This window comes from Salmo trutta, chromosome 29 (assembly GCF_901001165.1).
Source record: "Salmo trutta chromosome 29, fSalTru1.1, whole genome shotgun sequence".
Taxonomy (NCBI): domain Eukaryota; kingdom Metazoa; phylum Chordata; class Actinopteri; order Salmoniformes; family Salmonidae; genus Salmo; species Salmo trutta.
The window spans coordinates 33693428-33765516 of NC_042985.1; the positions used below are offsets into that span (position 1 = coordinate 33693428).

The 72089-nt window shown below is 42.8% G+C and overlaps 1 protein-coding gene across 1 annotated transcript; it reads left to right on the top strand.

The window, feature by feature from the left end:
* Positions 1-21195: 21195 nt before the first annotated feature.
* Positions 21196-49126, top strand: LOC115167441 (V-set and transmembrane domain-containing protein 2B). Its single transcript, XM_029721855.1, has 5 exons — positions 21196-21863; positions 22590-22777; positions 23707-23736; positions 24332-24731; positions 48099-49126. The coding sequence occupies exons 1-5, from the start codon at positions 21791-21793 to the stop codon at positions 48185-48187; spliced, it is 780 nt and encodes a 259-aa protein (XP_029577715.1). The 5' UTR covers positions 21196-21790; the 3' UTR covers positions 48188-49126.
* Positions 49127-72089: the final 22963 nt, after the last annotated feature.

The window sequence follows — 72089 nt, forward strand, 5'->3', positions numbered from 1 at the left end:
ACCCCTTGTGCCCCCCCCCCCCAAAAAAAAATAGTTTTGGGCTCTTTTTTGGGCATTCTATGTGGCTGCGAATTCTATGTGGCTCTCTTCCCAAGTCCAGGATACACTCTCCTCCTGGGCACGCTGCTTGGTCCTGTTGTGGTGGGGCATTCTATGTGGCTCTTTTCCCAAGTCCAGGATACACTCTTCTCCTGGGCACGCTGCTTGGTCCTGTTGTGGTGGGATCTTCTGTCACGGTCGTCATAATGATTGGACCAAGGCGCAACGTGAGTAGCATTCCACATCTTTATTATAACGTGAAACTTCAGCAAAATACAAAAACAATAAATGATCAAATGAAACGTGAAGACAGTGAAGTGCAAATAGGCACCTACATAAAAACAAGATCCCACAAAACACAGTGGGGAAATGGCTGCCTAAATATGATCCCCAATCAGAGACAACGCTAAACAGCTGCCTCTGATTGGGAACCATACCAAGCACACCAACATAGAAATAAACAACATAGAACACCCCCAGTCACGCCCTGACCTATTATACCATAGAGAACGTGGGCGTGACATAGGGAGAGTTTTGTATGCATCTCTGTGTGTGGAGTACAGGTGGTCCAGAGTTTTTTTCACTCTGGTTGCACATTTAACATGCTGATAGAAATTTGGTACAATGGATTTAAGTTTCCCTGCATTAAAGTCCCCGGCTACTAGGAGCGCCACCTCTGGGTGAGCGTTTTCTTGTTTGCTTATGGCGGAATACAGCTCATTAAATGCTGTCTTACTGACAGCCTCTGACTGGCGGTGCTATGTAAACAGCTACGACAAATACAGATGAAAACTCTCTAGATAGATAGTGTAGTCTACAGCTTATCATGAGATACTCTTCCACAGGCAAGCAATAGCTCAAGACTTCCTTAGATATCGTGCACCAGCTGTTATTTACAGAAATACATAGTCCACCGCCCCTTGTCTTACCAGACGCCGCTGTTCTATCCTGCTGGTGTAGCGTGTAACCAGCCAGCTGTATGTTGATAGTGTCGTCGTTCAGCCACGACTCTGTGAAGCATAAGATTTTATAGATTTTAGAGTTGAATTTGTTGTTTAATCTTCCGCGTAGCTCGTCAATTTTATTCTCCAAAGATTGCACGTTTGCTAGCAGAATGGAGGGTATTGGGGGGTTTATTCGATCGCCTACAAATTCTCAGAAGGCAGCCTGCCCTTTGGACCCTTTTTCTCCGCCTCGTCTTCACGCAAATCGTGGGGATCTGTGCCTGTTCCTGAGGAAGCAGTATATCTTTCTCATCGGGCTCGTCAGAGTTGTGAAAGGAAAAAAGGATTCTGCTAGTCCGTGGTGAGTAATTGCAGTCCTGATGTCTAGAAGTTATTTTCGGACATAAGAGACGGTAGCGACAACATTATGTACAAAATAAGTAAAAAACTAAGTTACAAACAACACAAATAAATGAACAAAAAAACACAAAGGTTGGGGACACGTAAAACGTCTGTCTTCATCTCCGGCGCCATCTTAATTGCACCAGCGAGGGTAATAGCGGTGATGCAATATGTAAACACAATTTAAAAGTGACTAAGACACCATAGAGTAATGTAGAGTGCAGTTTTTACATATGAGATGAGTAATGCTAGATACGGAAACATTATTAACCCTTTCACACGTACCATCACACGTGTGTGATCATTCTACAGTGGTCCCTGTAGCATACGATCACACCGATGTGATTAGAACGCTTATTTAGAACACTTAATTAGAATGGGCAGTTTTGAATGACGTAACAATCAGCATTTGAGTTGGTCACACTTTTTTCAGAAACTTTTTCCACAAACACAGTCCTTACAAAGTTAAGTAAAGAATGTGAGCTGTTTATTTTTGGATGCAATGTTCAGACATTCACACAAGTATCTACAGCATAGCACAATCATCCAAACTGGAAAAATGTAGGCTATTGAGGAAAGATTGACGTAACACAAGCGGTCATATTTGAATAACTCTCACTGACAAACTACAATATGAATTAGCTAATAGCAATTACTATTTATAATTAATCACATCACGGGTGAGCTCACCATTGATCAAAATAATTGAGTAAAACACTCTCTAGAAGTCAAAAGTAATCCGACAATGGGTAGTTTCTGTGCGCTGCCATGCTTTTTTTCTCCTCACAGAAACAAAGATAATAAGAGAAGACAAGATGAGTTTGGTCTCATGTTCAAGGGGTGGGTGTGTCGTCTACCATCTTTCACATCCCACGATTCATTTCCGGAAGTCCTCAAAACATGAGTGAACCCTTACTCACCTCATTTTGTTATAACATCTTTGGTCCAACAGACGATTACGTGAAATCCAGAATGCATTGTATGTCAACAAACATGGCTCCACACACAGCTGGAATTAGTTTAGCTCATCATAATCAGTACAACCCTCAAAAAAGTATTTTACACACATAAGTGTCCATTACAATCTATGCAAGAATCGAAATGCATGGTTTGTCACCAGTAATTTAAAACATGTGAATAAAACAGTAAATATATAAATAATTACCACACAAAACATTTTCTGATAGTGATTTATTGATACAAGTGACGCGTGCCGGCAGTCAATCACGTTTCCTCTCACTCCCACTCTGAGCCATTCAGTGTTGTTGTTTATGTATGTAGCTAATGAGCTAAGCTGTAGCATTAGCAATGTCTTTCAAAAGGAGACAACTCACAAATGTTGAAATTCTGGAGATATTTAAAAATTCTGACAATGAGTCTGAGTATGAAAGTCAGGAATCAGATTCTAAAAGTGATAGTGAGGGGCTACCCCCCAACCTTGTAGCCATTGAGAACCCTGAATCTGAGGATCCCTTGTTCACTGACAAAGTCCCGGGTCCCTTTGAAGATGCTGGTGGTGATGGAGGCAGACCGACAGTGGATGAAGTACAGGAGTTCTGTGGTAGCTGGAAGGCCGACAGCCATTTCACCCCTCCTGGCCCTGCTGTTTGCTTTGATGAGTCCCAGTCTAGAGTAATACGCCCCTTGACGTTTCCAACTGAGACAGAGTGCTTCAAGTTGTTTCTGACAGAGGAGCTGGTGGGAGACATAGTAGAGAAGACCAATTGCTATGCCTTGGAGCTACAGGAGAAGAGAGAGCCAGGAGTGGGGGGGAACTCGCTAAATGGGTGACAACCACAATTAGTGAAATGTATACCTTCCTGGTGACAGTCCTCCTCATGGGGATAGTAAAGAAGAACTCCCTAAGAGAATACTGGAGCACAGATCCTATGTTTGCAACTCCCTTCTTTGCCACCCTCTTTTCCCAAGACCGATTCCTAGTTCCACTGTGATGCTTGCATTTCATCAACAATGCTACTTCCATCCTAAATGACCCGTTATATAAAATAAGAAATGTTCTTATCAGCCTGACATCAGCATTTGGTCAGGTCTTTGTGCCATACAAGGACCTATGCATTGATGAGTCCCTGATGTTATGGAAAGGTAGGCTGGCGTTCCATCAATATATTCCCTCCAAAAGGCACAGGTTTGGGGTCAAGTTCTTTGTCATGTGCGACGTGAAGACAGGATTTGCCCAGGACATTGTAGTTTACACAGAGTCCACCATTGATATCCAACATTATGAGGGGCTTGGAGTGTCTGGGTCCGTGGTGATGACCATGCTGGCTCCTCATCTCAGCAAGGGACACGCTTTGCATGTGGACAATTGGTACACCAGTCTCACACTCTTGAAGCATCTGCTCTCCAACAGCACAGGAGCCTGTGGCACTGTCAGGTCAAACAGGAAGGGGATGCTGGCATTCGGATGCAGGAAGATGCAGAGAGGGGAGGTGGAGTTCAAGGAGGATTTTCAACAGCTGGCAGTAAAGTTGCATGACAAACGAGACGTCTATGTCCTCTCCACTGTCCATACAGCAACCATGTCGGCCACAGGGAAGGCGGACCACCTGACGGGAGAGAGAAACAAACCAGACTGTCTGCTTGACTATAACCTAAAAATGGGGCAGTGGATAAGGCAGACAAGATAAACAGCTTTGTGGAATGCACTCGGAAAACAAACAAGTGGTATAAGAAGATATTTTTCCATCTGATCGACACCGCTGCCCTCAACGGCCACATAGTTCACCACCAACTAACAGGTGAGATGATTACTGAACAAGGTATTTTTGTAATTGGATGTACAGTTCACATACAAATCCATTATGCAATTATAGTGACAATATCTCACCCACCTACCCACTGCCTCATCATCCTCTCCCATCCCTCATCCTCCCCACTCCCTCAGAGGTAAAGTAATTACCTACCAAAAGTATAGAGAGAACCTCATGAGAGAGCTGCTGGAGGAGCACCACACCCCTCGGCGCCCATCCACTGGGGGTCGTCCTGCTGCGGACAATCCCCTACGCCTCACTGCACGGCATTTTCCCTGCAAAGTCCCCCAAACTGCTGCTCAAGGTAGTCACACACTGCAAAGTCTGCCTGTCTGGCACCAGGAGAAGTAAGCAGAGGAAGTTGACAAAATACATGTGTTTAGCTTGTGATACACCTCTGTGTTTCACCATGCTTTGGGGAGTATCATATGCTCAAGCACTATTGAGCACATCTGCAGCAATTAGTGACTGACTGACCTGACAGGTGACTTGACAGGTGACCTGCCATCATACTATGCCTTTAGAGGGGGGGGGGGGGGGGGTTGCAATTGAAATGCAGTTGTTGTTCAGTCACTGCATGAATATTAAATATGGGTTATGCATATTCAGTTTTTTGTCCTCTAGTAAAACAAGTTGTTGTTGAACCAACCACCACCAACACTGCAATATTACATACTGTATTGGCCTCTGTGTTTTCTTGCTGTGTTTTCATCCAGTAAAACTGTTAAGGAGAGTACAAAAGCTGGCCTCAATCTTCAGCTCGAAAGATGTCCAGCTCCAACTCCAGTTACGATATTGGCAAGTACTGTTTGTGGTTAGAATACAATATAAGGATATAGCAATAAAACAATATTACAAAGAACTAACATAATAAACACTGCTGTAAAAATAGTATAATGCATTGACAAAATCACAAATGAGTTATAACAGTAAGAAACTAACTTTTGAGCTCCACAAGAGGGCAAGGCAGGGCAGAACAGAGCTATGCTAAATAGACCAAATTAACAAACCATGGTCATATGGTTATTTATTTAACTAGGCAAGTCATTTAACAACAAATTATTATTTACAATGACGGCCGACAATGCTAGGCCAATTGAGCGCCACCGTATGGGACTCCCAATCACAACCTGTTGTGATACAGCCTGGATTCAAATCAGGGTGTTTGTAGTGATGCCTCTAGCACTGAGATGGAGTGCCGTAGACCGCTGCCCCACTTGGGAGTCATAAGGCCAGGGTAGCTTCAAAATACAACAAGCCAATACTTCTGACGCAATTAGCATTGCTTTACAGAGCTAATAGAAGAATGTAGATAGCTACATAAGCACAATTGGATTTAACTTATTATGGATAGGGGGCAGTATTTTCACGGCCGGATAAAAAACGTACCCGATTTAATCTGATTATTACTCCTGCCCAGAAACTAGAATATGCATATAATTATTAGCTTTGGATAGAAAACACTCCAAAGTTTCTAAAACTGTTTGAATGGTGTCTGTGAGTATAACAGAACTCATTTGGCAGGCCAAAACCTGAGAAGATTCCTTACAGGAAGTGCCCACTCTGACCATTTCTTGGACTTCTACACTCTCTTTATTGAAAACTGAGGATCTCTACTGTAACGTGACACTTCCTAAGGCTCCCATAGGCTCTCAGAAGGCGGCAGAACAGTGAATGATGACTTTGCAGGCCATGGCTGAAAAACAGTAGCGCATTTGGATAGTGGTCGATCTGAGAACAATGAGACTGGGGGCGCGTGCACGAGAAGACTCCATGTTTTTATTTGCAGTCTTTGAACAAAAACAACGACTCCCGGTCGGAATATTATTGCTTTTTTACGAGAAAAATCGCATAAAAATTGATTTTAAACAGCGTTTGACATGCTTCGAAGTACGGTAATAACGCGCCGGGCGCGTCACCCTTCGTCACCCTTCGAATAGTGTCTTGAACGCAAAACAAAACGCCGTTATTTGGATAAAACTATGGATTATTTGGAACCAAACCAACATTTGTTATTGAAGTAGAAGTCCTGGGAGTGCATTCTGACGAAGAACAGCAAAGGTAATCCAATTTTTCTTATAGTAAATCTGAGTTTGGTGAAGGCTTAACTTGGTGGGTGTCAAAATAGCTAGCCCGTGATGGCGAGCTATCTACTCAGAATATTGCAAAATGTGCTTTCACCGAAAGCTATTTTAAAATTGGACATAGCGATTGCATAAAGGAGTTCTGTATCTATAATTCTTAAAATAATTGTTATGTTTTTTGTGAACGTTTATCGTGAGTAATTTAGTAAATTCACCGGAAGTGTTCGGTGGGAATGCTAGTCACATCCTAGTCACATGCTAATGTAAAAAGCTGGTTTTTGATATAAATATGAACTTGATTGAACAAAACATGCATGTATTGTATAACATAATGTCCTAGGAGTGTCATCTGATGAAGATCATCAAAGGTTAGTGCTGCATTTAGCTGTGGTTTTGATTTTTGTGACATTATATGCTAGCTTGAAAAATGGGTGTCTGATTATTTCTGGCTGGGTACTCTGCTGACATAATCTAATGTTTTGCTTTCGCTGTAAAGCCTTTTTGAAATCGGACAATGTGGTTAGATAAAGGAGAGTCTTGTCTTTAAAATGGTGTAAAATAGTCATATATTTGAAAAATTGAAGTTTTCGGATTTTCGAGGACTTTGTATTTCGCGCCACGCCCATCATTGGATATTGGAGCAGGTGTTCCGCTAGCGGAACGTCTAGATGTAAGAGGATAACACCATAAAGGTTATGAAATGAGTAACGTTACCTCGTGTGTCCGCGGTTAGAAGGAATATACACACAAATATATTATGCTCCATACATACAGTAAGCTACAATAGAAACGACATACAGAAACTATTACAACGTAATAAGGCACTTACTTTGATAGAAACGCACACATTTCCAAAGTTATTATTAGTAACGAAAACAACAATGACTGTGATGCAGGCAACAGACGGAAAATGTGAACACGTGTGTGCAGGACGGGAGATGCGCAAATGTCTGCAGACTTGAACTGCACGAATAATTGGGAAGTGCTTGGGGAATTTTGCCCGGGTCATAAATGTCCCAAAAATGAATTGTCCGCAAAAGTCAAAATGACTATTTTTATGTGAATGAATGAGGAGGCGGAGCACACCTCAAATTCAAACTGTTCTTAGAAAATAAAAACTTGTTAGAAAATCATTTGAAATTGAATTTGAAACGGCCTATAAATAAAAACAGGCTAAGTGCCTTGGTTTGAGGGCAATATACTGTTGCGTAACAATCACATTCTGGAATGGAGAGAACGTTCTAACTCACTCTGGGGCGACCGTTACAGATTGTTGGAACTCACGCATGAAAAGGTTAAAGTGGCTAGAGATACATTTCTAAAAGTGGCCATTGATTTTTAATCTATGTCTATAGGCAGCCGCCTCGGATGTGCTAGTGAAGTCTGTTTAGCAGTCTGATGGCCTTGAGATAGAAGCTGTTTTTCAGTCTCTCGGTCCCAGCTTTGATGCACCTGTACTGACCTCACCCTCTGGATGGTAGTGGGGTGGCTCAGGTGGTTGATGTCCTTGATGATCTTTTTGGCATTCCTATGGCATCGGGTGCTGTAGGTGTCCAGGAGGGCAGGAAGTTTGCCCCCGGTAATGCGTTGGGCAGACTGCACCACCCTCTAGAGAGCTTTGCGGTTGTGGGTGGTGCAGTTGCCGTACCAGGCGGTGATACATCCCGACAGAATGCTCTCAATTGTGCATCTGTAAAGGTTTGTGAAGGTTTTAGGTGTTAAGCCAAATTGTTTAGCCTCCTGAGGTTAAAGAGGTGCTGGTGCATCTTCTTCACCACACTGTCTGTGTGGGTGGACCATTTCAGTTTGTCATTGATGTGTACGCCGAGGAACTTGAAGCTTTCCACCTTTCCACTGCGGTCCCATCGATGTGGATAGGGGGGTGCTTCCTCTGCTGTTTCCTGAAGTCCACGATCATCTCCTTAGTTTTGTTGATGTTGAGTGAGAGGTTATTTTCCTGGCACCACACTCCCAGAGCCCTCGCCTCCTCCCTGTAGGCCGTCTCGTTGTTGTTGGTAATCAAGCCTATTAATGTTCTGTCATCTGCAAACTTGATGATTGAGTTGGAGGCATGGGTGAACAAGGAGTACAGGAGGGGCTGAGCACGCACCCTTGCCCAGTGTTGAGGATCAGCGAAGAGGAGGTGTTGTTTCCTACCTTCACCACATGTGGGCGACCCATCAGGAAGTCCAGGACCCAGTTGCACAGGGCGGGGTTCAGACCTAGGGCCTCAAGTTAGATGATGAGCTTGGTGGGTACTGTGGTGTTGAACGCTGAGCTATAGTCAATGAACAGCATTCTTACATAGGAATGCTTCTTGTCCAGATGGGACAGGGCAGTGTGCAGTGTGGTGGATCTATTGGGGCAGTAAGCAAATTGAAGTGGGTCTAGGGTGGTAGGTAAGGTGAGATGATCCTTGACTAGTCTCTCACACCACTTCATGATGACAGAGGTGAGTGCTGGGGGGCGATAGTCATTTAGTTCAATTACTTTTGCTTTCTTAGGTACAGGGACAATGGTGGCCATCTTGAAGCATGTGGGGACAACAGACTGGTATATGGAAAGATTGAACATATCTGAAAACACAGATCTATTCTCCATTCTAATCCCAGTCACCATTAAAAATAAAAACAGTTGCTGGGGCCAGGTAGAGTATCTGTAGTGCTACCCAGAGTGTAAAGTATGTTCAGTTGATATTTCATGGCAAACTTTCCATCAAAGAGTTGGCAAACTGTCCCACCACATCTGATTCTTCACAGAGAAGAAGTTAACTTTTAAGTGCATTGTCACAAACTCTGTAGAATGATGTTGCTGTGGTTACTCATAAATCACAAATACACTCTGTCCCATTTTGCCATTTGTTATAACATTGTATGTACAGTGGCTTGCAAAAGTATTCACCCCCTTGGCATTTTTCCTATTTTGTTGCCTTACAACCTGTAATTAAAATTGAATTTTGGGAGGTTTGTAGGAACACCTTCCTAATATTGACTTGCATCCCCTCCCCCTTTTGCCCTCAGAACAGCTTCAATTCAGCAGGGCATGGACTCTACATGGTATCAAAATCATTCCACAGGGATGCTGGCCCATGCTGACTCCAATGTGTCCCACAGTTATGTCAAGTTGCCTGGATGTCCTTTGGGTGGTGGACTGTTGTTGATACACACATGAAACTGTTGAGCATGAAAAACCCAGCAGTGTTGCAGTTCTTGACACACAGAAACCGGCGCACCTGACACCTACTAACATACCCCATTCAAATGCACTTAAATATTTTGTCTTGCTCATTCACCCTCTGAATGGTACACATACACAATCTATGTCTCAATTGTCTCAAGGCTTAAAAATCATTCTTGAACCTGTCCCCTCCCCTTCATCTACACTGATTGAAGTGGATTTAACAAGTGATCAATAATGGATCATAGCTTTCACCTGGATTCACCTGGTCAGTCTGTCATGGAAAGAGTGTTCCTAATATTTTGTACACTCAGTGTACATACATGTAGGACAGTATGCTTTACTTAAAGCATTACATGAACAGGTGAATGCATGGTCACATTCCAGAGCTTTACATTGCATAAACACAACTGGCTTATCCAGTCAGATCCGGATTTACCCCAAGGCGAGGCATTGATTGGATTTAGTCTCCACTCACTGAGGTCAAAGTGCGTATGGGTACCCCCTGGATGGACATACAACCACCAGAAAAGAGAGATGTAGATAGAGGTAGAAAAGGTACAAGCCCTACATGTCTCCGTAATGATGAGGGTGCCTCCTAGGTGCAGTGAGCTGTCACTGAGAGTTGCTGACGTGTGAGAGCTTTAACACGCCGGGCCCACATCCATAGAGTCATGTAGACAGTTGGATATGAGAAGTATCACAGATATTTTTTATCCCATTGACAAATTCATTATTTCCCAGAATCCATCAGTAATGCTGGTGGCAAGACTGACTCCAGAATCATAATTGTGATTGTGTTTAACCTGCTAATGATGATAACGTAACGATGACCTGGCAAAGACATCTTCTCTCAATGATGCATAGTAAGGAGGAGAGGAGAGGACAGGTGAAGACTGAAGAGTCATGTTCTGCTTTTAAAGCAGGTAGAGACCCTAAAAGCTTTGGGCACATGGCAAAATACTAGAAATACTCGGATAAATACGACTTGTGCAACCAGAACCATGCAGAGGTTTGCTTCATCACTTCTTCATCATCTCTCTCTCTTTTCCTCCTTCTCCCGTTCCCACAACACACTACTCTGAACACTTACTGGTGTCACGCTACACTGCACATTTGCTAGTCCCCATTTTTTGGAAAGGGGGATTATGCAGTCTGAAAAGGTCTTGTGCTTAATTATTTTATGATCTGTCTCAAAGGTAGAACTGCATGGCGAATGGTGGGACCATTTCTGTTGATGAATGTAGGAAAGCTGCGAATAATTTCAGTGAGAAAGGACACATGAGTCACATTTTATCAGCAAGGTTTCAGCTGAAGAAAGAGCACAATGTAATGTATGATGATTTCCCCATCCCCTTTGTCTCTCATGTACCATGAAAATATGCCAATCAATCTGTGCCCATGGTAGCCACCTCCACCCCACTGTCACAGCTATACAAATAGCTAAGGTGCACTGCTGGTTTGGCTCCGTAGCCGCTATCAAGTAATGAGGCCTGAAATGAAATGCAGAGCATTTGGCAATAAAGGCTGCCATTCTATACTCCTTTCTCTGCTCTGGCGTGATTAATGAATGTAGAAATGTTCAGATAAGGTTTTGCTCTTTTGGCAGAGAGTCTGCATGTATCTTGTCATTTGACTACTCTCTATATAGAATGTAATCTAGTGTACAGTATGTCACACACTAACCTACACTAAATGACCAAAAGTATGTGGACACCTGCTCGAACATCTCATTCCAAAATCATGGACATTACTATGGAATCGGTCTATGGCACTGATGTTGGGCGATTAGGCCTGGCTTGCAGTCGGCATTCCAATTCATCCCAAAGGTGTTCAATGGGGTTGTGGTCAGGGCTCTGTGCCAGTCAAGTTCTTCCACACAAATCTCAACAAACCATTTCTCTATGGACCTCGTATTGTGCACAGGTGTATTGTGCACAGGTGCATTGTCATGCTGAAACAGGAAAGGGCCTTCCTAAAACTTTTGCAACAAAGTTGGAAGCACAGAATCGTCTCGAATAACATTGTATGCTGTAGTGTTAAGATTTCCGTTCACTGGAACTAAGGGGCCTAGCCCGAACCATGAAACAGCCCCAGACCATTATTCATCATCCACCAAATTTTACAGTTGGCTAATTTGCATTTGGTCAGGTAGCGTTCTCCTAGCATCTGCCAAAACAAGATTTGTCCGTCGAACTGCCATATGGTGAAGCGTGATTCATCAATCCAGAGAACGCGTTTCCACTGCTCCAGAGTTCAATGGCGGTGAGCTTTACACCACTCCAGCCGACGCTTGGCATTGTGCATGGTGATTTTAGGCTTGTGTCCAGCTGCTCTGCCATGGAAACCCATTTTATGAAGCTCCCGACTAACAGTTATTCTGCTGACGTTGCTTCCAGAGGCAGTTTGGAACTCGGTAGTGAATGTTGCAACCGAGGACAAATTATTTTTACAAACTGCGCGTTTAAGCACTTGGCGGACCCTTTCTGTGAGCTTGTGTGGCCTACAACTTTGCGGCTCAGCCGTTGTTGCTCCTAGACGTTTCCACTTCACAATAACAGCACTTACAGTTGACCAGGACAGCACTTGCACTGCAGAAATTTGTTGAACTGACTTGTTGGAAAGGCGGCATCCTACGACGGTGCCACATTGAGAGTCACTGAGCTCTTCAGTAAGGCCATTCTATTGTCAATGTTTGTCTATGGAGATTGCATGGCTGTGTGCCCGATTTTATACACCACACAACGGGTGTGGCTGAAATAACCGAATCCACTAATTTAAAGGGATGTCCACATACTTTTGAATATATTGTGTATATGATTGTGAATCTATACTATTGTTCAGCAATGTATAGTGTTAGAGCTATTTCTGAGGGACTGAGAACCAGGGAAACTCTCACTACTGTAGGTGATCCCTGTTAATCGTATTGAAAATAAGGCTAATCAGATCAAACTTGGCACTCTCTCACCAGTATCTCTTTTTGTCCAGTTGTGTTGAACTCAAACAATCAACACAATATCTTCGAGTGTTACTTGCTGCATGTTTGCCATTGTGATTTGTCTATGATTTAATTTTTGGGGCAAAGGAAATAATTTAGTGAAGTGTCTCTTCTTGTTTGTCTTTTTCTAAGAGGCACAATTTGCATAGGTGAACTGCTGCAACGCTTCCACCTGTCTGTTTGGTCCTTGTTTTTTCAGAGGGAACAACATAAAAGGGAAAACAAATGTACAATTAAGATTAAGAGAATGAGTGAAACAGTTTTTTGTTTTGTTTTTTTCCTTTCTGAAACTAATAGGTGGATAACGTTGCTCAGGTGCATACAGTGGCTTGCGAAAGTATTTACCCCCCTTGGCATTTTTCCTATTTTGTTGCCTGACAACCTGGAATTAAAATGGATTTTGGGGGGTTTGTATGATTTGATTTATGCAACATGCTTTGAAGATGCAAAATATTTTTTATTGTGAAACAAACAAGAAATAAGACAAAAAAACTGAAAACTTGAGCATGCATAACTATTTGTAGAGCCACCTTTTGCAGCAATTACAGCTGCAAGTCTCTTGGGGTATGTCTCTATAAGCTTGGCACATCTAGCCACTGGCATTTCTGCCCATTCTTCAAGGCAAACTGCTCCAGCTTCTTCAAGTTGGATGGGTTCCGCTGGAGTACAGCAATCTCTAAGTCATACCACAGATTCTCAATTCCAAGACATTTAAATGTTTCCCCTTAAACCACTCAAGTGTTGCTTTAGCAGTATGCATTGTCCTGCTGGAAGGTGAACCTCCGTCCCAGTCTCAAATCTCTGGAAGACTGAAACAAGTTTCCCTCAAGAATTTCCCTGTATTTAGTGCCATCCTTCATTCCTTCAATTCTGACCAGCTTCCCAGTCCCTGCCGATGAACAACATCCACACAGCATGATGCTGCCACCACCATGCTTCACTGTGGGGATGGTGTTCTCGGGGTGATGAGAGGTGTTGGGTTTGTGCCAGACAGAGTTTTTCTTGATGGCCAAAAAGCTACATTTTAGTCTCATCTGACCAGAGTACATTTTTCCATATGTTTGGGGAGTCTCCCACATGCCTTTTGGCGAACACCAAACATGTTTGCTTATTTTTTTCTGGCCACTCTTCCATAAAGCCCAGCTCTATGGAGTGTATGGCTTAATGTGTACTATGGACAGATACTCCAATCTCCACTGTGGAGCTTTGCGGCTCCTTCAGGGTTATCTTTGGTCTCTTTGTTGCCTCTCTGATTAATGCCCTCCTTGCCTGGTCCGTGAGTTTTGATGGGTGGCCCTCTCTTGGCAGGTTTGTTGTGGTGCCATATTCTTTCCATTTTTTAATAATGGATTTAATGATGTTCTATGAGATGTTCAACGTTTCGGATATTTTTTTATAACCCAACCCTGATCTGTACTTCTCCACAACTTTTTCCCTGACCTGTTTGGAGAGCTCCTTGGTCTTCATAGTATTGCTTGCTTTGTGGTGCCCTTTGCTTATTGCTGTTGCAGACGCTGGGGCCTTTCAGAACAGGTGTATATATACTGAGATGATTTGACAGATCATGTGACACTTAGATTGCACACAGGTGGACTTTATTTAACTAATTATGTGACTTCTGAAGGTAATTGGTTGCACCAGATCTTATTTAGGGGCTTCATAGCAAAGGGGGTGAATACATATGCACGCACCAGTTTTCCGTTTTTTTTTTTTTTTTTTTTTTTTTTTAAATAAGTCATTTTTTTCATTTCACTTCACCAATTTGGACTATTTTGTGTATGTCCATTACATGAAATGCAAATAAAAATCTATTTAAATTACAGGTTGTAATGCAACAAAATAGGAAAAACGCCAAGGGGGTGATGTCTTGACGTTATGTATTTATTTGCATTGATAGCCATTCCCAGTATTTGAGAGCTAATAACTAATCTTCATATACATACATTTTGTCTTATCCTTACTCTGCTGCTCCTATCAGTTTTTAGAATCGTACTTTGTGCCAAGTTAATCTATACAGGGGCCTGCCGCCATCAATATAAATGCAAATAAACCGTGGGGCACCGAGAGGCCGTGGCGTGGTTTTGTCATGATAATATTATAGGTTTGCCTTAGAGGAAGGTTCAAGACTAGGTATTGAGCTGCAGATGAGGGCCAGGCTTTGAAGATCTAACACATTATCCCAAGTGGAAACACATGAAAAGGCAATGATTCTTTAGCGGGAAGATCATAAGGCCTGAAAGACTCCTTTTTGATTCACCAAGACTGGGAGGGTGCCAAAAACAATGAGATATCAAGTAAACAGGGCAGAGGAGGGTCAGCTTTGTATAGTATTGTAAATAGTAGTGTCTTTGGTGCCTGTGTTTATTTTGCACATCAACTGGGGGCTATGGAGTTATAACAGTCAAAGAGTCATGTGCCATGATATGCAGATTGAGATGTAATGCATGGAAAGCTATTTGCATTCATTGCTTATTACATGTCAAACCTATCACTGCTCTCTCATACGCCTCCCTCTCCCACGACTTGTCATGGACAATCTCAGGATATCTTTTTTTATATATATTGACACAGTAGTCGAAGATATAAAATTGGACACATCCTAGATTGAGGCCTAGCTATGATGTATTGTTAGCCAGAAGCGGTGGGTTACTTTTGCCGATTCAGGCGGTTTTGGCTAATAATCTTCTGGAAGGGTACACACCATTAATGTGGTCACATGGGATTTTACAGCATTGAGAGGTTCCAATCCTCAACACTTAGCAGAACCCCAAATCACTGATCAATTACACCAGCATAGAAGGGCAAACCTAAAACGCCTGTCAATCTATGCATACAGGTATTCTACGTTCAACTCTACTAAGTTAGCCATTATGGAAACATCTTCAAAGTGCAGTTTCATCTTTCCATTCAACTAGTGATGACCTTATCTGTGAGAATGTAATTCAAGACATTACATCTCCTCAGCAGTTTCATCTCAGATCTCGTTTCACCTGAAAAGTAGACAGGACATGGACAACAATGTCACCCGAGAGATGATATGTGTATTTGGGTGTCTTATTTCACATAATTATCACAACAACGTTAGACAATCTCCGTAAGGTGTGATTTATCAATTGAAGGCAGAGGGCACAGTGGGTCAGGTCATGTTTGTGGGTCACATAAAGTACCAAATCAAATCTATTTCGCAAATTGAATCTCAATGAAGCTTGTCTGACTCGGATCAAAGAAGTACTGGTGACTCAGGAGTCTTCAAGATCCAACTTGGAGTGGCACAACACAGTGCCCTCTACACAAATCATAGGCTGAGAACACGCTTAGAACAACAACAACAATTTAAGTGTGGGCATAACACTTTGAATACAGTTAGTTATGTGGATACTTTGAACTTGCAGAGAACTATAGTTTGAGGGAGAAAGTGGTGGGAGAGAGTGCTAGTTTCCACAGAAGAATGCGTGGGTATGTAAGGAGATTGACTAGAACCGGAAGATAAAGAGAGACAAAGATGGATGTGGTAAAAGAGTGCAAAGACAGAGATAAATAGTTAAAAGTGGGATAGTGTGAAAGAGAAAGGGATAAAGGAAGAGGGAAGAAAAGACAGTCTGCTAAACAGAGTGACAACTCCTTGTATAATGCAGCGGCGAGGAGCCTGCTGTTTTTGTTTCCCCATGCTGAGAACAAATGGTAGTAATCAGGGACTCTCCAACTGACAATAAATATCAGGACGCGTTGCCTCGCTCAGAAAACAGAGGCGGAGGAGAACATAAAGACATTAGACAAAAAGCTTGCCTTACTTCTCTGAAAAGAGATGCACTAAAAGCCACTTAAGATGCAATTTCAGAAACTGGTGTGCAACATAATGTTTTAAAATACCACATCAAGCTATAAATAGAAAAAGCAGGGGTGATGGTTTGTACTTCTGTTGTCGATATTTCTTAAAAATTGTGCTGTAATTTTCGATTGCGACTACCAACCCAACATTTACGGATTTTAGCAGGCCCAATCGCTAGCAAATTGAATGCCAAACACGTTAAAGAGAATGAATACAATTCATTCAAGTTTTTTCATGTCTGTATTTAGTATATTGACCCAAACGTAGAGGTCAAAAACAACGTTGTATTATGAAGGCTTTGGAAAACATTGAATCTTAGTGTGGTATTCTGTCAATTGCAGATAGCGGCTTCCAGATAACACATGATCAACCACACTTCTGAAAGTGCTACAGAAAGCCACTATCTGCAAGTATTTGAATACCATATTTAGGCTCATGATTATGATGTCAGAGCACATAAACACTGAATATTCTATACCAGCATCCCTTCTACCCAGTCATGATGAAAATAACTTCCGTTATCTACTTGATCAATGTCTTCATGACTCTTTTCTAAAACTTATGAGAGTCTGGACAATTTTTTCCCTCCGCTCGCCTCAGTCTGTCATATGTCAGTGGGCTTTTGTTCCCCTTCCTCCAGTAGTTTGCTGTGATTAGGGGATGCACAGCGGGGTGCTGGCAGAGCCTCTCCCCACGCTTAACCACGGTAATTTACTGCCTGTGAAGAGGCCTGCTGAGTGCACTGGGAGAAAGGGTGCCTTACCCGCACTGCCCGCTACCTAAACCTTTCATTATCCCGAGTCCACTGCTTCCTGTGCATGAAAACTGTCACCTGTTCATTTCCACCTAATCGAAGGGGCTTCGGTGGGTTATCTTTTTCCTGGTGCCTGTGGCATATTCAAGAGAACAGAATAAACAAGGAAGAGAAAGGGAGAGTTCATTTCATAAAAATGAAAAGGACATTTTTTTTCCTCCCTCACCTCACTATTTCAAAATGGCCTATGTTTCGTAACAAGGCTTCATTCAAATAATGAGTCTCCATTCTTTCCCATTTCAAGAGCATTCACTGTCGACTTGACTGTGCTGGTATTTGGAGTATATTGAGTTTGTTGCATCTCAAAGTCATCTCCCTATCAAAATATTTGCATTACAAGGAATGGACTTCATCATTTAGTCTTATCTCGGCAAAATCCAGACTGTGAAGCCATGTACAGTAAATACATGGAAACCAGGCACTGTGATAGTGCTGTAAAAATGCTTCAGTTGTAAACATGCAAATGATCATGGCAGTCGCTGTATCTTGCAGGTATACATCAATCTCTCCTCTCGACTGACATCCACAGGTCTCTTTGTCTCAATGGAGCTGGGGGGTTGTGAAAGTGAAATGCCTTTGCTGTTTTGTGTGTGAATGTGTGTTTTTTATTTCAATAAAGAAGAGGAGTACTCTCAGTTTAAAACAAGCAATGAGGTTGTTCAATTCTGCATAACAAAGAGAACATGACACCTTCCGCTGATAGTGTATCTACAGTCGGGGTGTGATGTGTTACCCTCAAAAATCATTATCTTTCTAATCCTTAAAACTGTACACAAAAATGGTGTGTTATGAAGACATATACACAAGCAGATAAATTCTATTTCTTTACTTCATATTGGACAACATAATTCCCAGACAGAATTTGTCTCTCTCCCTCCCCCCCTCCTCTCTCTCTGTCTGTCTGTCTCTCTCTCTCTCTCTCTCTCTCTCTCTCTCTCTCTCACTCATCCTCAAATCTAGCATACTCCAAAGAAATCTAAGAGAGACAGATTCTGTCTGGGAATTGTATTGTCCAATATGAAGTAAAGAAATTGAATTTGGTGAGGTCAGGGATAGAATATATAACGCAACAAACCAGTAAGATATACAAGCCTATTCAAGAGAGAGATACAAGGCCACGACTTGTTCATTTTTATGACACCCACTACATACAGTGGACAATACTTTTTTAATCGTATTTGATATATAATGGATTTTCTTAACCATAAAGCTGTCCTTTTTTATTCCATGGCTGTTTTAATAGGAGTGATTAAGATGTGCAGATTTGCACAGGAGAACAGAGAATGTAATTTATTTTTCTACTAATCTGGCTAATGGTCAGCACTGAGTTGTCCCAAGGTCAGTCAGTATCATAATCTTATCACTGTTTGCAAGTATGTAGGGTCTTGAGCTTGGAGGACATTGCCAGCGCAATGGTATTGTAATGATCGTCCTACCAGAACCTTTGGTTGAGTCTTCTAAAAGAAGTCCAAGTTCATATTCATATTTGTAAGCCAATGAAAAAACCTTAAAATGCATGTTACAGGATGATGATGATGATGATGATGATGATGATGATGATGATGATGATGATGATGATGATGAAGATAATAATGATGATAAATAAATAAAACAAACAAATCTGGAAATGCATGGAGATGGAACAAATTACAAAAACAATACCTCAATCAAGGGTATTCAAATGTAGGGTTAACTCAGGTAAAACAAAAAAACATGAAAGGGTCTATCTTCTGTAAAATGCACGAATAACAAGATTGAGAATGCAGCCATGTTGCCTGAAGCTGCACGACTGGATTTTCTGCGTAACATTAATATCATATGTTTTTTTTATTATGAATAAGACAGAAAGCAACCTCCATGTCACACCGAGACACCGTTCCCCGTCATACTGTAATACCAACAACCAGCCATGCGGTCAGGTCATGAATTACTAAACATGATCCTCGGCTAAATGTAAGAGACTGCACATCTGAGGGGGATTGCCTGACACAAGCAGGCTCCTCATATAGCGCCTTCACTGCCTTTTACGGCTGTATGCGGGAAGAGCTAAGACCTACGTCACCAGCTATGTCTCTTTAAACACATTTGAGGGAACATGACATCTCACTCAGCCAAATTCCTCTCAATGTGCTCTAATAGGCCAAGAGTGAAAAGCAGTCTTACAAAGAGGAATGTTTTGATGAGCACACAGATGTAACCAGTGGAGCCTATATACATGAGAACCGTTGCTCATTTACAGAAATAGAGAATTAGTGTAGAATTGTCTGCTTTGTTTCCTTTGTGAAAATTAACAAATTGGGTCTTGGGGGAAATACCACTTGGGAAAATGCGGAGAGGTCAATGCCCATAAGATATGAGCAATGCCTTCCGTCCTCCTCTGGCCCATGATGGGTGTCGATGAAACAATCAATATGTCTTACTCGAGGTCAGTGCTACATAATGGCTGGTTTTGATGGTGTGGATCTCTAGGAGTCTGGGGGCTCGGAATGCTGAAGATCATGATCCATCGTGTGGAATCAGTTGCTCGACTCAAGCTGCCCTTTGTTATTCAGCTCAGGCTGTTCTTCTATTGATATTTCTCTACTGTCAAATAAGACCAGGGACTTGCTGTTCCATGTAAAGAGGTTTTACAAGGAGGTAATCAATAGCACAGTTTGAAAATTCACCTTGATTGGATAGCATTCATGCGCTTTAAATAGAGATATTTTTCCTGATTCATCTAGTACATGTTTTTAATTTATAGTTTGAACATGGTGCAGTTTACAGTATGAGCACGCTCACGAACTACAGTATGGTCTACAGCCTTCAAACTCAACTCTGGACCTTGAAGCCAGGTCCACTGCTTGTTTTTATTGTTCTAATCGGGGACTGATTTAGACCTGGCACACCAGGTAGGTGCAATTAATTATCAGGTAGAACAGAAAACCAGCTGTAACTGTCCATAGGGTAAGAGTTTAATACCCCTGACCTACAGTACCTGTGTGCAAGCACAAGTGTGTGTACAAGGCTTGCTGCAAATTATATTATGAGCCCCTAAGTGCATGTAGAGGGGTTCTGGTTAAGGAAAGAGAATGTCAGTCTCCTGACACTAACTCATTGTCAAGGGACAGCACCAATGATGCTCCTGGAAACAATGAGGCCATCAGAACTGAAATGGACCTTCCAGCATAACCTTCCAGCGTAACTCTTTATTCAAAATGAATTGAGCGCTACTGTTAAAACTAGTGGAAGCATCGCCCACAGCCAACCCTTTCTCTAGCTCTCATGTCCTCTTCTCCCAATTCTCTCTGACTCTAGCACTCTATACTAGCTTTGGATGAAGTGCTAATGGGAAGAATTCAGTGAACAAGCAATGCATTATTGGCAGCTTGGCAGCTGGGAGAGCCGTTTTAGGATTCAGCCAGGGGATCAGACTGCTGCACCACCCAGGCATCTCAGAAAGACCCCAGATTAAAGCAATAATGGTGGCAATCCACCATGGTCCATACTCCATATAGGTGTGTGTGTGTGTGTGTGTGTGTGTGTGTGTGTGTGTGTGTGTGTGTGTGTGTGTGTGTGTGTGTGTGTGTGTGTGTGTGTGTGTGTGTGTGTGTGTGTGTGTGTGTGTCACAGCAGGCTGGTCACACCAATCATCACAATCAGCAAACCATAAACCGTTATGACATGTATTGCGTGACATTGACATAAATATGTATTTATTTTCAAAACAAATAGCACAAAATGATTAAATAGGAGCAAGACTGTGTTGACTGGTTCAATATCATAGTGAGATTGATTTTAATCCGAATTACCACATTGTCTGTTTGAGGGAATACGGATAATCCCGGTGGTTATAATACCGAGGCTGTCTAAAGCACTGCTGTTTTTTCTGTAGGCCTATTTTTCACATTCAATAAATAAAAAGCTCGGCTCCGGCTAACTTTAGAGTGGCTTGTTGATTTTGGAGAGAAAACAGCATGAATCATCTTGATTCTATATTTTTTAAGGTTTGACATTTCGTTTGGACGTCAGGTTGTGAGAATTGTCCTCATAGGTTGAGCGGCGCGTTGATTTGAGGGAAGGGTTGATTAGGCTTCAACGCGAGTCAGGCTATCCGTGGCGTCGCGCGCATGCCATACTAAGTTAGTGGGTTTGGAAATGCTAAAGCGCCTCCTCGCTGATATGCACTCGCACACAAAGCAAAGGGATCCGCTCGCGAAACTGGGAACTATCTACTGATCCTCCAGGTCTTAGTACAAAACACGGGAATCTCGTCCTCGGCAGGTCCTCTTTATGGGAGCGGACACAAGGATGGTTATGTAATGGGTCTTGGAGAAGTGCCCGGGAAACCTTCCCTTCATGTGGAAAGCAGAATGAGCAGGTTTCTTTCAGCCGAGAAGAAGTTTGGTTTCGACCTGAAGCACATCAGGAAATAAGGAATCACAGTTATAAAGGGATAATAACAAAATATAGAGTAGCTGCAGAACATTCTCACTTATCAAGAGAGGGTATTCTGGTTCGCACCTTTGGATTGTACGTTTTTCGCCTGGCTGGCAGGAAAACATTGGAGTACGTTATTTGGATCTTGTGAACTATCCTAAATCTTTGGAAAAGCAGACGAATAACCCAACAGATCAGAGACCAACGCTTGCCCATCATGGAAATTGAAATGTTGATGTTATAAAGATACATTTATGGTCAAATGACCGTCTTTGCGCGCTCTCTAATCTAACTACCCTAGCCTATCTATGAGATGGAAAAACGGGGACTCAACGGCGTTCTTTATTATTTAATTCTTAATGCACCCTTGTTATTCTGTGTAAATGGTAAGTCAACTTTGTCAGTCGTGGCATGCCGTGCTTTTGATGGTGAACACAAATGCTTTCAATCGAACAGCCCCTGTCGTTAGATTTTTGATTTCAAGCTGTTGTGATATGGACCGGACCCGGTCGTTATTTGAAGTCTAGCGCATTATTCTGCTGCAGTAACTTGATCGTTATAAGAAAAAAAAAACAAATGACGTTGTCGATTAAATGATACATGTGTGAGAGAATAGACTGATAGGAATAAAGTATTAGACGCACACATGTCAAGACTGTGCTTCAGTAGTTGTGCATTATGTCCACATTCCCTCAGTTATGCTAAGCCTCATGCTAAATGAACATGATCTCTCAAAACACGTAAAGCAACAATAATTAGTATTCTCATGGTGACCAAATACTTGTATTTATTGTGTTACAGGTATATCAAAAGCCATGGTCATTTCAATTCACAGTGCACTGGTCACATAACGCTAATACGCCTAGTTGTGTAGTCTACCTTTGCGTCATTGCTTCATTGTCTATTTTAAGTATTAAACTATTATAAACTGATATTTTAGATTGAATGGGAACCTGAATATGATTGTATTGCGGAATAAAGACAATTTGGTTACGGATATCACTAAAGCGCATTTCAGTTGTCTGTCACGAGGCTACATAATCTCAGACCTTTGTTAATTTGCTATTCCACCATATTAATCTATTATATCTGTTGTCTTTTCCCAACGGTAGCTACATTTACTGAAGTGCCCAAAGATGTGAGTGTCAGTGAGGGAGAAGACGTGGAGATGCCGTGCGCCTTTCGGGCCATCGGATCATCGCCCTTCTCGCTTGAGATCCAGTGGTGGTACCTAAAGGAGACAACACCTAAAGAACATGTACACGAACTGCAAATAAGCGCTCCGGCGAACAGAGCCAAGGTAATGCTGTCCCCATGACAGGGAGGGCAGGTTGGGCTGCTCCCGGGCAGCTACTGAGAGGGGCTCTGTTTAAATGTTCGAAGTTGCACCAAAAGTGATTGCACACGGCCGTAGCTGTAAGTGTAAATCTGTCTTTTCATGATGGCATCGCCATATGTACGACATATGTCGCTATTTATTTTATGGACTTTATTACAACATGTTGCCAACTAAAAGCATGTGAGTGGATATACTGGAGATTATTAACACTGTGTGGCCGTTTATATTAAGAAGGGTTGGGGGGGGGGTGTATTGGGGTGGGCGGGAGGGGGGACGACACACCTAATGATACAAATGGCACTTGTTGGCTTTTAAAATCAGTTCAGGGAGATTTCTCATGCATGCAGCGGAAATGCCCGTGTTGGAATATTCCATAATGCTGTTGGATAACTGTGACATGATTACGCCCTCTGCGCCTCTGTTGCAATCGACTCAGGGACATAGAACAACCCCATCTGTAGTTTCTGCTCTGTTATTTAACCACATTAAACATGCACTAGAAAACACAACCGACTATTTATGACTGCTCGAGAGCTAATGCAGCGGTCGCTGTCCATGGTGCTGATGTTTGGGACAAGTTTGGAAACAGCGCAACTGTTGCTGTCCATGGTGCTGATTCTACTGCACGCAGTTGTAGAAACAATTTTACACTGTCGAAAGCTACATTGCTATTGGACCAGGTCTCGCTTGGAAAAGAGATGTTATCTCACTGAGAAAAAACCTGTATAAATAAAGATAAAATATATAATTTTATAAAAATTAAAAACTGCGCAGAGGGAATTCCATTGTGGTGAGGCTCATATCCTAACGTGTAATTGCTATGAAAGAGAGTATTATGCAGTCTTGTGTCTCTGGCTGACCATAACACTTCGACACATTTCTGGTTTCAGGTCACTCAAAAGGATGCTACAAAAATAAGCGTAAGTGTTTCCTCTTGTCACTAACCATGTCCAGCTGAAGCATTCACGCTAAAACTTTATCATAGTGGAGATATCTATCTGATTTCTTCAAATGTTCGCTTTATATTGTATTTAGATATGGCTGCACAGTTAAGTGCCATAATGCATTTGAGCAATGGCCAAGTGGCACTACGAAGGCCGATGGCCAATATTTTAGCACAAATGAATGGAGGTAACTGGTGCAACTGGACATTTTTCCAAGCATGTTTTTTCTAGACTTAGGACTCCATTTTGTACAGTTGTCTCCAACCTGGCTGGCTTATGCTTATCATGTCGCATTTGGAATATAAATATAGCCTAATCTTGTTTTGAAATGTATTCAGACACTTGCCACACAACAGGCAGCGTTAAATCTCCAAACATTTTTGCATTTTTGGATAATAGGCCTTTAGGCTTTAGGCTATCAAATGCATAAGCCCTCATCACGTGATACATATGTGGCAGTAGTCTAATGAGTGGCCGGCCTAGTCTACTTTGATATAGACATATTTCTTGTCGAAACCAACAGGTTATATTGTACATGTAGCAATTTCTCATTTTCTGTTTCTCTTTGTAGACTGTGAGGGTGCAGGGCAGCGCCATATCTCACAGGCTTAGTCTGTCCAAGGTGCGGAAGGAGGACGAAGGGGTGTACGAGTGCCGAGTTTCTGACTTGTACTCCGACGAGACTCAGGAATACAAGGTTCAAGCCACCCTCCGGGTGATTCCGCGTGATGGCATGGTGGCCGAGGAGGCCGTGTCCCACATCCAGAATAGATGGCCACTGAGGAACAGCAAAGACGCGGTGGCAGGGGGGCGGGCTACCTCTGAACCGGGTCAGGGAAAGCCTCGTGTGCCTCCTCCGGCGGGACATGGCCCCCTCCCCGCCAGCACGACGACCACTGCCTCCGCAGCAAAGTCCTCAGCTTCGCCGAGGCCCGGCAATGCGGCCATCCTCCGACAGCAGCATGGAGCAGGTAAGTTAAAGTGCAACAGTGACACCTAGTGATATAGGGCGAGAATACGGGAGTTTGTGTGTGTGTTTCTCCTCAATCTCCAGTCAGACCCTCAGTAGCATGTCATTCTGACCAGTGATCTGTCCTTTTTAAAGTGAAAGATACATTTCACTGACATTTTCATTGTCATTGAATAATATAATGTTATTTACAAATAATTCATTTGATGATGCTTGTAGAGTACAACACCCATTACATGTAATTATATTGCTTCACAGGGCAGTGTTTCTTAAGGGGAGGTATTGTTTCTTTCATCATACCTTAATAAATAAACACAAATTATACATGCTGGGACATATATGCCTATAGTCAGACTATGGAGAGTGAGGGAAGGTGTGTATATACAGTGGGTATCATAGACACGCCATAATGTCAAAGTGAAAAGAAAATTCTACAAATGTTAACAAATGAATAGGCCTACAAATGAAATAACTAAAATAACTACAGTTGTTTGAAAAGTATTCACCTCTTTTGTTTTGGCAAAATCACATAAGAAATTACATCGGCTCACTCTGTATGAAATAATATGGTTTGATATGATTTTTGAATGACTATCCCTTCCTCTGACCCCCATGCATAAATGATCTGCAAGGTCCCTCAGTATTGAATTTCAACCACAGATTCAACTACAAAGACCAGGGAGCTTTCGAAAGCCTCATAAAAAAGGGCAGTGATTGGTAGATTGGTAACCATGACAAATCAGACATTGAACATCACTTTAAGCATGGTCAAGTTAATAATGATGCTGTGGATGACGTATTAAACCACCCAAACACAACAAAGACACAGTTGTCCTTCTGAACTAAGCTGCAGGACAAGATGGAAACTGCTCAGTGACGTCACCATGAGGCCATTGGTGTTTTTCAAACAGCTACAGAGTTCCATGGCTGTGACGGGAAACTAGTCAGGATCGAGGGAAAGATGAACGTAACAAAGTATAGAGAGATCCTTGACGAAAACCTGCTCCAGAGTGCTCAGGACCTCAGACTGGGGCAAATGTTCACCTCCCAACATGACAATGACCCTAAGCACGCAGCCAAGACAACACAAGAGTGGCTTCGGGACAAGTCTTAGAATGTCCTTGAGTGGCCCAGCCAGAGGCCGGACTTGAACCCAGGCGAACATCTCTGGAGAGACCTGAAAATAGCTGTGTAGCGATGCTACCCATCCAACCTGACAGAGCTTGAGAGGATCTGCAAAGAAGAATGTAAGAAACTCCCCAAATACAAATGTGCCAAGCTTGTAGCATTATACCCAAGAAGACTCGAGGCTATAATTGCTGCCAAATGTGCTTCAACAAAGTACTGAGCAAAGGGTCTGAATAAGTAAATGTGATATTACATTTTACGTATCATAAATTAGCAACATTTCTAAAAAACTGTTTTTGCTTTGTCAGTATGGGGTATTGTGTGTAGACTGATGAGGGTGAAAAAAACAATTTAATCAATTTTATAATAAGGCTGTAACATAATAAAATGTGGAAAAAGTGAAGGGGTCTGAATAATTTCCGAATGCACTATATATACTGTATATATACAAAAGTATGTGGAAACCCCTTCAAATGAGTGGATTCGGTTATTTCAGCCACAACTGTTGCTGACAGGTGTATAAAATCGAGCACACGGCCATGCAATCTCCATAGACAAACATTGGCTGTAGAATGGCATGGCAGAAGAGCTCAGTGATTTTCAACGCGGCACCGTTCCAACAAGTTAGTTCATCAAATTTCGGCCCTGCTAGAGCTGCCCTGATGAGCTGTAAGTGCTGTTATTGTGAAGTGGAAATGTCTAGGAACAACAATGGCTCAGATGCGAAGTGGTAGGCCACACAAGCTAACAGAACTGGACCGCAGACTGCTGAAGGGCTTGGTGAGTAAAAATTGTCTGTCCTCGTATGCAACAATCACTACCAAGTTCCAAACTGCCTCTGGAAGCAACTTCAGCACAACAACTGTTCATTGGGAACTTCATTGAATGGGTTCCCATGGCCAAGCAGATTCAGGCTAGGCCCCTTTGTTCCAGTGAAGGGAAATCTTAATGCTACAGCATACAAAGACATTCTAGACGATTCTGTGCTTCCAACTTTGTGGCAACAGTTTGGGTAAGGTCCTTTCCTGTTTCAGCATGACAATGTCCCTGTGCACTAAGCAAGGTCCATACAGAAATAGTTTGTCGAGATCGGCGTGGAAGAACTTGACTGGCCTGCACAGAGCCCTGACCTCAACCACATCAAACACCTTTGGGAAGAATTGGAATGCCGACTGCGAGCCAGGCCAAATCAACCAACATCAGTTCCCAACATTACTAATGCTCTTGTGGCTGAATGGTAGCAAGTCCCCACATCAATTTTCCAACATCTAGTGGAAAGGCTTCACAGAAGAGTGGAGGCTGTTACAGCAGCAAAGGGTAGACCAACTCCATATTCATGCCTATGATTCTGTAATGAGATGTTCGAAGAGCAGGTGTACACATACTTTTGATCATGTAGTATATATATATATATATATATATATATATATACACTGCTCAAAAAAATAAAGGGAACACTTAAACAACACAATGTAACTCCAAGTCAATCACACTTCTGTGAAATCAAACTGTCCACTTAGGAAACAACACTGATTGACAATAGATTTCACATGCTGTTGTGCAAATGGAATAGACAACAGGTGGAAATTATAGGCAATTAGCAAAACACCCCCAATAAAGGAGTGGTTCTGCAGGTGGGGACCACAGACCACTTCTCAGTTCCTATGCTTCCTGGCTGATGTTTTGGTCACTTTTGAATGCTGGCGGTGCTTTCACTCTAGTGGTAGCATGAGACGGAGTCTACAACCCACACAAGTGGCTCAGGTAGTGCAGCTCATCCAGGATGGCACATCAATGCGAACTGTGGCAAGAAGGTTTGCTGTGTCTATCAGCGTAGTGTCCAGAGCATGGAGGCGCTACCAGGAGACAGGCCAGTACATCAGGAGACGTGGAGGAGGCCGTAGGAGGGCAACAACCCAGCAGCAGGACCGCTACCTCCACCTTTGTGCAAGGAGGAGCAGGAGAAGCACTGCCAGAGCACTGCAAAATGACCTCCAGCAGGCCACAAATGTGCATGTGTCTGCTCAAACGGTCAGAAACAGACTCCATGAGGGTGGTGTGAGGGCCCGACGTCCACAGGTGGGGGTTGTGCTTACATCCCAACACCGTGCAGGACGTTTGCCATTTGCCAGAGAACACCAAGATTGGCAAATTCGCCACTGCCGCCCTGTGCTCTTCACAGATGAAAGTAGGTTCACACTGAGCACATGTGACAGACGTGACAGAGTCTGGAGACGCCGTGGAGAACGTTCTGCTGCCTGCAACATCCTCCAGCATGACCGGTTTGGCGGTGGGTCAGTCATGGTGTGGGGTGGCATTTCTTTGGGGGGCCGCACAGCCCTCCATGTGCTCTCCAGAGGTAGCCTGACTGCCATTAGGTACCGAGATGAGATCCTCAGACCCCTTGTGAGACCATATGCTGGTGCGGTTGGCCCTGGGTTCCTCCTAATGCAAGACAATGCTAGACCTCATGTGGCTGGAGTGTGTCAGCAGTTCCTGCAAGAGGAAGGCATTGATGCTATGGACTGGCCCGCCCGTTCCCCAGACCTGAATCCAATTGAGCACATCTGGGACATCATGTCTCGCTCCATACACCAACGCCACGTTGCACCACAGACTTTCCAGGAGTTGGCAGATGCTTTACTCCAGGTCTGGGAGGAGATCCCTCAGGAGACTATCCTTCACCTAATCAGGAGCATGCCCAGGCGTTGTAGGGAGGTCATACAGGCACGTGGTGGCCACACACACTACTGAGCCTCATTTTGACTTGTTTTAAGGACATTGAATCAAAGTTGGATCAGCCTATAGTGTGGTTTTCCACTTTAATTTTGAGTGTGACTCCAAATCCAGACCTCCATGGGTTGATAAATTGGATTTCCATTGATTATTTTTGTGTGATTTTGTTGTCAGCACATTCAACTATGTAAAGAAAAATGTATTTAATAAGATTATTTCTTTCATTCAGATCTAGGATGTGTTGTTTAAGTGTTCCCTTTATTTTTTTGAGCAGTATATATATATATACATATATATATACAGTTGAAGTCGGAAGTTTACATACACTTAGGTTGGAGTCATTAAAACTTGTTTTTCAATCAATCCACAAATGACTTGTTAACAAACTATAGTTTTGGCAAGTCGGTTAGGACATATACTTTGTGCATGACACAAGTAATTTTTCCAACAATTGTTTACAGACAGATTATTTCACTATGAATTCACTGTATCACAATTCCAGTGGGTCAGAAGTGTACATACACTAAATTGACTGTGCCTTTAAAGAACTTGGAAAATTCCAGAAAATTATGTCATGCTTTAGAAGCTTCTGATAGGCTAATTGACATCATTTGAGTCAATTGGAGGTGTACCTGTGGATGTATTTCAAGGCTTACCTTCAAACTCAGTGCTTCTTTGCTTGACATCGTGGGAAAATCAAAAGAAATCAGCCAAGACCTCAGAAAGAAAATGTAGACCTCCACATGTCTGGTTCATCCTTGGGAGCAATTTCCAAACACCTGAAGGTACCACGTTTGTCTGTACAAACAATACTATGCAAGTATGAACACCATGGGACCACGCAGCCGTCATACCGCTCAGGAAGGAGACGTGTTCTGTCTCCTAGAGATTAACGTACTTTGGTGAGAAAAGTGCAAATCAATCCCAGAACAACAGCAAAGGACCTTGTGAAGATGCTGGAGGAAACAGGTACAAAAGTATCTATATCCACAGTAAAATGAGTCCTATACCAACATAACCTGAAAGGCCGCTCAGCAAGGAAAAAGCCACTGCTCCAAAACCGCCATAAAAAAAGCCAGACTACGGTTTGGAACTGCATATGAGGACAAAGATCGTACTTTTGGAGAAATGTCCTCTGGTCTGATGAAACAAAAAGGTGGAAGCTTGCAAGCCAAAGAACATCATTCCAACCGTGAAGCACGGGGGTGGCAGCATCATGTGGTGGGGGTGCTTTGCTGCAGGAGGGAGTGGTGCACTTCATAAAAGAGATGGCATCATGAAGATGGAAAATTATGTGGATATATTGAAGCAACATCTCAAGACATCAGTCAGAAAGTTAAAGCTTGGTCCCAAATGGGTCTTCCAAATGGACAATGACCCCAAGCATACTTCCAAAGTTGTGGAAAAATGGCTTAAGGACAACAAAGTCAAGGTATTGGAGTGGCCATGACCAAGCTCTGACCGCAATCCTCTAGAAAATTTGTGGGCAGAACTGAAAAAGTGTGTGCGAGCAAGGAGGCCTAGAAACCTGACTCAGTTACACCAGCTCTGTCAGGAGGAATGGGCCAAAATTCACCCAACTTATTGTGGGAAGCTTGTGGAAGGCCACCCAAAACGTTTGACCCAAGTTAAACAATTTAAAGGCAATGCTACCAAATATTAATTGAGTGTATGTAAACTTCTGACCCACTGGGAATGTGATGAAATAAATAAAAGCTGAAATAAATCATTCTCTCTACTATTATTCTGACATTTCGCATTCTTAAAATAAAGTGGTTATCCTAACTGACCTAACTGACAACTGACATTATAGAATAATAGTGAAGACAACAAAACTATTAAATAACACATGGAATCATGTAGTAACCAAAAAGGTGTTAATCAAATAAAAATATATGCTACATTTGAGATTCTTCAAAGTAGCCACCCTTTGCCTTGATGACAGCTTTGAGCACTCTTGACATTCTCTCATCCAGCTTCACCTGAAATGCTTTTCAAACCATCTTGAAGGAGTTCCCACATATGCGGAGCGCTTGTTGGCTGCTTTTCCTTCACACTGCGGTCCAACTCATCCCAAACCATCTCAATTGGGTTGAGGTCGGGTGATTGTGGAGTCCAGGTCATCTGATGCAGCCCTCCATCAGTCTCCTTCTTAGTCAAATAGCCCTTACACAGCCTGGAGGTGTGTTGGGTCATTGCCCTGTTGAAAACAAATGATAGTCCCACTAAGCACAAACCAGATGAGATGGTGAATCGCTGCAGAATGCTGTTAGCCATGCTGGTTAAGATTTCCTTGAATTCAAAATAAATCACTGACAGTGTCACCAGCAAAGCACTCCCACACCAACACACCTAATCCTCCATGTTTCACGGTGGGAACCACACATGGAGAGATAATCTGTTCACCTACTCTGTGTCTCAAAAAGGTTCTTGGCCCAAGCAAGTCTCTTCTTATTGATGTTTAGTAGTGGTTTCTTTGCAGCAATTTGCCCATGAAGGCCTGATTCACACAGTCCACTCTGAACAGTTGATGTTGAGATGTGTCTGTTATTGTAGAATTTATTTGGGCTGCAATCTGAGGTGCAGTTAACTCTAATGAACTTATCCTCTGCAGCAGAGGTAACTCTGGGTCTTCCTTTCCTGTGGCGGTCCTCATGAGAGGCAGTTTCATCATAGCGCTTCATGGTTTTTGCAACTGCACTTGGAGAAACCTTAAAAGTTCTTGACATTTTCCAAATTGACTGACCTTCACATCTTAAAGTAATGATGGACTGTCTCTTTGCTTATTTGAGCTGTTCTTTCCATAATATGGACTTGGTTTTTACCAAATAGAGCTATTTTAAGTATATCACCCCTACCTTGTCACAACACAACTGATTGGCTCAAATGCATTTAGAAGGAAAGAAATTCCGCAAATTAACTTTTAACAAGGCACACCTGTTAATTGAAATGCATTCCGGGTGACTACCTCATGAAGCTGGTTGAGGGAAAGTGTGTGCAAAACTGTCATCAAGATATATAAAAAAATGTTTAACATTTATTTAACTAGGCAAGCCAGCTTAGAACAAGTTCTTATTTACAATGACGGCCTACCGGGGAACAGTGGGTTAACTGCCTTGTTCAGGGGCAGAGCGACAGATTTTTACCTAGTCAGCTCAGGGACCTTTCAGTTACTGGCCCAATGCCTAAACACTCACCCAGGTAAAGGGTGGCTACTTTGAAGAATCTAAAATCTAAAATCTATTTTGATTTGTTTAACACTTTTTGGTTAATACATGATTCCATATGTGTTACTTCATAGTTTTGATGTTTTCACTATTATTTTACAATGTAGAAAATTGTAAAAATAAAGAAAAAACCCTTGAATGAGTAGGTGTGTCCAAACTCTTCACAGGCATGGTGTGTATATATATATATATATATATATATATATATATATACACAGGGGGGAAAAGTATTTGATCCCCTGCTGATTTTGTACGTTTGCCTACTTACAAAGAAATGATCAGTCTATAATTTTAATAGTAGGTTTATTTGAACAGTGAAGGACAGAATATCAACAAAAGAATCCAGAAAAACGCATGTCAAAAATGTTATAAAATGATTTGCATTTTAATGAGGGAAATAAGTATTTGACCCCTCTGCTTAACATGACTTAGTACTTGGTGGCAAAACCCTTGTTGGCTATCACAGAGGTCAGACGTTTCTTGTAGTTGGCCACCAGGTTTGCACACATCTCAGGAGGGATTTTGTCCCACTCCTCTTTGCAGATCTTCTCCAAGTCATTAAGGTTTCGAGGCTGACGTTTGGCAACTCGAACCTTCAGCTCCCTCCACAGATGTTCTATGGGATTAAGGTCTGGAGACTGGCTAGGCCACTCCAGGACCTTAATGTGCTTCTTCTTGAGCCACTCCTTTGTTGCCTTGGCTGTGTGTTTTGGGTCATTGTCATGCTGGAATACCCATCCACAACCCATTTTCAATGCCCTGGCTGAGGGAAGGAGGTTCTCACCCAAGATTTGACGGTACATGGCCCCGTCCATCGTCCCTTTGATGCGGTGAAGTTGTCCTGTCCCCTTAGCAGAAAAACACCCCCAAAGCATAATGTTTCCACCTCCATGTTTGACGGTGGAGATGGTGTTCTTGGGGTCATAGGCAACATTCCTCCTCCTCCAAACACGGCGAGTTGAGCTGATGTCAAAGAGCTCCATTTTGGTCTCATCTGACCACAACACTTTCACCAGTTGTCCTCTGAGTCATTCAGATGTTCATTGGCAAACTTCAGACGGGCATGTTTATGTATTCTTGAGCAGGGGGACCTTGCGGGCGCTGCAGGATTTCAGTCCTTCACGGCGTAGTGTGTTACCAATTGTTTTCTTGGTGACTATGGTCCCAGCTGCCTTGAAATCATTGACAAGATCCTCCTGTGTAGTTCTGGGCTGATTCCTCACCGTTCTCATGATCATTGCAACTCCACGAGGTGAGATCTTACATGGAGCCCCAGGCCGAGGGAGATTGACAGTTCTTTTATGTTTCTTCCATTTGCGAATAATCGCACCAAATGTTGTCACCTACTCACCAAGCTGCTTGGCGATGGTCTTGTAGTCCATTCCAGCCTTGTGTAGGTCTACAATCTTGTCCTTGGAGAGCTCTTTGGTCTTGGCCATAGTGGAGAGTTTGTAATCTGATTGATTGATTGATTGCTTCTGTGGAGAGGTGTCTTTCTTACAGGTAACCAGCTGCGGTTAGGAGCACTCCCTTTAAGAGTGTGCTCCTAATCTCAGCTCGTTACCTGTATAAAAGACACCTGGGAGCCAGAAATCTTTCTGATTGAGAGGGGGTAAAATACTTATTTCCCTCATTAAAATGCAAATCAATTTATAACATTTCTGACATGCGTTTTTCTGGATATTTTTGTTATTATTCTGTCTCTCACTGTTCAAATAAACCTACCATTAAAATTATAGACTGATCCTTTCTTTGTCAGTGGGCAAACGTACAAAATCAGCAGGGGATCAAGTACTTTTTTCCCCCACTGTATATATATATAAACATATTCCAAAACATGCATCCTGTATGCAAAAAGGCACTAAAGTAAAACTGGGAGAAAAAACACAGCAAAGGAAAACACTTTTTGGCCTAAATGCAAAGACTTATGTTTGGGGCAAATCCATCACAACACATTACTGAGTAACTGCCTCATTATTTTCAAGCATGGTGGTGGCTGCATCATGGTATGGAAATCGGCAAAGATTTGGGAGTTTTTCAGGATAAAAATAAATGGGATGGAGCTAAGCACAGGCACAATACTAGAGGAAAACCTGCTTCAGTCTGCTTTACACCATACACTGGGAGAAAAACTCACGTTTCAGCAGGACAATAACATAAACTCAGCAAAAAAAGAAACGTCCTCTCACTGTCAACTGTGTTTATTTTCAGCAAACTTAACATGTGTAAATATTTGTATGACCATAACAAGATTCAACAATTGAGACATAAACTGAACAAGTTCCACAGACATGTGACTAACAGAAGTGAAATAATGTGTCCCTGAAAAAGGGGGGGTCAAAATCAAAAGTAACAGTATCTGGTCTGGTCATCAGCTGCATTAAGTACTGCAGTGCATCTCCTCCTCATGGACTGCACAAGATTTGCTGTGAGATGTTACCCCACTCTTCCACCAAGGCACCTGCAAGTTCCCGGACATTTCTGGGGGGAATGGCCCTAGCCCTCACCCTCCGATCCAACAGGTCCCAGACGTGCTCAATGGGATTGAGATCCAGGCTCTTCGCTGGCCATGGCAGAACACTGACATTCCTGTCTTGCAGGAAATCACTCACAGAACGATCAGTATGGCTGGTGGCATTGTCATGCTGGAGGGTCATGTCAGGATGAGCCTGCAGGAAGGGTACCACATGAGGGAGGAGGATATCTTCCCTGTTATGCACAGCGTTGAGATTGCCTGCAATGACAACAAGCTCAGTCCGATGATGCTGTGACACACCGCCCCAGACCATGATGGACCCTCCACATCCAAATCGATCCCGCTCCAGAGTACAGGCCTCGGTATAACGCTTATTCCTTCGACGATAAATGTGAATCCGACCATCACCTCTGGTGAGAGAAAACCGCGACTTGTCAGTGAAGAGCACTTTTTGCCAGTTCTGTCTGGTCCAGTGATGGTGGGTTTGTGCCCATATGCGATGATGTTGTTGCCGGTGATGTCTGGTGACGACCTGCCTTACAACAGGCCTACAAGCCCTCAGTCCAGCCTCTCTCAGCCTATTGCAGACAGTCTGAGCACTGATGGAGGGATTGTGCGTTCCTGGTGTAACTCGGGCAGTTGTTGTTGCCATCCTGTACCTGTCCCGCAGGTGTGATGTTCGGATGTACCGATCCTGTGCAGGTGTTGTTACACGTGGTCTGCCACTGCGAGGATGATCAGCTGTCCGTCCTGTAGCGCTGTCTTAGGCGTCTCACAATACGGACATTGCACTTTATTTTCCTGGCCACATCTGCAGTCCTCATGCCTCCTTGCAGCATGCCTAAGGCACACAGATGAGCATGGACCCTGGGCATCTTTCTTTTGGTGTTTTTCAGAGTCAGTAGAAAGGCCTCTTCAGTGTCCTAAGTTTTCATAACTGTGACCTTAATTGCCTACCGTCTGTAAGCTGTTAGTGTCTTAACGACCGTTCCACAGCTGCATGTTCATTAATTGTTTATGGTTCATTGAACAAGCATGGGAAACAGTGTTTAAACCCTTTACAATGAAGATCTGTGAAGTTATTTGGATTTTTACGAATTATCTTTGAAAGACAGGGTCCTGAAAAGGGACGTTTCTTTTTTTTGCTGAGTTTACAGCACAAGGCCAAATCGACAGTGGAGTTGCTTAACAAGAAGACAGTGAATGTTCCTGAGTGGCCAAATTGCTGTCTCGCCATGATTCCCAACACCTTGACAGAGCTTGAAGAATTTTTAAAAGAATAATGGGAAAATATCGCACAATCTATCTGTGGAAAGCTCTTAGAGACATACCCAGAAAGATTCACAGCTGTAACCGCTAAAGAAGGTGTTTCTAACATGTATGTATTGGTTTTATCAGACTCAGGGGTGTATACTTATCTAATCAAGGTAAATTAGTGTTTTATTTTTCATGAGAAAAAAAAATCAGAATTTTTCTTTCACATTGATATTGGAATATTTTGTCTTGCTCGATGCCCCCCCAAAAAATCACAATTAAATCCATTTAATTCACACTTTGTAATGCAACAAAATGTGGAAAATCCAACAGGGGGGTTGAATACTTACGATTACCCACTGAGGAGAGTGACATGTTCTTGCCTTTATAGTGTCCACCATACAGAGAAAGAAATGATATGATTCACAATGGATATGTCTCCTCATGATCTCCACATTATAACGTGAGAGCGCCTTAAAGTAGCCTTTGGAGAGAGCGAGCAGGGGGTTATCTCACACGCCAGACTCGCTACTGATCGATGAAGCATACTGCTGAATAATTACATTTCACAGACTCCACAGGAGGGTTTCATTCACCGTTCTGCCATATCAGACTTACAGCTGCTGACGCAGTGGTGGTGCAGCATGGGAGACATGTCTGGCTGGGGATAGGGAAGGTGGATACTTATATTTCTCAGTATGTGGGATCACACTTGCCTGTTTATGTGCATTAGCATGTACACGTACATTTTAGTCATTTAGCAGACACTCTTATCCAGAGCGACTTACAGTAGTGAATGCATACATTTCAATTCATTTCATACATTTTTTTCCCCATACTGGCCCCCCGTGGGAATCGACCCCACAACCCTGGCATTGCAAACACAATGCTCTACCAACTGAGCCACAGGGAGGCTGTGTGCTGATGTATGTTTTGATTGTGCCTGCATGTGTGTGTACAGACACGATGTGAAAGCAGCCAGGGAGACCATGTTAATTTCTCTGGCTGGAAGCATGTCTCCAGACTTCTCCTCCTCTTTCCTGGCTATTTCTGTCAGTGCGTTGGTGGTTTGCAGGGTAATGTAGAAAAGGCCCCTCCTCTAATGATAGGCTGTTGCCAGGGTTGTGACCTCTTTACTTGGGGGTCCTCAAGGGTTTTAGAAAGACTTTAGAGGCCCTTGGAGGAGACATGGTGGGGAGTTCCATTCTCTGTTCCTTCCCTATTGTGTCTATCTTACTCAGTGTTGTGTCTGCTCAACGTATGTTGTGGCTTGTCGGGGTGGCTGTTCTCTCCTCGCTGTGGCTTTGTCCTCAGGGCAGAGGAGGAAAGCTGGTGGGCTATGACTGGAGGAGAGGACTCCAGAGGAATCATTTCTACAGTTTACAACTCTACCTGTGTCCTTGAGTGCAGTGCTTCACCTCTGCTTTCACAACTAGTCCAGACTTCTGATTCAGTAATGTCACCCAACAACACATACAGTGGGGCAAAAAAGTATTTATTCAGCCACCAATTGTGCAAGTTCTCCCACTTAAAAAGATGAGAGAGGCCTGTAATTTTCATCATAGGTACACGTCACCTATGACAGACAAAATGAGGAGAAAAAAATCCAGAAAATCACATTGTAGGATTTTTTATTAATTTATTTGCAAATTATGGTGGAAAATAAGTATTTGGTCACCTACAAACAAGCAAGATTTCTGGCTCTCACAGACCTGTAACTTCTTCTTTAAGAGGCTCCTCTGTCATCCACTCGTTACCTGTATTAATGGCACCTGTTTGAACTTGTTATCAGTATAAAAGACACCTGTCCACAACCTCAAACAGTCACACTCCAAACTCCACTATGGTCAAGACCAAAGAGCTGTCAAAGGACACCAGAAACAAAATTGTAGACCTGCACCAGGCTGGGAAGACTGAATCTGCAATAGGTAAGCAGCTTGGTTTGAAGAAATCAACTGTGGGAGCAATTATTAGGAAATGGAAGACATACAAGACCACTGATAATCTCCCTCGATCTGGGGCTCCACGCAAGATCTCACCCCGTGGGGTCAAAATGATCACAAGAACGGTGAGCAAAAATCCCAGAACCACACGGGGGGACCTAGTGAATGACCTGCAGAGAGCTGGGACCAAAGTAACAAAGCCTACCATCAGTAACACACTACGCCGCCAGGGACTCAAATCCTGCAGTGCCAGACGTGTCCCCCTGCTTAAGCCAGTACATGTCCAGGCCCGTCTGAAGTTTGCTAGAGAGCATTTGGATGATCCAGAAGAGGATTGGGAGAATGTCATATGGTCAGATGAAACCAAAATATAACTTTTTGGTAAAAACTCAACTCGTCGTGTTTGGAGGACAAAGAATGCTGAGTTGCATCCAAAGAACACCATACCTACTGTGAAGCATGGGGGTGGAAACATCATGCTTTGGGGCTGTTTTTCTGCAAAGGGACCAGGACGACTGATCCATGTAAAGGAAAGAATGAATGGGGCCATGTATCGTGAGATTTTGAGTGAAAACCTCCTTCCATCAGCAATGGCATTGAAGATGAAACGTGGCTGGGTCTTTCAGCATGACAATGATCCCAAACACATCGCCCGGGCAACGAAGGAGTGGCTTCGTAAGAAGCATTTCAAGGTCCTGGAGTGGCCTAGCCAGTCTCCAGATCTCAACCCCATAGAAAATCTTTGGAGGGAGTTGAAAGTCCGTGTTGCCCAGCGACAGCCCCAAAACATCACTGCTCGCGAGGAGATCTGCATGGAGGAATGGGCCAAAATACCAGCAACAGTGTGTGAAAACCTTGTGAAGACTTACAGAAAATGTTTGACCTGTGTCATTGCCAACAAAGGGTATATAACAAAGTATTGAGATAAACTTTTGTTATTGACCAAATACTTATTTTCCACCATCATTTGCAAATAAATTAATAAAAAATCCTACAATGTGATTTTCTGGATTTTTTTTCTTCTCATTTTGTCTGTCATAGTTGACGTGTACCTATGATGAAAATTACAGGCCTCTCTCATCATTTTAAGTGGGAGAACTTGCACAATTGGTGGCTGACTAAATATTTTTTTGCCCTACTGTATATCTAAATGTATGCTTGATGCCAATGCCATCTACAGAGCCTTGAGTTCCATTGAAAATATAACCAACAGAGTTGTGCAAGTTAATAAGAATTTGTTCTTAACTGACTTGCCTAGTAAGGTAAAACAAAAAAAAGGTTAGTAATCGGAGCATACATTTATTCTACATGTTAGTCATTTAGCAGACTCTCTCATCCAGAGGCCTGGGATCCATTTGGTCTTCTCTATGTGAGTCGAACCCTTACTTTCTGAATGAAGATAACTGCCAACCGAGGGGTAATCACGCATAAAACACCAGGCTAATAGAATGGCACCATGCTGTTAGTCCTCCTCATGTTGGACTGTTCAGAACACTGACGCTGCCATCCTGGACATGTACTGTGGATGTGAGAATAGCCTGGAGCATGTTAAACGCCCTCTCCTAGGAACTGGCACTGTGGATCAGCGTGCTCGGCCAGCGCTGTCCTTAGCGAAGCGAGACGGAGGCGGCCATTTGGCAAGAAAATCAAACAATACCACTGCCAGTTCACGGACTCTCCTCGTTCTCTCTCTCTCACTCTCATTCTCTCTCTCATTCTCTCTCTCATTCTCACTCTCTCTCTCTCTCTCTCTCTCTCTCTCTCTCATTAACCTAAATGTCAAAATAGTCTAATGTCGTCGATTTTCAATATTACCGCTAGGCTCTAATTCCAAATTCTAAAATCAGAATCCTTTTCACTGTTTGACTGGTAGACTTGAATACAATTGTGCTCTGCTTTGATTACACAACGAGCTAAGGTCAGGCAGCCATTGTCAGGGCAATTGGATTGACTGACCAACATTCGTATATGCCTCATACTGAGTAGTAATACTTGTGTGCTTCAGTTCTAAATACTGATTTAGTATCGAAAAGCAACATCATCTGAGGATCAGCGGTATTACAGACTGACCTCTGGGCTTGTTGTCTAAACATGATTGTCCAAGACAGAGCAGGGCAAGCTCACCTGTTAATTTAGGAGAATCTGATGGATATTGTTTCCTCATTGCTGCTATATTCCTTCAAATTGGCTGGTCATTATTTGCTTCTCTGTCTCTCATCATGTATCTCTGTCAGACTAAATCAAATCCAGTAAATAAATCCATGTAAAAGTGCCTCCCTGACACTTTTACATTGACGGAGGGATACAGAATTTGTCTTGGCTTTTTTTCCTTCTTTAAGTGAACCCCTCAACATATTTGTCAACAGATTGTGAAGGTTAAAAAGCACCCTGGCATGTTTGAAAGATTGGCCCTCTCCTGTCTTACCACAATAACGACAGCTGAGGGGAAAAAAATGCGATCTGCCCACCTCTCGGAAATGCGTGCATCTGTCACTTTTCTGCAATGTCATCTGGCTGAGTGGCAGAAACAATTAATATTAAAGGGGAAATGTCACGGGCATGTGGCAGATAAGCCGGGCCCTCAGCACACTGTCAGGTGTCTCAAATTGCCTCTCACATTTTCATTTTTCATCTGGGGGTTTGGTGGCCTTGCTGGGATAACATAAACGTTCAGTGCACCATTCTCCAGCGCTTCACAGGGAACCAGATAGATAGTCCCATGGAGGATTAGTGGCTAACTAACACTTTGGGGATGGAGGTTGTCTATCATGAATTCACAGTGGAATGTGTGGCGACGGCATAGTTGTGAATGTTCCTCCTGGTTCTCAATTCACTTAACAGAACATCTACTACACGGCAGTGAAATGGACCCTTGTTGAAACGTTAAACTGTGCTACAACCATCCATGGAATCACAATTACTAATCCCAGCATTTTTTCAACATTAGAAACAGAATATTATTGTAAAGATTTTAATCTCGTCACATTTCTTTGTTTGTGGCACCTCCCAAGCATAATATACATTACTGTTTCCACTTACTTTAAATTCATCTGAAATATATTTTTGTTACGTATCTCAGTAATTCGGCTCACTTGTTTCACAAAATCAACCTGCATATAAAGCCAATCCGAAAGCCAATTACAATGTGAACCGCTATTACTTAGATCATTAATTGATTCATCATCAAATTAATTCACTAGAATATTCAAATTAGAATTTTATTGACTATCTATATTGATTGGGAACTGCGTGATTAAAAGGAACATTTGGTTAGTGGAAATATTCCACATTGTGGATGTAACTGTGGGAGTTAGTTCAATAATGTTGCTGTTTGTATTATTCACAATGAAAGTGAGGTGAGAGAGAGAGAGCAGTAGGATATGAAAATATATTTTAAAAAACGGACTGTGTTCACTCAGCAGTTCGGGGGCAATGACTTGGCAGGTGAGCTTGTTTGGTAGGAGGTGAGGAGGATAGCATAGAGCAAGAGGACAGCCAGACAGAAGTGATGCAAAAGCTCACTCAAATACACCTACCCAAGAGTATTTGTCTCTGGCTGGACAGCTGTCTCAATCCCTCATTAAACACCCAGTCTTATCTCATCCTATGTGTGTTTGTGTGTGTGTGTGTTTATGCCATGCATGCCTGTTAGTTGCATTACTATCAAATGTGGTTAAAATACATTTAAATATTTTAAACTGTATATTGGACATGGCTGATTTTCCTGTCCGTTTGTGAAGATTTGGCGAGGGAGGTAGCAATGTGAGAGAGTACATTCGTCTGAGGTAATGGGCACTGTGTGTGTCTGCATGTTAACAGGCTGATGTGGTTTTTCAGTTGTCAGTCTCCTCTCCAAGGACAATTATGACAAGTGTTAGGTAACTGTCAGACTGTGCGGGAAGCACTTTACTTCTCCCAATGTGGTGTTGATTGACTTCCGTAAAAAAAAAAATCCTGGCAAAAGACACTGTGCTGGTTTTGTCATATCTGTGACAGATGATGGCTGGACGGTTATGGGGACTTTACATTACTCTATTATTCTTTACATTACTCTATTAGAGTTCTCACTTAAATGAGTGGTCACTTTCACCTGTAAGGAAAGACACTACATGACATGTAGGGAACAATGGTAGCTGGCAATCCATAATGGTAAATCTCTGTTTCAGTTCTCTCTATTGCAGCTACCCCAAGCAGTCAGAGTTAAAAACCTATGACGCACTGCAAGCTGAGGGTGGTGGTGGAGGAGTCCTTGTTTGCCTCGCCCTCAGCTTGTATTATTGAACTTCCAAGGCTTTTTGTTTCCTTGTGGCGAAGAAGCCTGTCGGAGTTCAACCTCCCCCTAACGAAAAAGAACGTTGAATTTTGACCCGTATGTATCCATGATGACAAACTTAGGCACACACCAGAGAAAATATCATACAAAATCCTTCTTTGTCTGTTCAGTCCAATTAAACAAATAGAACAAAGTCAACCACCTGCCAATAGTTCCCTATTTTCTTCTCTGTCTCTCTTTGTCCTCCCCCATATGCGATTCCTAATCATCCCCCTTCTAGCAGATGCCAACCGTAACCTTTGAGAATAGTGATGTCATCCTAATGGCCATTTGTTACAGGTCTACACAGTGCATAGCTGTTACTCTACAGAAACCCTCGTATCTAACCAAGGGGTTCTGTTTTAGGTACATTCTCAATGTCTGCTAATGTTTGAGGGAGAAAGTGAGAGAGAGAGAGAGAGAGAGAGAGAGAGAGAGAGAGAGAGAGAGAGAGAGAGAGAGAGAGAGAGAGAGAGAGAGAGAGAGAGAGAGAGAGAGAGAGAGAGAAATCAAGTGTGGAACCTTCCAACCTCAGAGCGCTGGTGTACTAATGACAGTAATTATTGTGCGAACAGGGCATGTAGCTGAGTCATAGCTAGTGTTGTACACTGTATGAAAGGTATATTGTTTCTGCTTCCCTTTGGCCCCAATGAGCTGCAATGTGATCTCCAAATAATGTGTTGGGCCCATTCATTTGCCAAATTTCAACACCCCCACTTCATACACCACAGATGGCTTTTTAACCCAATGTCCAGGTTTTAGTTTACGAATATTTGAATGTGGTGTGTTATATAAAGTATAGCAGATTGTCTGCAGTTAAATAGACTATTGAATTAATTGTATTTTTAATAGTCGAGGTTACTCTCACAAACCTACATTTCCAATGGATGTAAAAATATTGGCTAAATGATTTATCTGCAGTAGACAGATGATCTTACAGACACTGTGTTCTGAGGTTAAGTGTATGCTTTGATTGATTCAAAACTCAGGGGAGAATCATCTGAACCCCAAGGCAAGGCAATGTCATTCCTACAGAGAGATATCCACTGGTACTAAAACATGATTCAAAGATAAACAAGACAGACCCCAACAGAGTGTCGTGTGAATTTGGAGTTGGAGCAGTGTTTGCTCTTCTGAGAGTAAACAAATAAATCAAATCAAATTGTATTGTATTGGTCACATACACATGGTTAGCAGATGTTATTGCGAGTGTAGTGAAATGCTTGTGCTTCCAGTTCTGACAGTGCAGTAATATCTAACAAGTAATATCTAACAATTGCACAACAAATACCTAATACACACAAATATAAGTAAAGGAATGGAATAAGAATATATAAATATATGGATGAGCAATGTCAGAGTGGCATAGGCTAAGATGCAATAGATACTGTAGTATACAATACAGTATATACATATGAAATGAGTAATGCAAGACATGTAAACATTATTAAAGTGGCATTATTAAAGTGACTAGTGTTCAATTTATTAAAGTGGCCAATGATTTCAAGTCTGTATGTAAGCAGCAGCCTCTCTGTGCTAGTGATGGCTGTTTAACAGTCTGATGGCCTTGAGATAGAAGCAGTTTTTCGGTCCCAGCTTTGATGCACCTGAACAGACCTCGCCTTCTGGATGGTAGCGGGGTGAACAGGCAGCGGCTTAGGTGGTTGTTGTCCTTTATGATCTTTTTGGCCTACCTGTGACAACGGGTGCTATAGGTATCCTGGAGGGCTAGTTTGCCCCCAGTGATGCGTTGTGCAGACCGCACCTCCCTCTGGAGAGACCTGTGGTTGTGGGCGGTGCAGTTGCCATACCAGGCGGTGATACAGCCCGACAGGATGCTCTCAATTGTGCATCTATAAACGTTTGTGAGGGTTTTGGTTGACAAGCCACATTTTTTTCAGCCTCCTGAGGTTGAAGAGGCGCTGTTGCGCCTTCTTCGCAACACTGTCTGTGTGCGTGGACCATTTCACTTTGTCAATGATATGTATGCCGAGGAACGTAAAACTTTCCACCTTCTCTACTGCTGTCCCATCGATGTGGATAGGGGGGTGCTCCCTCTGCTGTTTCCTGATGTCCACGATCATCTCCTTTGTGCTGTTGAAGTTGAGTGAGAGGTTATTTTCCTGAGACCACACTCCGAGAGCCCTCACCTCCTCCCTGTGGGCTGTCTTGTCATTGTTGGTAATCAAGCCTACTACTGTTATATCGTCTGCAAACTTGACGATTGAGTTGGAGGCGTGCATGGCCATGCAGTCATGAGTGAACAGGGAGTACAGGAGGGGGCTGAGCATGCACCCTTGTGGGTCCCCAGTGTTGAGGATCAGCGAAGTGAAGATGTTGTTTCCTACCTTCACCACCTGGGGGTGGCCCGTCAGGAAGTTAAGGACCCAATTGCACAGGGTGGGTTTGAGACCCAGGGCCTCAAGCTTAATGATGAGCTTGGAGGGTACTATGGTGTTGAATGCTGAGCTGTTGTCAATGATCAGCATTCTTACATACGTAGGTATTCCTGTTGTCCAGATGGGATAGGGCAGTGTGCAGTGTGATGGCGATTGCATCGTCTGTGGACCTATTGGGGGGGTAAGCAAATTGAAGTGGGTCTAGGGTGACAGGTAAGGTGGAGGTGATATGATCCTTGACTAGTCTCTCAAAGCACTTCATGATGACAGAAGTGAGTGCTACGGGGCGATAGTCATTTAGTTCAGTTACTTTTGCATTCTTGGGTACAGGAACAATGGTAGCCATCTTGAAGTATGTGTGGACCCCAGACTGGGATAGGGAGAGATTCAATATGTCCGTAAACACACCAGCCAGCATGTCTGCGCATGCTCTGAGGATGCGGCTAGGGATGCCGTCTGGGCCGGCAGCCTTGCGAGGGATAACACGTTTAAATGTCTTACTCACATCGGCCATGGAGAAGGAGAGCCCACAGTCCTTGGTAGCGGGCCGCGTCGGTGGCACTGTATTATCCTCAAAGCGGGCAAAGAAGGTGTTTAGTTTGCTGGAAGCAAGACGTCGGTGTCCGCGATGTGGCTGGTTTTCCTTTTGTTGTCCGTGATTATCTGTAGACCCTGCCACATATGTCTCGTGTCTGAACCGTTGAATTGCGACTCCACTTTGTCTCTATACTGAAATGTTGCTTGTTTCATTGCCTTGCGGAGGGAATGCCTACTCTGTTTGTATTCTGCCATATTCCCAGCCTCCTTGCCATGGTTAAATGCAGTGGTACACTCTCCCAGTTATGCGCGAATGCTGCCATCTATCCATGGTTTCTGGTTAGGTTAGGTTTTAGTCACAGTTGGTACAACATCTCCTATACACTTCCTTATAAACTCACTCACCGAATCAGCGTATACGTCAATATTTCTCTGAGGCTACATATCCCAATGATCAAAACAATCCTGAAGCGTGGATTCCGATTGGTCAGAAAAGCATTGAGTAGTCTTATTCTATTTCCTGTTTGAGTTTCTGCCTATAGGAAGGGATGAGCAAAATGGAGTCATTTGCCAAAAGGAGGGTGGAGGAGGGCATTGTATGCATCGCGGAAGTTAGAGTAACAATGGTCCAGTGTTTTTGCAGCGCGAGTGCTACAGTCGAAATGCTGATAAAATTTAGGTAGCCTTTTTATCAAAGTTGCTTTGTTAAAATCCCCAGCTACAATAAATGCAGCCTCAGGATATATGGTTTCCAGTTTGCATAGAGTCCAGTGAAGTTCCTTGAGGGCCGTCGTGGTATCGGCTTGAGGGGGGATATATACGGCTGTGACAATAACAATGAGAATTCTCTTGGGTGATAATACGGTTGACATTTGATTGTGAGGATTTCTAGGTCAGGTGAACAAAAGGACTTGAGTTCCTGTATGTTGTTACAATTACACCATGAGTTGTTAATCATGGAACATATATCCCCGCCATTCTTGTTTATTTCTGTCGGCGCGATGCACTGAGAATCCAGGTGGCTGTACCGACTCCGACAGCATATCCCGAGAGAGCCATGTTTCCGTGAAAGAGAGTATGTTACAATCCCTGATGTCTCTATTCTCTTATGTAGTGCTTACAGGAGGGGGATTAGTGTGGATTGAGTAATGCCTTGGTGTTACATCTTTGATGACTGCTGTGTTAACGTGTGGAGTGATTATGGCTACAATGGTCCTAGGAGAAGTTCTCAGGTTTTAGCTGATTCGTGTGGGTTTATTCATTTTGTTATTTACATTGCTTTTGTTTGACCTTCGTATTTAACATAACTTTACCTGCATTCCATCTACAATGAACACATATTTTAATTGTCTGAGTAGGAGAGTGTCTGATAAAGATTACCATAGATGACACAGGGTGAACCAATTGGTTTAATGTAGTTGTAGATAGAAAAAAATAACTTTTCCTTGAGTCTGATGAAGTTGTAGAATATTCTATAGAACAGAGTAGAATAGAACATAGAATAGAGGGGGTTTGTGCCAAAGATGTTATATACATGTTACAGGAATCAGTGTGTGAGAAGAAGTTCTGGTTTCTCAAGCGGTGCACCTGAATATCTAGTGCTAAATGAATATCTATCAACACCAGATGTGAACTTTTAACAGATGTGGATCATTCACACGTTGCGGGACTAACCCATTTCAAAAGGTGATCTGACGCAGTCCTCTGGTCCTGGTCCTAATCCTGCTCTGTTTCCACATTTCAATCCCAAAGTGCTTTTCTAATACTAAGGTGGTTATATGTTATCACGATTTCTTCTCGGGAAATCATTTGTTCGACAAATTTAGATTGGATTGGACATTTTAAAGATGTCTGTGTAAGCACCTGCCATAAGGGGGGATTGTAAGGGGCTGATTGGGGCTGAGGTGGGGTGCGTCGCGAGGGACTGACAGGGGTCGTCAGAGCCGGCTGTCTCCAGATAGCCTCAAATAAACACCTGTCATTTGGATCCTTGGTGAGGAGGGTCAGATAAGCTGCCCTGTCCAGATGCTGTCCATCACACCACAGTCAATCTACTCAATGACCATGGAAGACAGAGAGAGTGCAGATCGGATAGAGAGAGATTTTAAAGGGCAAAGAAAGAGAAATGTGGCAAAAAATAAAATGGGGGTGGGACACAAAAGAACGGATACAGTTTACAAAGAGGTACAGAGCCAGAGACATAAACAGAGAGCGGCTGGAGGGACGTTAGAGATAGAAACAATAGAAGTGGAACGAGGGAGAAACAAGGGGAATTGATGCGAAGATTAGAGCCAATCAGCAAATCAACGTTCAGCCAAGTACGGAGAAAGACATTTGGTCTAATGCTTTCTCACTCACGCCATTTTGTCCTGAATTCAATGCAGTTCTGTTTGTGATTAAGACAGCTGGCCTGGCTCCGGGTGAGTCTTGTAAGTCCCTGTTAAGCACGTGTATTGCTCTGTTTGCGTGTAGCAGAGTTCATGTCTTTGAGTTGATGCTGTGTCTTTGGGCTGGGGGATGATGGAAACGTTGGTGTGTGGATGTGTAGTGGGGCATGGCCCGGGGAAGACACGAGAATGAAAAAACAGACTGCCGATTCACACTGGAGATGTCACAGAAACTCCAGCCTAGTTAAACATTGACTCATTCCGCTTGTGTGTGTGTGTGTGTGTGTGTGTGTGTGTGTGTGTGTGTGTGTGTGTGTGTGTGTGTGTGTGTGTGTGTGATCTGAAAAATCCATCTGGCCTGATTTTTGTTTGTTGGGGTCTGTTTATCAGGCAACCGTGCGTGTCCGTTTATGCATATGTGTGCGTGTGTAAACGAGCATGTGTGCTCATGTGAGAGGGTGTGCGTGTATCATAATGAAACAGCTTTTAGCCAGCAGTTGCTCTACTGCTCAAACAGGAAATGAAACGTGTCAAACAGGGATTAGGAGCTATATCCAAGGGCCACTATTCCTCATAGCCAGGTTCTACCCCGGGATGTCTCCCACCTTTCCTGTACAAAACCATCATAAGTAGATGCCGCCATTTCATCTACTCAAAAGGTAGCCAGGCAACGTGGATGAAACTCTCACCTCTATCTCACCTTTATCTGCAAGTGGCATAATTGTGTGAAATATGGCCCAGGTAATACAAAATTCTACTCCTGGCATGGAGTTAATAGCTATCATGAGCTACTGTGAGCTTCCTTTATTCCGGAGGATCCCCCATTGTTCCCATTCACCACAGCCAGGTATCCATGGTACTGTCTTAACACTGTATCTCTCCTCGGTTTCTGTGTGCAGGTTTGATTTGTAGCACAGAGTCATTTCCACTGACCTTTCTACCCCCCTCTGGTTTTCTTTGTCTGGCCAGGTTCTGGAGCCGTTACCACCACTGATCCGTTCCTCTTCATCACTCTCCTGATCCTGCATAAGCTCCTCCCCTTCCTGTTTTCCCAGTAAGAGACTTCAACCAAACGACGAGCCGAAAGTTTTTACTTCATGTACCAAACAACGAAAGGGAAATATATATAGATGTAAACCGTTATGGCACATCACTGAGGATGAGGGAAACGAATGGCAAAGAGAGGAGAAGAAAGGACTGACGATATAAGGACGGAATGAAAGAAAAGGAGAAGGAGGAGACGGTGGTCTTCTGACTGGGACTAACAGAGAACACGTCTAAGAACTGGATTCATATGGATTGTATGAGAAGCATGAAACAAGGAATCTATGTGAATAAGAACTTCACCTCTGTGTCATACACACAACCAACATCCACTAAACGCTGCGTCCAGTTTCCAAATAGTATCTGCCGTGCTTCATGCATGGCTGTTCTTATTTATTTTCGGGGTGGATATCTTTTTATGTTTTCTTTTCTATTTGTATTATATTTTCAGTTCTATGGATTTGATTTGGAATTCATTTTTCAGGATTTCGAAATGATTTTGATCATATCTGCTTTTGGTTGATTTTTTTTTTGAATTCTAAAAGAGATCCACTCCTCATGTTTGTTTAGGTTGATTTGCATGAGCTGTTGAACAGAAACCCATCATGTTTTTTTCCCACAGACATCAGAGATGGGGCTTTTTTATGTTTGGTTCATTCACGGAGACTGTGAGTCTATGTAGTTCTGTTGCCTCTCTCTCTCTCTCTCTCTCTTCTCAAGCGTTGTTTCATGATGTATACAAATATGACCTTATATATTTTGATTAAATAAGGCACACATTACCATAGTTGTTGTTAGTCACCTTCAATAATGTTTATTTTTATTAAAGATATGGTGGTCAAAGGTAAGACATTCATTTATAAAAACAAACAAAAAAAAACGTATTGGTATGTTGCCAACACCAGTTGAAATAAAAGTTGTTGTTTTTTTAAATAAAAATTGACATCAAAGGCGTTATATGTGAACATTAAATCTATGAAGCTTTCTTTGACCATACAGGAAGCCATGTTTTAGTGCTCTCTAAAGTATATGGTTGACCCATATCAGGAGATAAATCTTTCCATGAACTAGAGGTGAATTAGGCATGTAGGTCACTGTCCAGACTGATCTTTCTTGCCAGTGCCACAAGCACTAATGTCTAGTGAAGCGCCTAGGTGCATCCCTGTCCAAGTGTACCTCCAAAGTCAGCTGCAGAACCAGTGTCTGAGCTCTATTAAATCCATGGGAGATATGTGACAGCTGAGCAGCTGTTGATACTGGCAAAGCAGACACAAGGTACCACTTGAGCGCCCACGTTGTAGACTGAGGGTCGCAACGCGGTCCCCTGGGAGTAGTGAGCTGTGATGTAGTCTTTCCGGCAGGATAGGCACACATTCAGCGGAAGAATTCTTGCTCATGTAAGCATGTATAACTAACAAACCAAAAAAAGGAGCACGATACGCCACTACAGTTAATTTCATTAGTCAAATGTGCATCCCAGGGAAGAGCAACGGAAACTCCCTACCTAGTCTCCTCTTGTTGTCTGTTTCAAGATCTTTCATCGTTTATCAGTTTATCACATTCATGTTGGTGGAGAATGGGAAGACTAGATCCACTTTGAACTTTAGTTTGGCTCCAGACAGTCCTTTGGTCTCAATAGACGCCTAGCAGACATGATATAAACACAAGCAGAATTCTCATTGCAAGTGTTGAATGTCAACGTCTTGGGACATTTGGTAGTTTATTATCTTTCCCTAAAACTATCGTTTTGATTCACTCTTGTGTACGGACTGCATTTGTCCGAAAATTAATATCACCACAAAATAATAAACAGGTCAGATAGTTAAAAGCAAACAGCAGCAAAGCGGCAGCAACATTAAAACATTTTCGGTTATGTTTCAGTGCCTTTTTAGGGGCTGTTTGCCCATCAAATTAATGAGTGTTTGACAAGGGCATTTAAATGTGTTACACAACATCCGACAAGAATACATTTTATGTCTCCCTCTCGCCCTCTAAAGCCATTCTTCTAACCAATGACCGAGTTGGACAATGACATCCAGGGTATTGGATGCGTATTAGGAAGTTTCGCCACATCTCGTTTGCGTTAATGCATTACCGCCTTCTGTAGGGCGAGGCAGGCAGTCAACAAAGAGCCCAATGATTATTCCTCGTCGGTGTCTGATTAATTCTGGGGCACACTCCCTCCCCTGCCGTTATAGATGGACTGCATTAAAGTGACAAAGCCAAGTGAGAGTAAGGCAGACACTCTCCTGCTCTATGGATTGTGTATAAGGAAATACAACTTTGGCTTAGTGCTGCACAGTGAAAAGCACATGACAAATACGCGTGAGAATATCTTAAATAAAGAATAGTTAGCCTCCTTTTTTCTCTGAAGATACTTATTGAGGAACCTTAGTTAGGCCGGACTAAGAATGCACTTGAATCAGCAATGGGGCCTTTAAAACTTCTCTCTTTTGTTCTATTGGAGCACAACATCAGTTTGGTTTATATAAGACCTATAAATATATAATTAGCTGCGTTTACTGGCTACCCTTCACCATAATCCAGACTTTACGACAACAACAAAAAAAGATCAGGCAAAAATAGAAATAGAAATGCATTATAAACATGTCTTTCCATTTACAGTATTGGGGCATGGCAGAACATTTAAGGTCAGGGTGGGAACACATAATTCATATCCTGTGGTGTGAGAGTAAGGTCAAATGAAAATTCCAAAGTCGTTACAGGGAGTGGCTAAAACAACAGTTCGCCGCCAACTGTTCGTCTGTCTGGGAGATATCCAACAGATCAACAACTACAAATAAAAGACCCCCCCCCAGGCACCAGGCGACCCACTACTACCAAACCAGCTGAACTAGTTCTACTGTCGTTTTCAAACACAAAAGGGCCCTCTGCCATCTAGCCCCTCAGCTGACAAAACCCTCAGTCATTAGGACTCTACCCCCCCACCCTGCCCCCATCCCATCTTGTATTATCCAAACGCTAATACAACATGAAACTTAAAACCATCTACTTTCCTATCCCTACCCCCCTCCTGACTACTCTCCCCTGCCACCCCCCCTCCTTGCCCTGCCTCACTACACCCTGCCCCCCCCCCCCTCCTTCACTCCCTCCCCCCTTATAACCCCCTCCCCCCTAGGTCTGTGGACGATGCCGTCAACATGGGCCTTCACTACATCCACCAACACCTCGACAACCCAAGGACATACATGAGGATATTGTTTGTGGACTTTAGCTCGGCCTTCAACACAACCATTCAGGACCTGCTACAGCACAAATGTACCCAGCTGAATGTATCTGGCTACCTGCAGGTGGATCACCGACTTCCTGACCAACAGGACACAGCAGATAAAGCTGGGGAAACATATTTCAGATTCCGCAGGGTTGCGTGCTCTCCTCCCTCCTCTACTCACTCAACACCAACGACTGCACCTCCAACGAGGCAATGTCAAACTACTCAAGTTTTCTGATGACACTCCCCCGGTCGGTCTCATCTGTGACGGTGTATCGTCTCACCAAGTACTGTGGAGAGGTTGACCGCCTGGTGCAGTCGCAACCTAGAACTAATCACAGTCAAAACCATGGAGAAGGTGGTTGACGACAGGAAATGATCCCCACCATCTCTCCCCCTTAATATTAGTGGCTCAGCCGTCAGCACGGCCAAGTCATTCAAATTCCTGGAGACCATCATCTCCCACGACCTCAAGTGTGAGGACAACATCACAGCGGTCACCAAGAATGCTTGACAGAGGATGTACTATCTGCGCCTGCTGAAGAAACTCAAACTCTCTCCAACCATTCTGGTTCGGTTGTACAGAGCCAGTTGATCCTCACCTCTTCTACCACCGTGTGGTTTGGGTCTGCGTCTGCCCGCTGCAAGGGCAAACTGCAGTGCATCATCCGGTCTGCAGAGAAGGTCACCGGCCTCCATCAAGGACCTGCACATCAACAGGACAAGGAAACGTGCAGGAAAGATCATCTCCGACCCTGCCCACCCCAGACACCCCATCTTTCAAAGACTCCCCTCTGGCATACGGTTTAGATCAATCTGACCAAATCCACCTGAACAGTTTCTTCCCCCATGCTGTGGCCCTCATCAACCCACCATCAGGCTCATAGGAATTAAGTGACTGCCTCAAATATGAATCTGCACTATACTGCATTGGCACTAGGTACACCTCCGCACAGCACTGTATATATTTGTCACAGCAGATTCCCTCCCCCTGTATATTTAAACAATACGGTACAAGGGAGTGTGGTATATGGCCAATATACCACGGCTAAGGGCTGTTCTTAGGCAGGACACAGATCGGAGTGCCTGGATTTACCCCTAGCCGGGGTATATTGGCCATATACCACAAACCCCCGTGGTGCCTTATTGCTATAAGAAACTGGTTACCAACGTAATTAGAGCAGTAAAAATACATGTTTTGTCATACCCGTGGTATACTGTCAGCCAATCAGCATTCAGGGTTCGAACCACCCAGTTTATAAATAGATATACCCCTCTATAAATTCTGTATTCGCACTGTAATCAGTCTATACTCCAGAGTTTTATGTTTTATGGTTACTGTTCCGATACTCTATATTCTGTATGATGTCTATGTGGACTTGTGTATGTATTCTGTTTGTATATTGTCTATTGCTGGCGGCACCTTCTCACCAAGGCAAATTCTAGGTATGTGTAAAGGTACTTGGTGAATAAAGGTGATTCTGATTCTGATGTGCAATGTGGTCAAAAGCTGTTCTAGAAATGTACACATCTGGAGAATTCCCTGACTACGCCGCGCAGGATGAGCAGGGTGATGCAGAGGATAGAGACATGTCAGAAGTCTATTATTTAAATGCAACCGGAATGAATGAGATAGATAAAGACCTCAGAATGCTGCCTGGGGCATTACATAAAGTTTATTTCTCCCCTTAGCCAGTTCTTAGATTTATCATCAACCAGAGCATACTGCAGCAGACTGGCAAAGAGAGAACAGCAGAATCATGGTCATATTTTCAGTCATCCTGAAATCAAGGGCTACTGATAACTGTCAAACTTGTACATGGCAGTGTGTGTGTGTGCGTGTGCGTGTGTGTGTGCGTGTGCGTGTATGCGTTTGTGCATGTGTATGTACATAATAATCCTTCACCTCAAACATTCAATGTTGAGATGAAGTATCCTTGTTCCAATCTGTCCCTCTCTGATAAAGCAGGGAGCCAATTAAACAGCATGGTCAACAGTGGAAGAAGCACAGTGGCAGTAGGGCATAAACAAAACATTTCAGCCTTCACGTAAGTCAGACAACCTCCCCAGTGCCAGTGTCTAAACCATGGTCAAACTTACACAGCCATATCAGGCCCAGCCGTGCTACAGCAGGACCCATGCCTGAACAGACACTGATGCTACCTGACACTGTCTGAGGATTGTCTGCACCTCAGCCCACAACACAGTGTCTCCTGCTAGCAGGCCAGGGAAATAGACAGCAGAGAAGATTGGTGGACAGCAGGTGCTGCCCTTCACTTAGATAGAATATTCTCATTTACAATGCTTTAGGCTCTCCTGTAAACCTGGCAAACATCAGTTTATCCACTATCGGTAGGGCCGGCTATATTGTTGTGTAGAATTACTGACCACAAATTTAATGGAAGGTTGTTGTTGTGAAAACGCTACTGACAGGGTGACCTCATGAGGCAACCTGGTCTCAGAACATTTCCTATTATTCTGTATGTAAATCTGAGACACTTCATTTAGTAAGATATGTTATGTTTCGTATGGTATGTACCAAGTTGTGGATATCCATCACCCATTTTGTATGATATGTTGTGAATTACAATTCATATTCAATGTTATGAATTTGCAAAACGTACAGTATGTTACGAATTTGCGAAATGTACAATATGTTATACATTTGATGTAGGTGGCTAATGTTAGCTAGCCAGGCTAACATTAGCTAGGCCAGGGGTTAGGGTTAGGGGTTAAGTTTAGCAGTTAGATTAAAGGGTTAAGGTTAGGGTTAGGGGAAGGGTTAGCTAACATGCTAAATACTGTAGTTGCAAAGTAGCTAAAAAGTAGTAAAGTAGTTGAAAGGTTGCTAAAATGCTAAAGTTGTTTGTGATGAGATTCAAACTCGCAACCTTCAGGTTGCTAGACGTTCACTTTACATGCCCAACCATCCAACCTGACCAACCACCCTGCTTTCGTTTTTTGTCTCAAGTAACCATCCGTCTTATGTAACCCGACCAAACGTAACTTATCGTACTCATTTGAACGTCTCAGACGTACGTTTAATACGTTACGTCTAGACCAGGCTGCATGAGGACATAGAGGACGACAGATAAACAGACACGTTTTGCAGTGATTGAGAGGAGGTGGTGGAGGGAAGTTTTTTTTTTTTAAGCACAGAGACTGATATCACTGAACAGCTGGCAGCTCAGCCCAACAGGGAGCTGGTGACATTGAAAGACAGATCCTTGACTAAATCTCCACAAGCTGATTGGATTACAGCAGGTTAAACAGGGACAGACGGACAGAAAGCAAAATGGTTCAAAAACAGTTCTCTCTGGAAGAAAAAAATGAACAGTACAGGCCAGATCCTTAGGCTTATAGTTTACATAAAAAAAATATATATATATTTCTGCTCAGCTTGTGCATGCTGTATTTGAAACATCTAGCACATCGTGTGTTTAAACATAACTTTCATATCCTTAACATCAATTATATTGCACTGAAAAAGAACTAAACAAGTGACTAATCGTCCAACGGTGCCACCTCCCCATCTCCAAACTCACATGCATACACTGAGTAGGATGTGTGGATTGTGTGGATTATGTGTAGGTAGGTATTTATTGAGACAAATCTAATGCAATTGTCTTATTGAATGCAAGCCATGGAAATTGCTTTCTCTTTACTAAAAAAAACTCTTATTTCCTTTTTGTCTTTTTCTCCTCCTCCTCCCCCAGCCCTTTATAAATCATACCAGCAGTACACTGGGACCATGGTAGCTACATAGTATAATTAATTCCAAACCTGCAGGGTTTCTGGAGAACTCATTTGCACTTGTTATTACACATGACATTGGGCTAGTGGAGATTATAAACGTCCTTCTTAGGAAGAGACAGGGGGCTTAAGCCTGATGCATGGTGTGTAGGCTTTTATTTATCATGAGTTGCTCAGTGGAATTATTTTCATTATTTGATTATTTACCTTCTGTAGCTCACTGCCCAAATTACATAAATTTGTGCTGGAATTTACTGTGGAAATATCTAAACCAGAACCAACTAAAATAAATCCCTGAACAATAGCTATAATTTAGGAAAATCATTTTGAAAGTAATTGTAATTCCATTAGAAGGCAAGCATGGGGCATAACATACATACTATAAATACATGGTGTACCGAGTATGTGTACTCTAATTCAGATTTTGAAAAACAGAACTCAAAAGACCTAGGAAAGCCTTATATCCCTGCCAAAATGATGACTCCACTGTGCAGCCTCTTGATTGCTGAGTGGTTTGAGGAGGGTGATTAGGAACTGTCCATGGTCCTGCACGTGTTCTGGGAACTGCTGCAGGAGTGCGTGTCAATGATCACTGTCCGTGGTGCTGAATACGTTGAGAGAGCTGCTGCAGCGCTGGATTCTCACCGCGGCTGTCCGTGGTCCTGAACCTGTGGGGGAAAACCATAAGAAATGTTCCTGCAAAACTCAAATGTGCATGCAGCCCTATTTCTCCTGCCACTGCCTCAAATTCACAATGGTGGCTGAGCCATAAGGGTTGGTCTATTTATAGATCAACACTTTATCCTTTTCTAAATATATTCTTCCTGGCGACTCATTTAAAAACTCCTCCTCTTAAACTCTAAGCAGGTAAAGTGTAGATTCAGGATGGCTGTAACCCAACAGTGTCACAGATTTGTTTTAGTTGATTTGCATGCGTTCAACTTTTTTCTGAGAGATGTGTAGATTTGCAAGCAATATCCGTAATGCAATTGTTTTGCGCTAGGCATTCCTAGCTGTTAGAGATTGCCTGTGCTGATAGGTACATTCTGTATCAAATGTCAATTTCAACCCCCACACTAGCCTTGGATGCCAGAACAAATTTAATAGCACACAAATATGTACACACCGTCATGTACACATACACACCGCCCAAATGCCTGTCACATTAAATGACCGAACCAAGACAAATCTCACCACTGAAGAAGGCGAGGTCACGAATCTCAATCTCCAGCACCAATATCTTTCCCTGCATTTATGTTTATGCAATGCTTTGTCTCTATGTAGTCGAGCACATCAGTTCTGGCAGGTCTGTAGAGTGTTAAATTATTTCAAATACAACACTTGTCTCCCAGACCCCAAGTTCAAGGCGAAAGTGAAGCGGCTGTGAATGAAACAAGTAGCACTTTTATAAAGAAAAATAGACTGCCTGGCTTGCTCTCCATTTTACCCTCAAGCCATATTTTGCTAAGTGATAATAAAATATAGATACATATTAATGACGATCGACATGAAACCTTTAATTGGTTGTTGAGGATCTACTGTTATTACCCAATCGTTAGAGGGCTTTTAGAGCTTCCCATCTCTCGCTGAGTGATGTTTTACCTAAAGTACATTGATGATTTATGAGGCAAATCCCTGCGGAGCTACGGAACAGCGGCGAGAGAGGGAAAACTATGAAGGAGCTCAGTGGAGTGATTGAGAGTTACAGACGCAGCATAGCTACAGATATACTTTACACTCCTCAGCTCTTAAACATAACAGCCATTTTTATTGTGTGGTGGGATAGTACAGGACGGTAAAGTGCACAAATTTCCATAAACTGTCTATCGAGGAAACAATAGGTTTTCTGAGAGTGGGCTATAAGAAGACCTTGGTGACCTGCATTACATAAGTAAATGAAAACTTTTGAGTCAGTCCAAGAAAATAAAGTCTGTCTGTTTATATGAAAATGATTGCATGTCCAAGTTATCTGGAGAGACCTATGGTCTGACTGGGTTTTAAGTGTTGTTTGGCAAACATCCTAAGATGACAAGAGGCTTTTCAGCCAGTTCTATTCTGTTTGCCATTCACATTATCGAAGACATTGAAAATGGAGACATGATCAAGAGGGTCATTTTTTATCTCCAATGCTATAAAATAACCTTCTCTCCTAAACGCAACCATTGTGATGGTCACTGCCATCAAGCAGACTCAGGTTCAAATCAAATTGTCAGGTATGCGTAAGTGGCTGCAAGGGAGTCAGGCGCAGGCGAGCAGGTATTTGGTGGCACACAAAGCCTTTTATTCAGGCAAACCAAAAGCACAATGAACACGAAATACAAAACGGGTATACATAGCCCAGCGCAACTGGACTAACGTGCGCATACATCAACCCAGATAAAGAATACCACACAAAGACATGGGGGAAACAGAGGGTTAAATACACAACACATAATGAGGGACAATGAGAACCAGGTGTGTGGAAAAACGAGACAAAACAAATGGAAAATGAAAAATGGATCGGCGATGGCTAGAAGGCCGGTGACGTCGACCGCCGAACACCGCCCGAACAAGGAGAGGCATCGACTTCGGCAGAAGTCGTGACACAAATAAAACTTTCTTTGTCACATGCGCCGAATACCTTACCGTGAAAGGCTTACTTATAAGCCCTTAACCAACAACGTAGTTCAAGAAAGAGTTAAGAAAATATTTACCAAATAAAATAAAGTAAAAATATAACGTGTCAATGTGCGGGGGTACAGGTTAGTTGAGGTAATTTGTACATGTAGGTAGGGGTAAAGTGACTATGCATAGATAATAAACAGTGAGTAGCAGCAAATGGGAGGAGGGAGGGTGGGTCAATGTAAATAGTCGGGGTTAGGTCAAAGCTTAGAGAATGATGAGGAGAAGGGGGAGGAGGACGACGATGAGAGGCAGAAGAGGAGAATAAGAGGTGGTGGTGGAGGAGCAGTAGGAGGAGGAGGAGGAGGAGGAAGACATGCCACGGAAGGACATTGGAGTCATTATAGCCCGAGAAATGGGACAGGTTCCACCATGAATCCTTAACAGCCCCACTCTCCCTGTCCGTGGGGACAAGGATGTCTCGCAGCAAAGTTATCTTTGTCCAATTCTTTCAAGATGCTCTCCTTCTTCTTTTCCCTGTTGAATGTATACTCTTGTAGTTAATTTTTTCTCTTACAGTAGTTCACAGATAAAAATATGTTTTATTTTCTTTCTGAAAATATCTCTGAGTGCTAGTTTTGGTTTCTCTCTCCTCTTTGGTTGTATGTAACCATCATAACGTTTGAATAAAATATTTGCATTTAATTGAACTAGTTGATCAACATTTTCCACGTTTCATATGTTTCAGCTCACTATTCTGTGAAATCGTTTGGAAATGTTCGGGATGGAGAAGAGAGGAACCATTCTAACACACACCAGACTGCTTATATGCCTTGTCATGTGATTGGGGAGGATAATATTAATTACAGAAAACAATTGAAGCAGTCAATTTCAGAGAGCCTGTGTGAGGGCTGTGGACCATGCAGCACACGTTTATGACTTCAACAGGTCGCTCTGCATACTAACTGGGCTGGTTGTGCATGTGCATGGCAGACTGGCTCCCGGCGGCACTCAGCCACACAGCCCAACAGAACCAGATCCTACTGGGATTGTGGAGCGCAACCCAATCTCAGACCTGTTAAAGGTTCATTAGAGCTCACTTACGTCTTGTTTCTTTCCCTCTGCTCCTCCCCTATCAACTGGCTAAACCCCCTCTCTCGCTCTCTAACTATGCCTGTTAGCCTCACCGTCTCCCATTTACCCTTACGCCCTGCTTCATCTCAGAAAGACGTCTCACTGTCTCCTCCTCTTCATCCAGTCTAATAGTGCTGCTTATCTAAGGAACCTGATGCCAAACCACCTAAGCGTTTAATGAGGTATTTAATTAAGAGGCCATTCATTTATTTCAATTTTTATGCATTCATTAAAATCATAAGCTGGCTGAAGGCTTTCAACAAATCCTGTTTTAATTCTGTTTAGACCCTAAGCTGAGTTTGTTTCATCTCTCAGACAGAAGTTGTGCTGAGTAAACCGACTGTTCTACTACTCTCATCTCATGAACGAGCAGATCAGACAATGTCAGGGGATACATGAACCAAATACCTGAACATCAGAAACAATAGGACCTCCAACGGCCTTACTCTGATATCAATGGACAGTGAACTCAAAAGGACAACAGACCCTATCTGTTCATACTTGATGCACCGTGTCATGCAAAAGGGACATTTACCCGGGCATCAACTCATGCTCCATTTGTTTCCCCCATCTGGCAGCCATAAAGTTTAGAATAATGCCAACGCTGGGCAGCACTGGCATGTGTCACTCACTACAGTCAGTGTAATTGGGCCAGCCCCTTTATACTCCCAGAGAGCAAGAGAGAGAGAGAGAGAGAGAGAGAAAGAAAGAGAAAAAGAGAGAGAGAGAGAAAGAAAGATAAAGAGAGACAAATAGCGAGAGAGAGAGAGAGAGAGAGAGAGAAAGAGAGAGAGAGAGAGAGAAAGAAAAACTGGCTAACCTCGGTTTCCCTGATGCTACCAGCGAGCAACTTAAAAGCCCATTTGGCGAGATGGCCCCGTCCATTACATCCACAGTTCTAATGATGGAGGCGTTTTAGCTCCACTAACAGAGCTGTGTCATTGGGATGCCTCTAAGAGTCACGCTAAGTGATAATTCCTTCTGTTTTTTCTTCTTGTTCAAGCCTTGCCAGTGGAACAACAAAGGCATTCAGCGCTGCCTGGTGTCGCCCACAGCATTTTCGATTAGCTATCAGCTTGCCCATTACTGTGATTATGACAGTGAGAGGGCCAGCGGCTGAGCCATACAATCACAGGTGCGAATTAAGTCCGTGCAGTGGTCGCCAATCATAAGACTGTCAGAACTGCTGGAAGAAACTCTCTGAGTACTCCATAACACTCATTGATTTTATGATGACTGAAATGTCCAATCGTTAAAGATGCCCTTTCCTCAAAGAGCCATATCATTGTCTGGATCCATACAATCAAGTGGGCCATCCTTAAGACCTTCACAATATGATAGTGTTAATGCCAAAAGGATAGCACTGAGACGACACACAATCACAGCTACACACAGATGTATCCACAACACCAACATACAAGAGTCGAGAAATGTATTGCATAAATGCACCATAAGAATGTCATTAACTTCAATGAATAGACCCACACGCGCACACAAACGTACTCACACACTCTCACACAAAGCTAATCCACACTGTACGCTGACACAGGGCAGATTGATGGGAGAAAGGATGCAGTAAATTAGCTGGCGATTTGTAAAACGGAAAACACCAAACTGTTCCCTGCGCCAAACTGTCCCCTACAGCTATTTTCTGCTGAAGCCATTCAGACGTCCTGTTTCACTCATTTCTGGTTGAATTGCTGTCCACTGTACATAAAGTATAGCCTGGAAACTGCTTCTGAGAAAAGGACCCTTCTGAGATAACGGACCAAGAGGAGACCAGCTTGACAGGTGGACACTCTATTTGAAATTGGCCTGTCCTACATCACTTAAAAGTCAAGAAAATATAGGTGGCGCTTTGCTTTTGGGATGTTCATGACCTCAGTGTAAATCCTCTCCGCATTCGATAATATAAGACACGTTTACCTGAAGAAATGAGTGTATGTTCAAGTATTATCTTTCTCTTCGTGCTCTTTTGTCATATTGTTTTGGGAAGGTACTGAATTCTGCGTAAGGAGGCTGGTGGTGGTGACTGAATCCTAGTCATGACCACAGGGCAGTTGTGAATCGGGAGAGAGTTGAGAGGGAGTAGCTATTCAGATAGTAATCCCATTTCCTGTCATTACCCTGTTGTGCCTGCCTGGAGTCTCTGGCCTCTGCAGGAATATAATCCCTTTAGCTCTCATTATCAACCCTCTTTATCTGAGCCTTTCACTAGCAGGCCCTATAAGCAGCACTCGCTATTGTAACATCAGTGCAACACGTAGACGAGCTGGGTATTTCCACCTGTAGCTCTCGAGGGAGAACAAATCCCATTGTCAGTGTACCCAGCAGTGGTCCGTGACCAAAGAAGCTCACCAGATTTAATCTGAGAGCTCATAATTTTTATTTTAAAAGGTTTGGCTGAGCGAGAGGTGGGTGGTTTGGTGGATGGCTAGAGGACGTGTGAGAGAATAATAACAACGACAGAGGAAGCATTATTAGTGTAATTACACTATTCTATTTTAGCTGAAACTCAAGGTTTTGGGAATGTTATGGTCTACGCTGCTACAATGTCACAATACTAATCCCTGTCTTTCACTAAAGATCCTTCTCCAGTTTTAAACGTACGCCCATATGATGCATACACAAACACACCCACCCACTAGCTACCAATCACAACGTCCCCTCTCTCCCGTCCATTTAAAAGGCCTGTGCACTCGAAATGACATTACCGTGTTTGGTAAATTGCATTGCTTTTTTTGATCGTATTTATTGCCTAGTGTTTAGCATCCCAACGACGCCTCTCGTATTATTTAACACATCCATTATGGTTTGGAGTAATCATCCCCTCCTCTTTCTCTCTCTCTGTGGTCTGTTTGTATGTGTATAATCATATCTAGATAATTAGGTTGGAAGCACTGCGAGTGGAGGTACACAACAAAAGCATTATGGTTGGCCATACACATCCCGCTCAGACACAGGAATTAGAGAGACCACGAGTCCACGACTCAAGGGAGACTGAAGAGGCTGAGAGAAAAGTGCTGTAAAAAACGTATTAATTTCATTTTGACACAGCGAGGCTTCCATAACAAATGAGCAGACAAGAGCCTTTCAATTTTGTTTTGGCCTCGCCTTTGTGCTCTACCATTTTCATTTCCTCCCCAAAGTGGATTTAGAAAAGTGAATTTGGAACAAAGTAATGGGTTGATTCAATAAACCTCAATTATTTTCAATACCTGTAAGAAGAGCAGTGGTTGAGATCCAAGCCTTTTGCCTGGGGGTGATTGAGAGCAGGTCACTCCTAATGGCAGGCTTTTTCTTCTCCTCTGTTCTTGCTTCCACCACCGAGATTTAAACAGGGTCTAGAAGCAAAAAATGTAGAGTTCCCGGCAACCCTGAAAATTATAAATACCTCTGGTTTGCATTCTTACACTTTTAGATAGGCTCTCTTTGTGATGGCTTTGTAGTGCTCTACGGAGGAGCTTAAGCTCTAAGCTCACTCTACAAAGCTATTAGTTTGTCTGAAATATGGTAATCCGTAGACTTATCCGTGACTACATCAGGCGCTCAGAAGCCCAGCTGGAGTGTTCAGAAGCCAGTGTTGAGTTAAGAGTGTGTGACGGGTGCCCACTGCGCTGTGTGATTTAATCAATGTTATACGGACCAACTACACAGAGTGAAGTGAAATGAAGCACGGGTAGTGTGCATTGTGAGTGAGTGTGTGCCCATGTGTAAAGACTGCGGGACCCGTTTTGCCCTGTCAAAAGTTCACATTTGTGTCTTTCCATGTGCTAGAGGATGTAGTACGAGCTAAAATGGTTCAGTCTGTATGGATAATGTAGGCTGTCGTATTAACCTCCTTTCTCCATGTCATTTCCGTTCTAACTCAATGGAACGGTATAGGCCTATTGTTTAACATAAGAGTCAAGGCTGAATGGAGACCTCAAAATACACAGAGTCAATTCACCCTCTCCGGGAGTTGCAGGGGGTTTTGCCATTGACGATTGTTTAGCGGCGTGTCTAGAATAACGTATTGTTTGTCAACAACCCAGAAACCTTCATTATTTATTTCGTTTTTTTTGGTTTGTGTTGCTGCAGCAGTCAAGGTTTCCTTCACAGTAGAATACTGCCCTTGTGTTGAACAACATTTCTCCTTCACCGTCGTCAGAGAAACGCTTTCGAATGCCTCGACACACATTTTCAACAGCCTACCCATTATGCTAATACTTTGTTGATGAGATTATAGTAACAAGCAATGTCAACTTTTGGTTCAGTTTTGTTGCCATTGTTAACATACACTGAGTATACAAAACATTAAGAACTTTTGTTTGGAGATATCATTCTTCCTTACCGTCTGTGGGCTAACCTTTCCCTTCTCTAATGGAAAATGCTGAATTAATTAAGGTTATAAAAATGGATCTCAATCAAATGAGCAATGCAAGATGGCCATTTGGAATCCCGTTGGGCCGGGAGAAATGAAAAAACAACGGAAATCTCTAATTGGTCAATTAGATTATCAGATTAAGTCCTAAATTGCTGACGTATTCCGTAGATACATTCCTCAACAAATGAGAGTGAAATAAAACAGTATTGTCCTGAGGTAAATTTACACTTCGTTCCAATGTACCATCTACACTGAGTGTACAAAACATGCTCTTTCCGTGACATAGACTGACCAGGTGAATCCAGGTGAAAGCTATGATCCCTTATTGATGCCACTTGTTAAATCCACTTCAATCAGTGTAGCTGAAGGGGAGGAGACAGGTTAAAGAAGGATTTTTGAGCCTTGAGACAATTGAGACATGGATTGTGTGCCATTCAGAGGGTGAACGGGCAAGACAAAAAATGTAAGTGCCATTGAACAGGGTATTGTGGTAGGTGCCAGGCTCACCAGTTTGTGTCAAGAACTGCAACTGTTTCACGTGTGTATCAAGAATGCTGCACCACCCAAAGGACATCCAACCAACTTGACACAACTGTGGGACACATTGGAGTCAACATGGGCCAGCATCCCTGTGGAACGATTTTGGAACAAAGTAATGGGTTGACAGGACAATCTCGAACGGAGCTCATCCAATTTGTTCTCCAGTGACTGCAAGCTCGCCAACAGAACAGAGGGCAATGGCGGTCAATTTGTTCGCCGACGTAGTCTCGTCTGGATGCCCCCTCTTTTTTGCCGACACTTCCTCTTTCGAGTCCGAGGGGTTACGGCCTGGTCCGGAGTAAGCAGAACGTCCAGAGCTGCCGACTCGTTGAAGTAGACCTTTTCATCCAAATCGAGCGATCGCTGTTCTAATGTCCAGAAGCTGTTTTCGGTCATAGGAAATGATGGTGGAGACATTATGTACTCAATATTAGGAAGGTGTTCCTAATGTTTTGTATACTTAGTGTATTGGCAAATATTGCCATCATCATTACTTGAACAATACAGAGCACTGTATCAGCAAATAGGCCACGCAGAACAAAAGTAATTGATCTGAACTCCACAGATCTGAACTTCATGTTCCCTGAAGCAGCAACATTATTGTGGTATTGAGTGGTCACCGGGCCATGCCTAGTGTGACAGAAATATTATTATCTACTTTCACCCTAGGGTAAGGTAATATCATCTTTCAGTGGTCCACTGACACGGAGACCAAATCAATGACAGCTACATAACAAATCCATTTATGTTGTTTGGAAAACCTTAAACCATGCTCTCAAATCCTACCAGCAGTGGAAGACATTTTGTGTAAAAAAAACCAACAACCTCATAAGGATCCAACCCTTTTTTTAAATTATTCGCCTTACAGACATACCCAAATCTAACCGCCTGTAGCTCAGGACCTGACGCAAGGATATGCATATGCTTGATACCATTTGAAAGGAAACACTTTGAAGTTTGTAGAAATGTGAAATTAATGTAGGAGTATATAACATATTAGATTTGGTAAAAGACAATACAAAGAAAAAATGTGTGTTTTTTTGTACTATCTTTGAAATGCAAGAGAAAGGCCATAATGTATTATTCCAGCCCAGGCGCAATTTAGATTTTGGCCACTAGATGGCAGCAGTGTACGTACAATGTTTTTGGGGTTTTTTTTACCCCCTTTTTCTCCCAATTACGTGGTATCCAATTGGTAGTAGTTACTGTCTTGTCTCATCGCTGCAACTCCCGTACGGACTCGGGAGAGGCGAAGGTCGAGAGCCATGCGTCCTCCGAAACACAACCCAACCAAGCCGCACTGCTTCTTAACACAATGCACATCCAACCTGGAAGCCAGCCGCACCAGTGTGTCAGAGGAAACACTGTACACCTAGCGACCTGGTCAGCGTGCACTGCGCCCGGCCCGCCACAGGAGTAGCTAGTGTGCGATGAGACAAGGATAGCCCTGCCGGCCAAACCCTCCCTAACCCGGATGACACTGGGCCAATTGAGCGCCGCCCCATGGGCCTCCCGGTCGCGGCCGGCTGCGACAGAGCCTGGGCTCTAACCCAGAATCTCTGGTGGCACAGCTAGCACTGCGATGCAGTGCCTTAGACCACTGCGCCACCCGGGAGGCCCATACGTGCAATGTTTTAGACTGACCCAATGAACCATTGCATATCTCTTCATAATGTTGTATCAAGACTGCCAAAATGTGCCTAATTGGTTTATTAATACGTTTTCAAGTTCATAATTGTGCACTCTCCTCAAACAATAGCATGGTATTATTTCACTGTAATAGCTACTGTAAATTGAACAGTGCAGTTAGATTAACACGAATTTAAGCTTTCTGGCCATATTAGATATGTCTATGTTCTGGGAATTTTTTATTGTTACTTACAACCTCATGCTAATCACATTAGCCTACGTTAGCTCAACCGTCCCGCGGGGGGATGGGGGACGGGGGACGGACACCGATCCCATAGAGGTTTTTAAATCTGGTAATCAAACTTTGTTTCTACACTCAACTTTTTGTATAAAAGCGTCCACTCACTTTGACATCCACAATTGACAATTTCCACATTTGTTAGAACAAAACAAACCTAACCTTACTGTGCTCTAGATTTTCACAGCGTATTTCATCAGCCTCTGTCTGGTGAAGGGCAACCCATGGCTGGCGCAGTAGATACACTAATGCACCAGATCATTTTCATGCACTGGTGCTAGCAATGTGGGTGGTCCACTGCGACAACCATAGGTCACCCGGCTGCTCAGCCTGTCCGCCAGGGTCTGATGAGGTACACCATGCACCTTGGTAGCTAAGAAAAGAAAACAATAAAAAACTGTATAAACTGAATATGTATAAACATTTACATTTCAGAGCTAAGGCAATTAAAGGTGATGATGAAAGTTTTCACAATAACTGAAAGTGTACCCATGTTTTTGTTTGATGTTATCTGTAATGAAAATTTGTGTCCCAATTAGTTTAATATTGATGCAGACATTGTAACATTTGACTGAATACTGCCTCTATGTAGCTGTTGTAAGATTAAACATAGCTTACAGTGATAGGTGTCAAAAAGTTCATGGTTCAACGTTCAAAATATTTTTGGGCAGATTGTGCAAAACGGCCTCGTCAGAGGATTCCAATTTTGATAAGGTAAAGCTTGACAACATTCAGTTGTTTTCGTGATATGTATTATCTAGCACTTACAATTTATTTCCTTTTTGCTTACTTAGTAGTTATATCAACATTTAATAACGAAGCTAGCAACATTAGAAAATCCGTTATTTCAGAGGTAAAAAGTTGTATATTAAATGATATGTGGTCTGTCGCGCTGTTGAATTTTATGATATACAGTGTGTCCTACAAAATGTGTATACTTGTTACTTTTTAAACTCTCAAAACCTAACTTAACTTACATAAATTGCAATAAAAATCGGTGGTCAGCTAGCTAGAAGGGTGTCTTTAGTTGCAAAACTTACCGTTATTTTCCAGTCCATTTAAATGTTGAGCTCGATGTGATTTAGTCCGCCAACAGCTAGAGAGTGTCCGAAGTTAAGGGGTGGACGATGTTGGAGGAAAATTAGCTATGTTTTTTCTTGTTGGACCTGTGTTTACAATGTATACAATTTCAGTTTGTGTGGTTGTTGGTTTAGCTTTCTGTAACTTTGTAGCAAGTACGGTCTGCATGTCTACGCGCATATTGCTTCATGATTGCAAGGAGTACCGATATCTTTTCCAACTGTCCCAATATCTTTTCCACTGTCCTATTATCTGGTTTTAATTTCCAATGTTTTTTTGTTTTTTTATATTTAATTTCCATTGTCCACTACATCCTGTTGGTCAAAACAAGCATTGTGATTGGTTGAGACGCATTCTAAGTCATACAAAAAAATAAACATTTAGCACAGGTGATGAAAAAATGACTATCTTGTTTTGTGTTCCATCTGAGCAATCCCTGCATATCCACTGTCCTATCAGCCCAGCCAGCCAGATCCTCAACTTGATCTCCACTGTAAAAAGCATATAGGAATTATTTCCCCTTGCTTCTAGCCTAACATTTTCTTTACAACAATAGAGGTTTGTACAAACGTTGCTGTCTTTTAGCTGTGTTAGCTGTGTAGTTGGCTAGCTCCTCTGAACAGTGTCCTGGCGACAGAGCAAATGTTTAGTTCCAGGCAAAATCGTGCATCATTGTTATGGATGTATCTAAAACAGCTTAAACAAACGCAAATGGAGCAACTTTGCTGTTATTCTAGATGCATGGTTTGACCTGACTATGTTAGCCATAGTTGGCTAGCTAGCAAGCAAGAGATAAGAGCGTACACGACGAACGATTGGGTCGCGTAGATATAGAACAAAAAGATTTCACGACTGGGTCGTGTCTCTGGCAACCTAACCGATAGACTGAATGGCCATATTTTTGTTGAGGGATGAATTAGTAGCCTATAAATACATTCATCAAAATAACGTTTTTCATTTCATTGGTAACTGGATGTAGAAAAGCTATTGTCCATTCAAAATTGTGCAAAACAACTTTTTTTGCATGGTTATGCTGATCTAAGGTACTCGGCTCCGCCTCATACTTATGACTAGAGCACAGCCTTGCTAAAAAAAAGTGGTTTAGCACTCCCTCTCATGTAAAATTGCTTTATTCTAGAATTCCCTTCTAACCAATCAGAAACGAGTATTCAACATTTGCACCTTACGGATTGTGGTTGTTGGATGGCTGTTCACATATGTGTATTTTAACACAGTAGCGTAATGGTTGAATTTTCTTGACGGTCTCGTCCCGTAAGCGGGATCAACATCCAGCGAAAAACTCCTATCGACATTAGCATAACGAAATGTAATATATATATTTTTTCAAATATAGGACTGTCTCATATCGTTTTATAGATACACCTCTCCTGAATCGACCCACGTCGTCCGATTTCAAAAAGGTTTTACAGGAAAAGCAAAACATTAGATTATGTTAGAGGAGTACATGGTAAAAGTAGCAACATAGCCATTTTCCGACCAACCACATGCATCACAAATAACCAAAAAACAGCTAAATGCAGCACTAACCTTTTACAAACTTCATCAGATGACACACCTAGGACATCATGTTACACAATGCATGCATTCTTTTGTTCAATAAAGTTCATATTTATATATAAAAACAGCATTTTACATCGGCGCCTGACGTTGACTAACTATTTTCCCTCAAATGCATCCCGGGAAACAGTGCTACAATTTACTCAATTACTATTCGAAAACATTTTTAAAATGTAATATTGTCATTCTAAGATTTATAGATGAATATCTCTTGAAAGCACCTGTCATACCAGATTTAAAAATAACTTTACTGGGTAATCACACTTTGCGATAAAAGGGGATGCGATACTCAGAAAATTAGCTAGTAAATCCAGCTCGGCACCATCTTGGAACAATCGCATATCACATCTAATCTTGTATACTATTGTCAATAATCCCTTACCTTTAGTTGTCTTCATCAGAAAGCACTTCCAGGTATCCCAGGTCCACAACAAATGTATTTTTGTTCGAAAAAGTCCATCCTTTATGTTCCATTAGCTTGCTGTTGTTAGCGTGTCTGAAGGCTGTATCCAAATGCTCCGTCGGGCGCGGGACAGCCGTTTCGAAATAAAACAAATTTTTTCCCCCATTTAGGTTCGTTCAAACATGTCAAACATTGTATAACATAAATCTTCAGGGCCTGTTTCAACAAGAGAGCCAATAAGATTCGAGGGGGACGATTGTATTGTGTTTCAAAACGTTTCGAAAGGAGGGGGTAGACAGGGGCGCCGGCGTCATAATGGTGATGGCCCTCCCCCTGTGACCAATTTCCACAGCGTCTCATTCATTCAGTTTTAACAGTAGAAGGCTCAAACCACTTTGTAAAGACTGGGGACATCTAGTGGAAGCAATAGAATGTGCTCAATGAACCATAGCTCACGGTGTGATTAATAGGCAAAGATGTGAAGTTGAGTCCACAATTCAGAATTCCACTTCCTGTTTCAATCGGTCTCGGGGTTTTGACTGCCATATGAGTTCTGTTATACTCACAGACACCATTCAAACAGTTTTAGAAATGTTAGGGTGTTTTCTATCCACAGGTAATTATATGCATATCCTAGCTTCTGAGTTTGATTAGTAGGCCGTTTAAAATGGGCACAAATTTTTTTCAAAATGCGCTGTGGCGCCCCCTATCCTAGGGTAACGTCAAGAGGTTTTATGCTGCCTATGAATCATTGTTTTTGCGACCAGGGGTGTATTCATTACAGAAACCGTTTACCGTTAAGAACCAAACGGAAGCAAACAGAGCAAAACAAGAGTTTCTATTGGACAAATACAGTTAGGTCCCTCCCCGTTTTGTTCCATTTAAGAAACATTTTGGAACAGAATCGGCATAATGAATACGCCCCCAGTGGACAGACAATGAAAATACGCTCTTGCAAAAGCTGTATAGTACAGATCCCAGCCTATGGGATAAAAGTTTGATTTCCTCCCTTCTAAACTCCCCCGCGGTATTGTGCTCCATATTGTCAAAACTAGTTTAATTTAAGAAGACCACGAGTTAGGCTTTTATTTTCTTCATGGAAAATGACCAATCTAGTTTTTCACATACAAATAGTACTTTTCGGTAGTGCTCGAATCATGCCATTTTGAGAGCAACATTTTTTTTCATCTCAAAGTAATGAGCCCAACCAGTCCTCCAGAACAACAAAATCATAAACAACAGAGTACTAGGCTAATTAGTCCTTAATTAGTCCTTAGTTTTGGGGTTATGCTCAGGTAAACCAATTTGGTTCATCTATATTTCCAATAATTAAATGAATTGTACATTATGATAATCTGTAGACCACACTATCTACCAAGAGAGTTTTCATCTGTATTGTTTGTAGCCGTCTATTTACCACCACAAAGTGAAGCTGGCACTAAGACCGCACTCAACCAACTTTATAAGGCCATAAGCAAAGAGGAAAATGCTCACCCAGAAGTGGCACTCCTAGTGGCCAGGGACTTTAATGCAGGCAAACTTAAAACAGTTTTACCACATTTTTACCAGCATGTCACATGTGCAACCAGGGGGAAGAAAATGCTAGACCACCTTTACTCCACACACAGAGATGCATACAAAGCTCTCCCCCACCCTCCATTTGGAAAATCTGACCATAATTAAATCCTCCTGATTCCTGCTTACAAGCAGAAACTAAAGCAGGAAGTACCTGTGACTCGCTCAATACGGAAGTGGTCAGATGATGCGGATGCTACACTACAGGACTGTTTTGCTAGCACAGACTGGAATATGTTCCGGGATTCATCCAGTGGCAGTGAGGAATACACCACCTCAGTCATCGGCTTCATCAATAAGTGCATCGATGACGTCGTCCCACCATTGATGCCTCACTTTATGTCTCTCTCTAATGTCAATATGCCTTGTATACCTTTGTTCAGGATAGTTATCATTGTGTTAGTTTGCTGCGGAGCCCCTAGTCCCACTCAACATACCTCAGGTACCTCTTTTGTCCCACCTCTCATGCGGTCACCACACCCAGCATAACTACTGCGTCCAGAGATGCAACTTCTCTTATCGCCACTCAATGCTTAGGTTTACCTCCACTGTACCCGCACCCTACCATACCCCAGTCTGTACATTATGCCCTGAATCAATCCTACCATGCCAAAAAATCTGCTCCTTTTATTCTTTGTCCCCAATGCACTAGACGACCAGTTTTGATAGCCTGTAGCCGTACCCTCATCCTACTCCTCCTCTGTTCCTCGAGTGATGTAGAGGTTAACTGAGGCCCTGTGTGTCCCCAGGCGCTCTTATTTGTTGACTTCTGTAACCGTAAATGTCTTGGTTTCATGCATGTTAATGTCAGAAGCCTCCTCCCTAAGTTTGTTTTACTCACTGCTTTAGCACACTCCACAAACCCTGATGTCCTTGCCATGTCTGAATCCTGGCTTAGGAAGGCCACCAAAAATTCTGAGATTTCCATCCCATTTTCCATTTTCCATCAAGATAGAACTGCCAAAGGGGGAGGAGTTGCAATCTACTGCAGAGATAACTTTGCAGGCTATGTTATACTTTCCAGGTCTATGCCCAAACAGTTCGAGCTTCTAGTTTTAAAAATGAATCTCTCCAGAAATAAGTCTCTCACTGTTGCCACCTGTTATAGACCACCCTCAGCTCCCAGCTGTGGCCTGGAAACCATATGTGAATTGATTGCCCCCATCTATCTTCAGAGTTCGTTCTGTTAGGTGACCTAAACTGGGATATACTTAACACCTCGGCAGTCCTACAATCTAAGCAAGATGCCCTCAATCTCACACAAATTATCAAGGAACCCACCAGGTACACCCCTAATTCCGTAAACATGGGCACCCTCTTAGATATTATCCTGACCATCTTGCCCTCCAAATACACCTCTGCTGTTTTCAATCAGGATCTCAGCGATCACTACCTCATTGCCTGCATCCGCTATGGGTCCGCGGTCAAACGACCACCCCTCATCACTGTCAAATGCTCCCTAAAACACTTCTGCAAGCAACCTGGCCCGGGTATCCTGGAAGGATATTGACCTCATCCCGTCAGTAGAGGATGCCTGGTCGTTCTTTAAAAGTAATTTCCTCACCATCTTAAATAAGTATGCCCCTTTCAAAAAATGTAGAACTAAGAACAGATATAGCCCTTGATTCACTCCAGACCTGACTGCACTCGACCAGCACAAAAACATCCTGTGGCGGACTGCACTAGCATCGAATAGTCCCCACGATATGCAACTTTTCAGAGAAGTC

Coding starts and splice junctions, on each gene's coding strand:
- LOC115167441 (XM_029721855.1), top strand. CDS start 21,791: ATGGAAAAACGGGGACTCAACGGCGTTCTTTATTATTTAATTCTTAAT. Junction 23,737..24,331: donor AGGATGCTACAAAAATAAGC/GTAAGTGTTTCC, acceptor TTCTCTTTGTAG/ACTGTGAGGGTGCAGGGCAG. Junction 24,732..48,098: donor CCGACAGCAGCATGGAGCAG/GTAAGTTAAAGT, acceptor TTGTCTGGCCAG/GTTCTGGAGCCGTTACCACC.